The sequence below is a fragment of the Phasianus colchicus genome, chromosome 6 (genome assembly GCF_987193195.1).
Source record: "Phasianus colchicus chromosome 6, bPhaCol1.hap1.1, whole genome shotgun sequence".
Lineage (NCBI taxonomy): Eukaryota > Metazoa > Chordata > Aves > Galliformes > Phasianidae > Phasianus > Phasianus colchicus.
This window is the reverse complement of record NC_143441.1, coordinates 33,783,339-33,847,979: the sequence shown is the minus strand read 5'-3', so window position 1 is coordinate 33,847,979 and position 64,641 is coordinate 33,783,339. Positions and strand designations below refer to the sequence as shown.

Genomic DNA, 64,641 nt, shown 5'->3' with positions numbered 1-64,641 from the left:
TAGATATATACAGCTGTTTTGTGATGTGGACTATTATCCTTTAGGGCCCTCTAGGGACTGAACTGTAATTGCCAAATTTTATTACAGCCAGAAGAGAGGGTTAGAACTGAAAGGTTTTATTTGACATCACAGACCACCAAAAGGCTTCTGCTCAAAGGTGAAGGTCTAGGTGGTTGTCGCCCCCCCTCCTTCCTGTAGTGTGTCAGTCTTTCATGGATGAACAAAAACAAAGAGCTTTGCTGGAATTGCATATTTGAGTGATATGGATGCAAATATGTCCTCATAAACCAAAGTATTTCTAAAGCAGAAGTGTACTTTCTGTGGTGTAAAGAAATAAAAAATTAAAATGATCTTAACCATCTCAAATATTTAGCTGATTGGCCATTACTTGCCAAAAGAGCAGCACTGGCTGGTGATGAGGGCTGCTTGGTCCAGATACAGAATAAATGAGGACTGCCCTAGACAAGCCATTGCATCTTCCTCATCCTCTGCTCAGACAGGGAGCAGTCAGCAAAAAGCTGACGAGCAAGGGGAGAGCAGGAAGGAAGTGCTGTGCCCTGAAGTCAGATGGCCAGACAGTTTGCTTCTAAATCACAGCGAGCAGAAACCATCCAACCATATTGGATGAAGATAGCAGTCCTGCTATGGGAAACACATGATCATTGGTGTTAAAATGACTTAAGCCTGAATTTTTGTAGCAAGATTGGCCAAAACCAGGCTCGGTTTTCCTCCGCCCTCAAAATGCTGTCAGGTAAAAAGTGTCACATGAAGATGTTGCAACATAAAGACACATTCATTTGGTTAATTCAGGTTAAGAGAATGGGTAACACCCAGTCCACACGATGAAAGTCATGGCAGTGGGCTAGCATACTTAGGGTCGTGGCCGTACCACAGCCCTCAATTGCAAAAATGCACGTATGAGCTGAAGAAGACTATCAGCATCTTAAAAAGAGAGAGAAGAGAGCTTTCTCCTCAGGGACCTTTGATCTAGTGTCTGAATGTGCCTGGGATTTGAGATTCATATACAAGTTTTAGCTTGTATACTCTTGCATACTGCGTGAATCTGTACCATCCTCACTCTGTGGACAGAGTCAATTCATTGCAGGTGGGAGTGGTAGAGTCTCACAGACTGTGGGGACTGATAGATGGAACCATCTGGTAAATGGAGATGCCCTAATGAAAGCCTTATCTCTTAAGTATATAAATGCAGATGAAACTCTTTTATCATGTAAGTGAAGAAAGAGAAAGCCCAGCAAGGACTGTATTTAAGCTGTTGCCTATTTTCTGCAGCACAGAGAATGAAAGCTGAATTAGTCCAGAAGGTCACATCCTGCTGCTGTTATTGGAGGAAGAAATACTGGGCGTGCTGGGAAAAAGATATAAGTATTAGAAATGGAAAAACTTTCATCTTCTAAATTACTTTATTAGGCATTTTGGGAGACTTTAGGGGCAGAAATAATTGGACTGAATTGTAAAAGCAATGCTGCTTCTGTAACTCTAAACCTGCAAGGGCATTAGTTCTTTTGTTCAGCTTTTAATCTTCTTTGTAAGAAAGAAAATTGCTCTTTTTCTGTATATGGAGTTTTACAGAAGAAAAAACACTCAGTAATAGCCCCTCAATGTGAGCTTCACCATGAACAAATAAATATACATTACACAGAATTTGCTGTTTGCCAGGGAGGCAGCCCTGTGCTTTCTCTGCCATCTAACAGGGCTCAGTCTCCAGCCTCTGCCTGAGGACTGTCATCAACTCCTACCTGAAATGGTCAGCAGCTGGGTGCCTAAAGTTCCAGAAAGGCAGAAATTGCAAATGTGAATCAACTGCAGGAGAGGGAGTTGGGCTGGAAGTATGATGCCTTGGTAAACATCCTAAAACTGGGTTATGATATAAAAGAGGAACAAAGGAGTCTCATCCTAGCCGGATTTTAAATGAATCAATTCTAGTCTTCCAAAATCCAGAGTTGTCAGGAAAGGGTTCAGAGCTGATTGCAAAGAAGACAAAAATATTCTCTGAGGTATTGGAACAGAAATAAAAGAGACCAGATTTAATATCTTTTGGATACGTTTATGCTCAACATATCACAGAGAAACGTGATGAAGGAAGGATGAGGGATCATTATTAAGTGACATGGGTAATGACCTATAATGGGAGATTAAGGTACTTCAAAGTTAAACATGCTGTTGTTCATCAAATGCTAAAGTAGAATAACTTCCTTTCAAAGAGCCAAACATTGAAGTTCCAGATGGCAGCTGCAGGAGGCAGATCTAGCAGCTGTGACACTGTCTTTGGGCTGACTGACTGTCTTTGGGCACCTCACTTTGCTATAAAGCTGAGTGAGGAAGTAGAGGGAACAGCCTGATTTGTCTTGCCAACTACAGTCTCCACTTCAAGGTAGGATGACTTGTGTGCTAAACTCTATGGTCCATAATAACCAGATGCTATTTCATAGCCAGAGTAACCACTTGGTATGTAAATTTCTACATCACAAACTCCTACTCTTTTTAGATGAGTCCCATCGTTCCTGTCCAACAGTTCTCATCGCGATGTTGAATGGTTTTTAACAGTGCCTTAATTACAGAGCTCTGAACTCTCTTGGCCCTGCTCGCTGTTCTATAATATGGATAATAATTTCTAGGATGAAATCTCTTTTTCTGAATATATTTAACATCTTTTATAAGAGTCTAAAATAGAAACTCTGAGAACATTAACGTAGAGCACTTTTCAAGTTCATCTTACTTGCAGTGCATTAAAGTGAAGTGACAAGTGAGGTGTGACGTGAAGTAATTATACTGATTGTGTTGTATGTGCTCTGCAGGAGCTGAATGATTTGCTGAGGATATTAATTTCAAAAGCCAGACAGCAAGAGATCAGCTGGGATGAAAGATCACTGCAAAGTGACCTCACACCAGGGGAAAAGAAAAGGAGAAGAGGAGGGTGTGGTTCAGAACAGAAATTCAGTGTTGTATAGTCTAGCAGTGAACCACAGCAGATGCATTTTGACACCAAAGGTGATCTTCATATGACTATGGTCATGGTCTATGGAGAGAAGGGGAGCATAATTCACCTGGCTTACTTTAGATATCGACACTGGGATGTGGTAAATTAATACAATAGACTCACAGGTTTATAAAACTTGGGCAGAATTTCTGCAGTTAGCTTCACTCCCAGGGTCCACAGAGTTGGTGAAGGGTAGGGCTCACCTAAAATGAGCCATGACCTGCCTTATCTGTACGTAGTCATGAGCTTATCTGATCACAACACCTGTGACATCAGATTTCATGACAGTGGAAATTGTAGCTAAGTAGAAACAGCATATAATGAGAACGAGTTGATCAGGGCCGTTGTCAACAACAAACACAATAAACTAAATTTCTTTGATCTTTAAAACAATTTTCAGTCAGAGAAGTTAATAAGAATTTAAAAGCTTTTCTCCATGAAATGTTCACTGTTGAAATCAGTTTTGAATTTGTGTAGCTAAACTGTTATACATCCCTGAACAGATAAATTAAAATTAGTTTAATCCAATTGTACTTTGGCTTTAGCTTAGTTTGGCAGTCTAGCAGTGCAAGTAATACTCCTTTAACTTAGGGATTGTCACTGCTTCACTTTAATAAATTAATTAGCAAGACATAAAGTAAGTGAATCTCAGGGGCTTTGAGAGCCATGTGGGCTAGATCTTCCCCAGAGAACTAAAACCATTGGTAGGTGGGTGCCAGTTCTCAGTGTAACACAGCATTAACAAAGAGGTTGTCATGAAGCTTGTTTGGGTGTCATATTCCTTGAGTCTGCTTATTTATGCTTATCTATGCTCAGAGAAGGAGGTAGGCAGAAGCAAAAGCATGACCCTGTGTTAACAAGGACCTCCATCCTTGATCCGTTCCACACTACTTCATCTATCATCTGCGAGAAGAAAGTAAAAAAAGACTAACTACATTCGTTTGACTGAAATCATTGATTTGGCCAAGAAACAAAGCTTTGTCACATCCAAACAAAATGAAAACAAAAATCTGTAATCAGCATAGCCATCATGGTTACTGACTCAGACTCTACAGGGCTGAACACAGGTGGATGCTTGAGGATCCCTGGACACTTGTATTTTCAGCTCATAAGGCTCAGTCTGTACTGAAGAGGAAACTGGCCAATGGAGCCTATCCTCTGAGTTGCTAGAAGTTTGGTTGCATCTGATCCTCATCAGTTGTCAGTGAACTTTTTGGAAATGGTTCTTTTGTCTCATCCACCATGGTGATGATATACCTCCAATAAAGCCAATTCGGACAAGGGGTTTAGCTTTTTGACAAGTAATATAGAAGAAAGGATCATCTTGCTTACTGATTAAGGTTCAATCCTTTTATGACACCATTAACTGCATCAGTACTCCAACCTCTGCAATACAGGTACCATCTGCAGGCCTGTTGTTGAGAAGTGATGCTAAGCAATTTCTGGCCATCAGAAATCTTTTCTCTCTTTCCATCCCACACAAACCCTTGGAAATGAGGCATGATTTTGCTGTTCAGAGAGAAGGATGCCTTTGTAAGGATCTTATTCCTTGTAATGATAGTAGTAAGCAGTCTCTTGATTTCTCTATGGCCAAACACTTCATCCCATGTTATTCCCTCTTTAAAATGAGAAAAGTGATGTTTGGTCCTCTCCCAGTAATGCCACAGGGGTAAATACATTACATCTTGAGATTTGTTTTTGTTCTATGTGATGAAGTCTATGTATGGACTGCAGATATACAGCTTTCTTTCTCTTTTAAAACTTCAGTTCATTTATTGCTGCTGTTTCACAGCTTGATCTGTTTGGTTGGACCGTAATATAAAGCACAACTGAATGGCTGAATTACAAAGACAGAAAACAAATCAGAAGAACAAGGAGAGAATTAAACACTTTTGATCAGCCTTTCTCCTGCACTTACTATTTAATTTAAACCAGAGCTGTTTCTTTTTGTAGTAGTCATTCATCTCCAAGAAGTGAAAATACACTTACAAAACTAATAAATGTGAATCTATTTGCAAAGATATGTATTTATGCGCCTGGCACTTCAGGGTGTTTAGAGGGTAATCTCAAACTGTGAGCACTGCACTCTGTAAATTTTGAAGCGATTTTTCTAAATGTCAAGTATTTATTACATGAAAAAAACATTTGGAGTGTGGAGCAGGTCCCTGGTGATATATGGTGCATTTGGGGAAGGGCTTCTTGGATGAACGGAAATAATGTTTGAGTGCTGAAAAGCAAATCCTCTGCTTGAAATTTCTTTGTGTACACGGAAAGGAAATTGAACAAAGCTGGAAAGCTAGCCAAGTATTTTGCTTTGTCTCTTGCATAAACTTAATATAAAATAGTGATTTTCCAAGCCTTTTATATGTAAGCTTATTCCAGTCTTTTCTTAGTCTGCGGCATGTCTACCTCCTCAGCTCAGTTTGCTGCTGTCTCCTTCTCATCCCCTTAACAGCTCCAGAGGGCTCAGTTCAGACTGCAGGCAAATAAAGCCTGCAGGATTTATTCATGTTAGCTTTTACCCACATAATACCTCACCTTAATGGCAACATATCTCAAAGTGCAAAGTAGTGAAGTGCATCGCTCTGACTGGAGGCTGATGATGTGAATATCAGGTGGAAGTTTTAGTCACCTCCCTTGAAAGACTGACTTCATGCCTCAGCCTCAAATGTTACTCAAGAGAAAAATAGCCAATATAGTTGGTTCTTTAGGAGTTAGTCAAATGCTTTCTACCAATAGCACTAGAACAGTTTCCTCTCTGCTTTTATGCCTCTTTTTGTGTCCAGATATAGCTTTATATTCCCTATCTACACTGCAGCTAGTGCATATTCTGAAGCTACCATATTACTGTTGTGTACTGTTTGGGTTCAGTCTGCAGATGTCTGTGATGTTTCTGATGGAGCTAAGGAAAGTCTTTCAGTTCCTGGGCAAAGCAATGCAGGCTGAGGTACTGATACACTGCTTGGTGCTCTACTGAGTGCAGTGCATCTCACTATCACTGCAGCGTAGGGCAGCAGCACAGGAAGCTGTGATCACAGAATCATTAAGTTTGGAAAAGACCTCTAAGATCATCTAATTCAATCATCAACACATCACCACCATACCAATAAACCATGTCCCTCAGTGCCACATCTACCCTTTTCTTGAATACCTTCAGGAGTGGTGACTACACAGCCTCCCTGGGCAGCTTGTTCCAGTGCCTCGCCACTCTTTTGGGGAATAAATTTCTCCTTATACCCAACCTGAATCTCTTCTGTTGCATCTTAAGGCCATTACCTCTTTTCCTCTCTCTAGTTACATGGGAGAAGAGACCGAATCTTGATACAATCTCCTTTCAGGTAGTTGTAGAGAGCAACAAGGTCTCCCCTGAGCCTCCTCTTCTCCAGACTGAAAAATTCCAGTTTCCTCAGCTGTTCCACATAAGACTTGTGCTCCTCACCACCTTTGTTGCTGTTCTCTGGGCATCTTTTTTGCACACTCCAGGAAACCTCGATGTCTTTCTTGTAGTGAGAGGCCCAAAAAAGTGCCAGTCCATGCTTCAAACTTGCCATTTTTATGTGGTCCACCTCACTGGGACCTTCAAAGCAATGCAACCTCCTGTAGAGACCCACTTGTGAGAGGAAAAAAGAAATCTTCATACAGTGTGTGTAACTACACAGTCAGCAGGGATATCACTGCACAGTCCTTCAGGAGTTTGCCAGGTAGACAGGTGTGTCTATGGACTTGAGCTAGGTTACATTGACTCAATAGGTCAGTGGTGGCACCAGGTTACCCAACTGCATTGTTGTCAGTGCTGTTTTCCTTGTGCTTAAGGTACCAACCTGTGAAGGTATAAGCAAAGATCTAGGACAGCCCCCTCCCCCAAGAAAGTCAGAGCTCCCACATTCCCCCAGAGAGCTGAGTGCCAGGTAGATGGGGGGCAGGAGGGTCTCTCGTGGGTAGGCCCTGCTGTGCTGGACCCTGAAACAAGGTGTGTGAAAAGAGGCCCTGCATCTTAATAGTTCATCTTATACATCTGGGGAAGAGAATTAACAAGCTTTCATCTGAAAGTCCTTTTTCATGTCTAAAACAGGTGACACAATGTTCAAAGCAGTTGCTTCAAGTTCAATTATATACACTGGAGCTGCACTGCATGAAGGAAAAGGTGGTTAGACACTTACGGATAAAAGGCGAGAAATGCTAAGAATATACCTTGCCAAGGAAAGAGAGAGATATGTAATTTATGCTCTGTGTGAAAAGTGAAAGGTTAGCGGTGATGAGGACAGAGCAGTTGCAGGTACTGATATTAAATATCCAACCAGGAAGGAAAAATGCTCTGGAAGTCCACTTCAATCAAGCTGAACTTTGAAAGGAAGCTTTCATCAAAGATAAGCACCAATTCTTAAAAAAAAAGAAAAAAGAAAAGAAAGAAAAGAAAAAAAAAAGAAACGAAAAGACTGAAAGTTAAGAAGCCACAAGAGACATTTTGATACCATATTAAACACTGAACACTGTCTCTTATCTTGCAGAAAACCCTCTTAAAAACAAATAAACAAGCAAACAAAAACATAGCAAAACAGTTCAATTAATAAAAAAAATGAGACGAACTATTAAATTTGACAAAAATCATGTTCAAGTGAGAAAAACAGAAAATTCTGGAAAGTAAATGAAAAGTAAATCTGCAGATCAAATACCAGCTCAAGAGGCAAGTTGCTAATAAAAAATACTTTCACACACATCCAAAACATTATGCCTTCTTGAAACTTAGTGCAACTTCAAATGAAAAAGTGAAGAGGCAGAAGGATTACTAAACAAAAGTAAGGCCATAGGAAAACTATTGCATGACTACAGCTTGATAATAAGGTCAGGGAGCCCCATGTCACAGATGAAGAACAAACTCAAACTGAAGAGGTTTAGGAACAAATAGGTAAGAAAAATAGGGGATGACAACAATCAAATAAGTCTGAAGTGACTCAACATGAAAGTGCTCATTGCTAGTTCAGTGCTGCATTCAATGCTGGAGCAATAGTCAATGGCCAGTAAAACTTCAGACTCCAATAAGGCTTCGGGGCAATGCTGAAATCTATGGAGCAATAAATCTAACGTTTTTATCTCGTAAAATCAGAAGAAACTTTAAGAGCAACTATACTGCGTAAAATTCCTCATGGATTTTTTTCCTGAGGAAGTCATGCCTCATGAATCTAGTGGAAATGTCTGTAAGGATTTTACAAGTTTGTAGGAGCCATTGAGTCCCTCAAAGGCAGAGAGGCCTTACAGCGAGATCATGACAAACCAGAGGGCTGGGCAACCACCAACTACATGAAGTTTGACAAGAGCAATTGCTGCATTCTGCACTTGGGTCAGAGCAATCCTGGGTACATTCACAGTTTAGGGGATGAGAGACTGGACAGCAACCCCACAGAGAGAGATCTGTCGGTCTGGGTGACAGCAAGGTGAATGTGAGCCAGCAGTGTGCCCTGGCAGCCCGAAGGCTCAGCACTGCCACCGGGCAAGGGAGGGGCTGTTCTGCTCTGCTCTATGTGGCCTCAGCTCCTGCACTGGGTAGAGTTTGGAGTGCCACAGTTCGGAAAGGACATAAAACTATTAGAGAGTGTCCAAAGAAAGCCTATGAAAGTGGTGAAGGGTCTAAAGGTCAAGGGGCAGCTGAGGTCCCTGGGTTTGCTCAGCCCAGAGCAGAGGAGCTGAGGGGAGGCCTGATGGCGGCTGCAGCTCCTCACAGGGAGCGGAGGAGCAGCGCTGAGCTCTGCTCTGTGTGACAGCAACAGGGCCCGAGGGAACGGCATGGAGCTGCATCACAGGGGTCAGGGAAAGGGTCTGCACCACAGGTTGGGCAGGAGCATGGAACAGGCTGCCCAGGGCAGGGGGTGCAGCCCCAACTGCCAGAGTTGAAGGAGTGTCTGGACAGCGCTCTCAGTCACTGGGTTTGAATCTTGGGTGGTCCTGGGTGGAGCCAGGGGTTGGACTTGATGATCCTTGTGCATCCAACCCAGGGATATTCTATGGTTCTGTGATTCTTTATATGTAGGGGTGAGACAAATGGAAAGTTTTGCCAGAAGCTTTTGCAGAATTCTAAGGAATAGCAGGGAAAGATCCTCTCTACTTCAATTCAGAAAGTGGGAAAAAAGACATATTATTGTAGTGGAAATGCTGAGTCCTGGCTTGAAACAGTGATTGAGTACCTGGTGGGAAGGCAGGGCCAGCCCAGAGGAGCTCAGGTGTATGCAATGCAGCTGAGTGACCAGAAGGGGTGCAGCCAGGATCCACCCCTTCCCAGACCTCATTCCTCAAGGATTGGTAGTGGAAGCAAGAGTATCTTGCTGGAGATCCTTGTGTACCTGAGGTTTTCTGAGGGTGAGTAGCTTTTTTTCCTTTGTTTCTGTGTGTATGGCTGTTGTATTTGAGCAAGTCTCCACTTGCTGCAGCCTAGGATTTTGCTGCTCTGCTGTCATTGCTGTGCTTTCCATCACGTTATAGCATTACGATAACAGATGGCTTTCACTGTAGAGGGAAGTTGTCAGTGTGCTCCTGCAAGTATTTGCGATTTAGATTTTAGCATTTGGTGTATTGGTGACCTAGCAAAGAATGAATAGTAAGTTAACAAAGTTTTCTGTTCTTGCAAAGTTATTAAGCACAGTCAGTATTAATGCTAAGCTCAAAGTTGCAGAACGATATTGCAGTTGGCTTGCTGACTGGACGATCAAATAGCAGATGTAAATTTAATGTCAGTAACTGCAAAGCATGGGGAAAAAATAACTCTGGAGTTCTGAATTAGCTATTAGTCCTTAGGAAATAGGACTTCAAGTCAATGCGAATAACTTCCTGAAAATGTCAGCACAGTACTGAGCAATCATCAAATCTCTAGATGAGATATTTTTACTTACCTTGAAATAACTGAGCACGAAGTGGAAGTTCCCTTTATGTCATTCTGTATTGCTCCAGTGCACGTGTCTTAAAGACTGCTTGTTATCTTGGTCACTGTGTTTTAAATAGATTATAGCAAAACTAAAATAAGATGAGTGATGAGGATTTTAGGGCTCTTAAATGAGGGCTCCTAAATGATGAGACAGTGTGAACAGTAGAAGGACATAAAGATGTGTCAGGGATCTGCTGGAGAAGTCTGCCAAGTAAGGGTTGGCATGGAGGGACTGAATGCAAAATTAATTTTTACTATGTGTCATAACACAAGAACTACTGGAAAAGTAAACAAAATAATCACAAAGTGAAAATAAAATGATCAAAAGATTTTTTTTTAGTTCACTGTCATAAAATAAAGGCTGTTGGGGAAAAAAAGAATGGTGAATGTTTCAAAATAGATCAGACAAGTTTATAAATGATTTAGAAAGCTAGTGCTTTCAGCAAGCACTTGAGCAGGCTAGTTGGGTAGTTGGTCTGACCCATTATGCCTGTTCATAAGTTACAGCAGAGCTCCTGCTTTTACTCACCCTCCTGTCTGCCAGGTCATCCCCACCTATGGATCCTTTTCATGACCAGTCAGTGTAATTCCACAGTGAAGCTATGCTTTCTGAGGAGCACAGCCACCTCTACCCAGCCCTAGTGAGGCCCACCTGCAGTGCTTTGTCCAGCTCTGGGCTCCCCACTGCAAGAGAGGCATGGACATACTAGAGCAAGTCTGGTAGAAGGGCCTGAATCATCTGACACAGCAGAAGGGACCATGATAGCTGGGACTGTTCAGCCTAGAAAGGAGAAAGCTCAGAAGTAAAATGGGAGGTGTCACAGCTGGGACAACTGATCCAAATGGGTATCCCTAATATCCTGCATCATGCTAGAAAAGATTACAGAACAGAATCTTGAGGGAGATTACACAGCATGTGTGAATCAGCTGGGGGGTTGGATCTAGCCAACATGGGTTCATGAAAAACAGGTCTGTAGTGGCACTGTATGATTTCCTCTGCTTTGGTCCTAATTTTTTTTCCCTCTCTTCCCTTCACCAATTGAGTTGTCTTTATCTCAACCCACATTCTTCCTCGCTTTTGTTCCTCCTATTTTCTCCCACTGGAGGTGAGGGGAAAAAGCAGCTGGGGGTACATTGCTGCTGGCTGGAGTCAATCCGCCACGATTCTCCATCCTGAAAATTATTTTGTTTGGTGTCTACCAAATCTGAGACATCGTCAGAATCATATCACTTCCATTTGTTACTGTACAATCCTGTACAGCGTACTCGATGTAAGGATCTGTCAGACGGGAGAAACATTTCCACAGGCTGCAGTTCGTGTAACCCACCACAGGGGGACAGCTGATATACGTCTCTGAAAAAGAGCTGGGCAGAGAATGTCAGGCTGAGGAGTTTGTATGGAAACTATTACACGCCATTGAGCAGAGATTGGGCTCCTATGCACTTGCCCTTCTCTGAGACGGTGAGTTTGGCTGCTGTCGACCGAAGCTCAAAACAAGCTTTCACCTGTGGGCTCTTCATGGAGTAGCCAGGACCCCAGGAGTGGCTTTGGTGGTTGTTCCATGTGGTCCCTGTGCAGAACAGGGCTGTAACATCCATCCATGGGACTTGTGAACACTCACTGAAGCAGTTGCTGAAGTGAGGTCTGGTATGTGCACTGCATGAGAAAAGTCTGTGAGTTTGCAGCTGGAATCTGTGGTATTCTGCATGAGCATAAAAGGACCAAATGAAGATTCAAAATGCGATTTTTATTTTTGGCACCTCCGAGTTCTGCATGTGTGACTGCACTCAAGCAAATGTCTGTTAAAGCAGTTAATTATATGCAGGTGACTTCAGAGATTTCAATAATATCCAGGCTTCTCTTCCTTTCCCTTGTAAATTAATTTGAAATTAGGATGTCTGATGTTTACCTGTCATTAGGGCATCAGTGAGCTCCTCTATCCAGCCATTCAGCCACTCATCTCTGAATGTGGGGGTTCACACTCCTGGGCATCTCCCTTCACACCACTTGGCATAAGCAACTCCTATGCTGTGAGACCTTATGTGGAGTACTGCATCTGGATGTGGAGTCTTCAGCACAGGAGAGATGTGGGCCTGTTGGAACGCATCCAGAGGAGGGACACACAAACGATCCAAGGGATGAAGCACCTCCCATATGGGGACAGGCTGAGAGAGCTGGGACTGTGCAGCCTGGAGGAGAGAAGGCTCTGAGGAGATCTGAGAGCGACTGTTTGGTATCTAAAATGGGGCTGTAAGAAAGAAGAGGACAGACTCTAGCACGGTCTGCTGTGAGAGGACAAGGGGAAGTGGTTTCAAATTAAAGGAGGGGAGACTTTGGATATAAGGAATTGTTAATAAGAGTGGTGAGGCACTGGAACAGGTTGCCCAGAAAGGTGATGGGAGCCTTATCCTTGGAGACATTAAAGGTCAGGCTGGATGGGGCTCTGTGTACCTAATCTAGCTGTAGATGTTCCTGCTTATTGCAGAGGAGTTAGACTATGTGGCTTTTAAGGGCCCCTTCCAACTCAATCCTATGGTTTTATTCTATGACTCTTACCTAGGACTCGGAGTATGAGCCCTGTAACTCTCTAATCACAGTCAGAATTGGGTACCATCTCTGAATAGAGACTTTCACAACAGCTGAGGATGAGTGGTCTTCTATAAACAGTTTTATGAAGATCTTGGTTCCTTGGGTGCTTTTGTGGCTTTGCATGAAGAGCCTGGGGCTACAAGTGCCTCACTGCAGGAGATGCCTAGCAGTGTCACTAACCAAACACCACTCCTTTTCACTACTTCTCTGCCATGCTCTCGTGTTACATGCTCCCACAGGTTTAGAATGGGGTCTCTGCTAATGGCAAGGTAAGGGAAGGGGGAAGGCAAAGCAAGAAGCTCTTGGTCACATCAAGCAAAATAAATCAAGTACAAGGACTCAAGATTATCTGGAGGATTAATATCCTCATACCCTCACAGGATGGAGTTAGACACTGTAGGGTTTAATAACGCAACGGAAGTGACAGGCAGAATCAGTTCTGCTTTGGTTAACTGAAAAGGGCACTGTATCAGGAATTCTAGTTAGATATCAACATTTACAAAAAAGAAAAAGCCCTGTAGCCTTTCGCAGTGACTGCTGTTACTTATCACACAATGACCTGGTGACTTGCATTCATAACAGTTCAGTGGGGGAGGAAAATCTGCCTGTCCATGCTGCTGCTTGGCTGTAGGAGCAGCATCCCAAGGCTGGTCACTGGGTCTGTGCACAGCTGCAGCAGGGTGACCCACAGCCATAGTGAGGTCACCAGAATGAGAACACAGGTCTGTTAGCTGCTGGCTCAGCACTAAGATGCTTACAGCAGTTATATATGAGCATAAGCCTGGTGTGCTTCAATCCAATCAAAGTTTATTCAGCCACTGCATGCTCTGCTTTCTGCTGTGAGAACACTGCTTGCACAGACTGCAGGCTTCGGAATAGCCTCCTGCAGCCTTCCTATCCCCTTGGCAACCTAATTTTATTTCTCTATTTATTTACAGGATTGAAAGCTCTATTGCATGTTTCTCTGGGCTGTGAGTAACCCTGAACGCAAGAGAGCCAGGAATAACTCCTTTGGTTTGCTGTCAAGGCTTGACAGTCACTACTTTTATCTTGTTGGTGAGAAAACAAGGGCAACAGAAAGAACTGAGCCAGGCAACTAGTGGCAGAGAGAGAAGCAGCATCTGAAAGGCTCACACAACTCAGGTGATCTCCTGCAGCATGTTCCACAGGTCCCTGCTGTCCCTGGGTAGAGCCTGCTCCTCCTGCCCAGCAGTGCCACTCAGTGCTCCCCAGTGCTTCAGCAGAAATGACCTCTTCAGTGCCCAAAGCTGCTGTAGGCAGGATGGAAGTGCCTTACTGCATTTTTATTCTTAAAGCTTGCAGACACCTATCAGTTAGGTGCTCACAATGAGCTGTTATATGTGCCCAGAGCTACTGCTATCACAAAGGGCACCTCCCAGCTGTAGTTGTATGTAACATAAAAAGCCTCATGTTTTAACCTCTACAGCATGAGATGTTGGGTTTGCTCTCGCTTTTCAATGAGAGTATCCTGCTCACTAGGCTGTCCCTGACTAACTTCCCCTTTAGCATCTTGATTACTTGACAGCTCCTGGCTGCGTGCTGCAGCCAATGGCATAGAAATGTGGACACCTACTGCCTCCTCCCACCAGCACTGCTTCTGTTAATCATGCACTGAAACAAAGGGAAGAACTAATTAATTGCAATGAAAAAGTTGTTATTTTTTTTGCCTGGGTAATCTTTCATAAGATCAGCTCCCACACATTTACAAAAGCATCTGCACAACACTGAACTTTATACCTTCACCTTGAAAAAGGAATGAATGTGATGCATACTTATCAAACAGTTCTAATCTTCATTTACTCATACCACAAATGAAATCTTGTTGAATGCTTACAGAAAGACAGAAGTAGTAATGTGGAATCAAAGTTACTTTGGTACCTTGACTATATTAATTTGAGAAGTATCTTGCTCTGCAAAAGATAGATGGGAGTTGCCCCCATTCTGCTGCACTGAACTGATACTCAGCAGAAAATACAGATCAGTGAGGTTCTTCTCTCTATTAGAAAAAGCTAACATTACAGCACAGCTAGGGAAAGTTGTTTTCCTTGTTTTCCCTTTAAATATCTCTGTAAACTGAGTATCTCCAGCTGAAGCCTTCATTTTAGCTTCTGTAATACAGACAAGCCTTTAGGAACTAATCTTTCCTGGAAAATGAAGTCAATACATCAAGTCAGCTGTTAATTTTGCAAAGGTGCTGTCTCAGATAAGGGCGTGCATGAGCTACATGTCTCACTTATTTATCTACCGCATTTTATACAGCCTAGCTCCAATGTATTTTGAGTACTCTTAGCTCATCAACTGGATAACTGATATATGGAAGCAAGATTAGTTTTTATTAGCTTGAAGTATCATTTTATTCAACTGATAAGAAGTATCAATACATTATGCATCTGCCAGTTATAGTCCATTTTAATTGGTTCCAAAACCTAAGCAGTAAATGGGAAGACAGTTTGTCTAGTTAATCTGAAAACAGTATTCCACACAATCAGTATTGGAGTTGTCAACCGTATAGTAATTCCAGCATTAAGTTATGGCTTTGCAGAAAGTCATGAAGTTAAATTAGAACACATCAAGAGCCATTTTCCAAAGATTTATTGAAGTAGCGACAGGTTGCTCATACTGTGCTGGAAAAAGCAGTTTTATTAATTTCAGATACTTAAAAACAGTATTGCAGCACAAGATATTGCTATTTGTAAACTAGACTCCATTGTAAACTCTAATCCTTCAGGGAGAGTCAGTTTGCAAGATCTAAGACCTATTTCCTAGCATAATAATCTTGCGCTCATGGAAAAACTGGAGAAAGGCACTTGAAAGCTGTTTCTTCCTTTAAGACATGAACTTTTTAAAACCTTGCTGGTAAGAATTTCTCCTGCGTTAAGTTTGCATCTTCACTTCAGCTTTACTCCAAGTCATCATGATGCTGGGAAGTTTCATTAATAACCTGTTGAAAAACAGAGACACTTGCATTAAGCTTAAGACAGTTGTTATAAAGAGTTAGAACTGAACCAAGTAGTAGCACAGATGTGAACAAATATATCAGCATTTGCCTATGAATGAGAAGTTTAGATGGTTAAGCATGTGCAGGTACCATTTAAACTTCAATTTAGTCCAAATACGCTATCCTGCCCCTAGTAAGTGCTTCTCCTCCAACATTTTTCTTATGCGACGGGAGAGATCTTGAGGACTTGCAACTCAGCTGAACCTAAAGTCTCCTCTAAATAGAGGCTGTCAGCCACTCAAGCTATTCTGAGATCTGTTTTGTGGTCTATTCCACAGAAGTACATTTGCTACATCTGCCCGTTCAGACATGCAGCTTGGACTGCCAGATACTGTCTACTGTATACAGGCTGCACCAATCAGTGGCCAAGGCTACAGCACTGGGCAAAGTAACCAGCTGAGATAGAAATAAAAAAAATCAAAGTTACCACCAACCTGTCCATCTCTAGTTTCCACGGTCTTAATTAGAAGTGTCCTCTTCGAGTGAGTGTCAACCATTGGCTGAGACTCAATGTTGGTTTCTGCAGAAGAAAATGTATTGTTATCAAGAGTCTAGATGAAATGCCTCCTCATAGAACCAAGTAATGTCAGTATCTACTTTCAGAATCCCAGTTTAGTATATGAAGAAGTCCTCTTCTCTTTGAATGATAATGAATTATAAACCAGCTTTACTTATTTTCTTCTTATTCCTCTTAAAGCAGCTTCAACAAGTGATCTGGATTTCTGTTATGTATTGATACTTCTTTATGTGTATGCCCAGGAGCAAAGTACCACCTCTCATCCAAAATTAATAATTGCAAATACTGTAGTTGTGTGTAAGAATGACTTCCATATACAGCTGCATTTACACCAGTTCAAATACCAGAGTAAAAGGAACTATCCATGACCTTTTTGCTAAAGATTAAAAGCACAGACCCAAATGAAGCAGCTTACCTCTCAGGTTCAAAGAAGCAAAGGTTGGAATAGGCATGTTAATCCTGAAGGAGAAGAAGAAATGGATGAAGTCAGACAATGGTACAGAATCTCTAAACAGTAACTGCTAGAAGGTAAGCATCTGCATGTGATTTTTACCTGCTCTCTTCTCCCTCCAGCAGTTTTCTGTAGGTAGCAATCTCAATATCAAGAGCCATCTTTACATTCAGCAGGTCCTGGTACTCACGAAGATGGCGAGCCATTTCTTCCTTCATGTTCTGAATCTCATCCTGCAGGCGGCCAATAGTGTCTTGGTAGTTAGCAGCTTCAACAGCAAAATTCTCCTCCATTTCACGCATCTGGCGCTCCAGGGATTCGTTCTGGAAGAGAATAAAGTCAAGTATAACTACAGTTCAGCCACTCTTTCTAATGTCAAGACCCTTTATAACTTAAAATAAGGAAAAAACACAAAGGGAAGTTGAACAATGGTGTCCTTTCTGAAAATGCTCAAACACATCCCCAGTTCATCGTCTCCTTATCCTCCTCTTGCAAAGTCCAGGTGTGTTATTCTGGTGTCTGATGAGACATGTTTCACATTTATTCTATCAGACAGCAAAGCAAACCCCCACAGTAAGTCAAACACAGTACAAGTCAGCATGCAGGCAGTACTTGGTGAGGGAATCTACAGGTGTATTATACAGTTAACTCAATTTCAAGCAGCCTTTCAGGCAACTGGATTCTAGAAAGTGCTAGATCTGCACTTTTCCACTGTTCCCTCAGGCTTTGTATAGCTCATTCCGTATTGTTTATATCTTGAGAAAGACCAGTTCAGTACAGCAATCTGAGCAGTGCACTACACAGTACATGCAGACAAATGGAGCCCTAAGAGTCTTCTTCAGGAAGGATGGGTACACTGCTGTCTTGTATGGGAGATCAACTGCAGCCACACCCATCCACTGAACTACAGCATAGTGCTTAAAAAGCTGCATCAGGAAGAACATCATCTACTTACACTTCCTTTAAGGGCATCAACTTCACAGGTGAGAGACTGAATCTGTCTGCGGTATTCATTAGCTTCTTGTTTGGCCTGGCGCAGGGCATCATTGTTCCTATTAGCAGCTTCGGAGAGATCTGCAAACTGTGGATACAGTTTGTGGTTAGCACTTCACAAAAATGGTGTAACGGACTACTTCTAGACCCAGGATTTGGAGGCAACTGAAGCCATTGCAGGGAAGTTCTAGCACTTGAAATATTTAAACATGAACATTACACTGAACTTTTCCATTCCTGATTATTATGTTTCAAATCCTATCTTAAGTATATACTTAAGAACTGCCTCCAGCTACAAAAATAGCAAAGAACAGGAAATGAGTCCATTAGTTTGATGCTGCACTTAGGGCACAAATGATTTTTCCAACTGTATTCTTCCCAGACCGATAGTTTAAAGACTACTCTACTCTGGCTATGCTAGCATTCTGTACAGAAGGAACACTGAGTGCTGCAGCAAAGCTGTTACCTAAAATTCATTTGAATGCCTGCTGCATCTGTATAATCCTACAATGCATTTTACTTACTTTGGACTTGTACCACTCTTCAGCTTCCTGAAGATTCTTAGCAGCAACGCTTTCATATTGTTGACGGACATCACGCAGGGCAGCAGTAAGATCAGGCTTAGAAACATCCATATCGATTTGGATGTGCTGTTCCTGGAGTTGAGCCTGCAGTTCCCGGATTTCCTTAGAGAGAAGCAGACACTCAGAATTAATAAACAACACTATGCAGAAAATGCACAGGTTAGGACTAGGGACCAGAACCAGAGTTCACTTGTTCACTTAACTGACAGTGCCCAGACATAGACCTCATTACTCAGCTTACCTCATCATGAAGCTTCTTCAAGAAAACAATTTCTTCTTGCAGGGACTCAACTTTGCGCTCAAGATCAAGGCGTGCCAGAGAGGCATTGTCAACATCCTGATCAGAGAAAAAAGAACAATTAGCAATCTTATTTTTGCTACCTCGTACCCCAGCCTCAGAGATCATTACATGCTGCTCTATCACAATTTTGTGAACTGTGCAGCATATGAAAGTGTCATCTTTGCTACAGTATTGCTGACTGTGACCAAGAGCACACATCATGGTGGGTATAAATCCTGCTCAAAGACAAAAGCACATACTTAGTTTACAAGACAGTGCTAAGCTCTTCTAGCTTGACAATACTGAAAACATAGAGTTAACCTTTCAATTTGCAGAATTCTACCTTTTCCAGCGGGGCTTACAAGTGCAACTCATGTACCCACATGAGTGGGCTTAAACTTCTGTTCATCTATGGACTCCTCAGTGACAAACCACAGAGCCCCTTGGCTCCACAGGTCACAACTTGAAAGCACGCTGTTAAATCTAGGGATGTATGCATAAGGACCACAGACTACCACAACCAGTCTGTCAGATGTCCCTGGAGGAAAAGGCATGAACATAAACACAAACAGAGTCAGTCACTGCTGCCTACACCCTCACATTAGCTGGCAAATACTCCACCCTTTGCTGGACAGAGATAGTCTTAATCAACAGCAAAAATTCATTTAAGGCACAAGAGATGACATGCCATGAATGATACAGGGAAGCGGTGTTAATTTGTTCAAAAAATAACTGAAAATTAACTATTGATCAGTAACTTCTTACATTTTAAAGAAGCAAGTAAAGCTCTTTATAAAGGGGAAGACTGATCCTTTCACATTGGCTGTGTGGCTATGTTCTTATGGTATTAACGTAAGCAACATGTTTTCACAACTTGCATTACAGCCATTCTATATTTTGTCCAGAACATAAACGTTCCTAATCAGCAGTGCTCACTATTACAGCACATTTGAAACAGGAAAGATTCTCTTTAGACTACCAGGAAGCCATCCTTTGGATTACTCCTATTCAGGGATTAAGTTTTTTGCACCAGAAGAATTCTCCAGTGTTCTTTATCCAGCAGAATGTCCCTTTGATGTGTTATGAAAGTTTCCTATCAACTCCAGTTGCACACCACGGTTCATCTTGGCTCTGTTTTCCAGTTCAGAGAAAAAAAAAAATTCCTTAATGCATTTGTTCTCCTCCCAAAAAACTCAAAGATCATTCTGGAAGGAAATTACACAACTATGACCTAACATGTTTACATGACTACTGAGAAATCCAAAGACTTTCCAGTGGATTTTACACAAGTCTCAATACTAAAAGGGATTTTTTTTTTCCCAGAACCAATGTGCTACAGAAGTTTTAGCAACTTCTAATATACAGAAAGCATCTTAAACTGGAGGCTTGTTCAGTACATAATGTGTATTTTACTGTATTTTTTGCTAAGTGCACTTATTCTGCACTCTCTAGAGCCATGTAAATGAAAAAGCTATTAGTAGTCCAAGTAAACAAGATTTAAGTCACACATATGAGTAATTGGACTATGTATTGATTTTATCTGAAGAGATTTCTTAATGGCTGAACATCCTCGTTTATTTCAGGAAGCCCCTTGTTAGCCAGGAGCTGACCTGTTTGCTTTGTCATGGGCTCAGATCTGTTCCCTGCTGTCAGAGCATCTGACAAAGCTGTACTACGTAACTTTCTCAGTAATTATGATGCCTCTTTTGTTGCACAAACTAGCCACCAAATCCCTAGGCTTATTTGATGTAGGACACCCCACGGCATACGAGGAAAGTCATCTGGCATCTCTTGTTTAGAGGAAAAAATTCAGTAACTCTGAAAACAAGCATACTTTCTCTTCAAAATCTGCATGTTAAAACTACTCTTTTGTGGCAGGGAAAAATTGGGTATACTCTTGTTCAAACCAGCATGTACTATTTGTGCCACAAGTCAATTTAGACAACGATCTGCAGTTTTTACATGTAAAGCTGAGAGGTTATGTGGGCACAGCGCATAGACAGAGCAGCTGGAGGCTGAGCGACAGGGCAGGAAAGCGGACAATGAATGTGAGGCACGCACAGCACAGCTCACATAATAGCCCACAGCCTTCACAAAGCTTCATGGGTTGGAGGGAGAGGAAGACATGCCTTGAAGTGCACCAGAACAGCATGCACGATTAAACTAGCTTTAAGTCAAAGGAGCTTGTGCTTGAACTCTAGTAATTTAAAACAAAAAAGGGAAATGCCTCTGCACTGACTTGGCAACTACTTGGATTGGCTCAGCCCTAGTAACACAGCAGCCTAGGTTAAAGGCAGTACCTGGAGCTGCTGTTGCAAGCTTCAGCCCCCAGAATCAGTGGACACCTCATTCCCAGACCCTGACAGATGTCTGCTCTCACATTGTCTCCCTGAGACCTTTAGGGAAATTTTAAAAATCAAACGATGATGACGACTGTGTGGTGACACCTTCTATTGCCTATGGAGAGCTCTGGGATGGTCAGCCTGCACCCAGCTGTCTGGAGATAGAGGGCAGCTGCTTCCAGCCTAGAGGAGTTGTTTCACACCAGCAGGTTTCAGGAAGTTATCTTGTTTTGAAAAGGCACATTCCTAAACATCTGCTACTCCAAACAGCCCTCAGTGCAAGCTGAGAGCTGTTTTTGCACAAACCAAAACTTGAGCTCAGAACTTTCCGCAGGCTTCACAGTTGGTTCTGGCTGTCACATTGGCTTTGATTCATCTGTGTGACACCACAACTTCCTACAGACTGAACTCTGGTGCATTGTTTCTTATGTTAACATCTTTGCTTGTATGAGATTAAACTGTACATTCTGAATGCACATCAAGGGGATACAGACAGTTGCTGTGAGCTCATCCCAAGGAACACATAGTCCGCTTCTGATCAGTAAACACTGCTGATAGGAAATACTTCAAATCTGGGACAGTTTGAGAGTGCAGACCGAAGTGGTTCATCCAGAAGGAGTTCAGTATTTCACACAGAGTCTCCCCTAGGAATATGCCCCCACCATTACACATCTGGTAGGAATGCAGCCCACGGCACCCTCCCCTCCAACACAAAGGGATCCATTATTTCAATCTGCTGCCACCACACCGGCCATAATGCCTGGATCTGCATTCCTCGGTGAATCCCATAGAAACCATTAATACCCTTCAGCCCGGCGCGCAGATGGCTGCGCCTTTTCACAACTATTGGATCAGAAAGCGATTCCACGTCGGAGCGCTTTTGTGGAGCCGGCCAGACCGGGATAAAGCGGGACAATAGCCTCACCCTCCCCCCGGACTGCGGCACCCCCCTAAAGAAAACAACGGGGAGAACAAGGGGCTGAGCCGGGCAGCCTTTGTGCGAGCAGAGCCAGCCCCCAGCCCCAGCCCCGACCCTCCGCCCCCACCGCCCCGCGGCGGCCGCGCCCACCTGTCGGAAGGACTGCAGGGTGCTCTCGGCCTCCTCCCGCTGCAGCATCTCCTCCTGCAACCTGCAAGCAGCGACACACGGGTGAGGTGAGGGAGGGGTGGGTGCCCGCCCCGCGCCCGGCCCCAGCCCCGCGCCCGGCCCCGCACTCACTTCTCCCGCAGGCGCATGATGTCGTCGGCCAGGTTGTCGCGCTCCACCTCGACGCGGGCCTTGTCGTTGGTCAGCTGGTCCACCTGCCGCCGCAGCTCCCGCATCTCCTCCTCGTACAGGTCGCCCAGGCGGGACGTGCCCTTGCCCTTGAGCTGCTCCAGCTCGGCCAGCAGGATCTTGTTCTGCTGCTCCAGGAAGCGCACCTTGTCGATGTAGTTGGCGAAGCGGTCGTTGAGCTCCTGCAGCTCTACCTTCTCGTTGGTGCGGTTCGCCTTGAACTCCGTGTTGATGGCGTCCGCCAGGGTGAAGTCCACGGCGTCGTGCATCCGCATGGGCGGCATGCTGCTCCGCAGCCGCACCGACGTCGCCTTGGTGGCGTACACGCCGCCGGGCGAGGCGGACACGTAGCGGGCGCTGCTGGGCCGCAGGGCGCTGCCCAGCGAATAGCGGGTGCTGGACGTGATGTAGCGGGTGCCGGTGCTGGGCCGGCTGCCCCCGCCGAACATGCGGCGGTACGAGGAGTTCTTGCTGCTGGTGAAGCTCATGGCGGCGAGGAACGGAGCGGCTTTGTAATCCGGGAGCGGAGCGGGGCTCGGAGCGCGGCGGGCGAAGAAGAGCGGCGTCCCCACCCTGGGGGCCCTATTATGGGGCGCCGCCGCCCCGCGCCGCCCCGCCCCGGCCCCGTCCGTCGCCAATGGCCGCGTCGGGCCCGGAGAGGGGGGAGAGAGGTGGGAGGGGGGCCCGCGGCGGAGGCGCGGGGACAAAGGCGGCGGGACCCGGGGCGGTTGCCGAGGCTCCTTGGGGCCCTACGCCCCTCCGACAGCGCAGCGATTCCGAGGGCGGGACGGGCTGCGGTGCTCCGCCAGCGCTCCTAGCACGGGTCGAGTGCTTAAAAATGCGTCTGTGCAACTTTGTGCGAGCCCCGTCCCTTCTTTCGTAGCTCGCTGAAAGGCATCGAGATCGGGGGAGTGATGCTCGCTATTCACAAAGGGCTACCGAACGTCCAAAGCGGGCAGACAGAAACATGAACTATCGCTGGGTCTGGGGTTAGCTGCTTCATACGGCACCCCTCAGCCTTCCGTCCAGTGCTGAGGGGTCAGCGCTCTCCCTGCAGCGCCCGGGGACCCGCCCAGCCTCGTCGGTGCCGAAGGAGCTGCGCTCATTGCGGACGGGCGCTGCGGTACTGCCACGGCTGCAGCAGGGGCACCGCTCTGCCTTTGGGCACAGTGCTCCTGGTCGCTGGGGGAGCGGCAGCGGCCCTTAACCAAGGGTCTGTTTGTTTTTAGTTTCTGTAGGCACACGTCGCTGTCTCAGGAAAGAGCTCTTACAAATAGGTCGTTAGAAGTGATCTCCAAAGAACCTCAAAGGCAGGACAGAAATCCTCATTCTTCTACTGCAACTGCGCTATCGAAGTGGGGCTGCCCACTGTGAGACAGAAGGACCAACCGCAATGGCATAACACTAGACAGGGAAAAACTTGAGCAACAGTTAAAAAAGCTCCCCAAGACCATCTTCAGCATGAATGCAGAAGTGGTGGAAGGGAGGTGGTGAGATTCCCATCCCTTAGGGAATGTAAAGCCCAGCTGCCCAAAGACGTATACTCCCAGGGAGCAATCCCACTCTGACACATCGGGTTGGTGACACCATTTTCCACCTTGCTCTAAAAGTGACTGACACGATGCAGAGATATCTGCAATGTATCTTTTAGCACTTATGGCATGTAACATTACGACTGGCTTTTAGTTTTTCTAACTTGCAGTCCTGCAGAAGCAATGTCTGCACTGGGAATTCTCATAAACCTGAACACGAGCAGCAGGCGGGGAGTGAGGTGACGTCCGTACCCAGCTCACACAGGGTTGGCTATTGTCCTTCAGGTGTTGTACCTTATGGGAAGAATTGGAGCCCATATATTTTATTAAGGTTGTAGCAGGAGATTTTTGGTTGGTTGCTCAGTGACTGTGTTCCTTTCTGTGCTGTAGTTTGGTTCTGATGGCAATGAGAAGTAAAGGAACACAGGCAAAAGGCACAGCAGTAGGCAGCAAGTGGCTCTCCAAGGGAAGATGCCACACTCAGCTCAGAGCTGTCACAGATTGCTGGGCTGCTAAAGGTGCACTTGGCTCCATTTGCTTCTCTTAATGGCCCACAGCTTGTTTATGCTCTACAAAACCTTTATGGCACGCACATGCAACTGCCATCCTTCACTCTGACAATGCTTTGCCCCTGAAATTCAGGGATGTGTTTGCTTTGGTAAAAAAAAAAAAACAGGACCTCTTGTTTTGGATATAATTTTCATATGTTTATGTCAGTGCTGCCATATGTGCTCTTGGCCACCTGCCCCATTGCTGTTTCTCTCTGTGAAATTTCCCTAAAAATGCAAAGATATTCATTATAAGGACTACAATAAACCCCACAGTACCTTTTGCTGGTGGGCACTTACTCAGGTGCAGAAATGGAGGAAGTTTATTGTACAGCTGCAATAAATGTAGTCCATATTTGCATCCCAAGCCCAAAGGGAAACAAGAACTGGCCTCTTTGAAGGATCTCCACAGTACTTGTCAGGAAAGACTGCATCTCACCATAGCTGCAGGAATCACAGAGAGCTGAGGAGGGAGGGCGGAGGGGAGTCAATGGCTGCAGCCAAGAGGATGCAGATGTACTGAAAATACTGAAAATCTGTTACAATAAGAATGAAAAAATCCTTGTAATAGTCAGATTTTCTCTGGAAAATCTGTATTTCTGAAAACATGGATGAAAATATTAGCATTTGTAATTTTTTTAAGTTTTCAATTTGATTTAGGCAGCAAGAAATTAAAGGAGTTTAGTCTATCTAGCATGTTTTGGAATGTGCTTTCCAGTTATCCCAGACCTTGACTAAACTGATTTGAATCATTTCATCAATCAAACTTCTGTACTTTTTCCCCCAGAAAGTATATAATGACCTGTAAGCCTAAGACACCCAGCCAAAACATCCTGCAATGCAAATGCAGTTCCCTTTGTTGTCAGTTCCATAAAGCAGCCCGGAATCCTTTTGGGAGCGAGGACTGGAAGGCATTTGCCCACAGAGGCTTTCCTTCACATTTCCCTCAGGTCCATGAATATTGAACATGCTCTATGCAAGAGGGACTGCTTCAACAGGAGAATATGAAAGAGGGTTAATGTCCTGCAGCAGTTGAATAGTGAATCTCCATAATATTCAGACACACAAGTGCTGGGACTGCTGCTTGACTGTACACCGCAACTTCTAGTGAAAAGAGCACTTCCTCCACTTCCTCCTTCAGCTGTGGCTTGAGAAGACTCGGGCTTCTCTGGTTTTGAAAGCAGAAAGGCCCTAGGTTCCTATTTCCAAATAAATAGTTGTAAATTTTGGTGTAACAGTTCTGCGGGGCAGTCCTTCCCTCTGGCTGGGAGCTGGGTGTAGCTGGGCTAGGGGAAGGACGATGCTTCCTGCAGCCTGTTCCAGCACTTTGTATATTGTGCTGAAAACACCTCCTCTGAGCCCAAAGAAAAACTGCTTTTTCTGAATCCCAAAAGCCTTGAGAGAAGCTGATGTGGGTTTGTGAACCCAAAAATTTACTAACAACTAAATGTTCGGGCCCTTAAGCCTCCTTTTCTGAGTAACTTCGACAATTTATGATCTCAGGAAGTAAATTAAAAGTTCTTTTATGAAAGTTATTTTAAAAATTGTATTGCCTGTGGTAGTTGTCATTGTTACAAAACACAGCAAATGTCTGTGAGTATCCACTGATTTTTTCAAGGGAATGACTATGTTACATACTCAAAACTAAACACATCTTTCTGCAGTACAATATTTTAATGTCAGATGAATGATATGAAACTGGCGGGTCTTTCATCACTGGGGAAGTGTTCTGATTATGACTTGTGCATGCTATTATTACTGTTGCACATAAAGTTCCCCTCCGTTATGGTTTCTGGTAGGCAGAGCAGGTTTTTTTCTGTCTCCTTTTGTCTCTCTTTTACCGAATCAGGCAATCATTTCCAAAGCCAGTACACCTCTGTCCAGGTCCTGGGGTTGTCTCAAACAGCATGCACAATTCTAGCAGCGCAGAGCAGAGAATTATATGTTTTTCAGTTCTTTCATAGGTATAACAATTAACGTAATTCATCCCTAAAAGAGAAGAAACCAACTGGAATGCTCTGACTCACTGCATGTAATGGTAATAGCACTAACTGATGACTCTCAGAAGTATCTTTAGCAATGACTGGGTCATAAAGGCCAAGATTTTCCATGCTGACAAAAGGTATGGCATACGCTGAGGCTCAATGCTCACCTTAAACTCTAAGCAAAATTAACTTGCAGAACATGCCAAGTGTTTCAGTCTTAATTTGGATCTCCAAAAAAATGTAATTTGAAATTTCAGCTATTTTTTTTCCTTGTTTATGAAGCTTTCATTTTGCCAAAGTCAAATTAGGCAAAATTCTCACAGAACAAAAGAAGAGAGGTGCATGAGGATTTTAAGTGTAAATGAGAGCAGTTATGCTCATATTTTGATCCAATTATTTTTTATAGACTTGGAAGTCCATTTTACTCAGAAAAACTGGATTTTTAGAAGAGATTAATTGCAGTAGGAATAAGAAAATAGGTGTTTGGATAGCCATGTAGATGCATGTACAGAAGAAAACAAAGCACACGGTGAGAAATTATGGCAACAGAAATCATAGACTGAGGAAGACATCAGAATAAATGAACAGTATAATCAGGGCCGTATCTTCCTATTTCTGTGAGGGAGGAAAAGACACCAAATTCAGTAGCAGAAGGATGTCAATTTCCAAATCACATTGCTGAGTGGAAAAATAAGGAATATGGTAATGAAATCTGCACTGTGGTTAAATTACAGTACAGCAAGATGCAGAAAGTGGGGGGACAAGAGAAGATGTAGGACGTGGTTGAATACTCGTATAATGATTACAAGAGCACAGAAAAGAAGGGCTTGAGAAGAAAACAAATTTCACTTAACATTTCTAGAGCTTGAAGAAACATTAAGACATTTGGGAGAAAATACAGGAAAGACAGACAATAATTATTGTTACTCTTTCTTACTGACTCATTCTTGAGACTGACATAAAACTAGAGGAGCTACAGATTGCTGACAGGAACAGCTGAAAGACCACTCTGTCAGTCCCTGCCACCCAGTGCTTATTAACAGGTCCTGTGGCCTCAAATTCTTTGATTTGACAGAGCTAGCATCTAATTGTTCTTCTACGGTGCACAGCTTGCCTAGCTCATCACAAATTAGTTGAGGAAGGAACAGGGAGAAATTCTTTCTGCACTGTTCACATCACACCCCTATACCTGTATAGGAACTTGTTCATTGCAGCAGAAATGCTAAGTCACAGCTTGAAACAGTAACTGAGCATCTGGGAAGGCAGGGCCACCCAGGGGAGTTCAGGTGCATGCATCTGGATCCTGGCTCCACCCCTTCCCAGACATCATTTAAGGGTTAGCAGGGAAGCAGTATCTTGCTGGTGGTCCCTGCTTACCTGAGGCCTTACGAGGGTAAGTGGATTTTTTTTTGTTTGTTTCTGCGGTTGTTGTATTTGAGCAAATCCTCACTTGATACAGTCTGGGGCTTTGCTACTCTGCTATTGTTGCTGTGCTTTTCATCACACTGTAACATTATATTCATGTTCCTTTAATTATGATTGGGTGCCACAAATGGAATAAAGGGCTGTGGTGAATCTTTATGTAAAGACAATTTTTCTAGAATACCTTATTTTCCATCCATATCCATGTAAACAATCTCAAAGTACATCTTAATGAGTATATAGGTATTTAATTTTACAAGAAATTACTCAAGGGTCACCATAGGCACTTCATAAAGCCTTTTACATTTTGTTTAACTTCAATAGAATATTTGTGTAACACTATGTAATGTGTGGAATTTCTTTCTGTCCCTTGCTATATTGCTGACTTTCTTGTCTTCACGTTGCTATCAATACTGGTGCCCAATTGTTATCCTTGTGGTCAGCTGTTGGCACAGGTAGACTTCAACAGCATGAATGAGCATTCATTTGTCACATTGGGATAGAAAGTGATATCTACAGACTTGTGTGTCTTAAACTTTGAGATTGCAAACATCTTCAAAGATAAATCATCCATCCATTCATCTATCCATTTTCTCGTTTGGAAAAGGCTGAAAAAAGTGATTCTAGTGTGTCATTAATGAACCCTGCCACTTACAGATTTGCTACTTTCTGGCCAAGCTTTTTCAAAAGAAACTGCTTAAAGGACTCCTATCCAAAAAAATAAAATTCCCCATTACATTTGGCAGGGATTTCATTCTTCTCTTTCTCCCAGGTCCATCACTTACAAAAGGCATCAATAGCATAATGTCTTCTTGCCATGATATACCAGGAAATGATGATGTTTTTTTCTGAGGAAGGGGCAGGGCACAGCAATGAAATTATTAATTACATGAAGCAATTGTTCAGATCTTCCTTTGAGATGCCCAGAACAGGCAGAACATTTGTAGCTCAGGGCCAAGTTTTTACTGGATTCCTCAGTCTGAGTTCTTGTGCCAAATCTTTGGTTCCAATGTGTCTCATAAACTGACTGTGCATTGTGTTAGCCACTCTGGGATTAGTTAGCTTTTACAAAAGGGAAGAGGACGTGGCTCACACACCCCAAAACAGAGGAGACCAAGTTTTTAAGAGTTGCTTTTGCATGCCAGTTCTACGTCTAATATTCAAACAGTGTACTCTGGCTGGCTGGGGTTGAGGATGGGATTTTAAGTTGATGGTATGAAAAAAAAAAAAGAAAAAACAAACAAAAAAAACTACAGTATTGTGGACTATAGGAGTAGAAAATTTATTAAACATATAAAGAAGATGCATATAGCTGGAGAAGGAAAAGATAAAGTATCTCAAAGAGTGGTGAAGTCCATTTTGGGGGGGTTGTAAAGGTGTCTTGTTTCCCATTACAAATGTAGACTCCATGTCTATGGGATTTTTTTTGATAATTTGTCTCATATGTATGGTTATTATTATAGAGTTATTATGCCTGTGTAGGATGGTGTATGGGAACTGCTGAGTCACGGCCTGAACCTCTGATTAATCACCTGAGGCAAGCAATGAGTCAGCCCTGGGAGCACAGGTGAAAGCAATTCACCTGTGCTGCAGGAAGGGGTGGAGCCTGGCTGCACCTCTCCTAGGCCCATTTAAGAGCTGACTACCAGTGGGGAAGGATCTCTCTCTCTTCGGAGGATCCACTCCACTGGTCTTTCCTGAGCAAGCCCACAACATGGGTAGCATCCTATTTATTCTCTTTGTCTCACTGTGCCTAACTCTCTTGCTTATTTCATTATTATAACATCTTAATATTATTAAATTATATAATATTCCTTTAGATATAGTTTTCATTGATTATACAGATGGTCTAACAATTATTTTGCTTTGTAGATGTTTTGTGTTGACTCTTAAATTTTACAAATGTTTGTGGCTGCTCATTTGACATGGAATGGACATTTCTCATAAGCCCCATGGAGGTTACTAAGCCTACACCCGAGTCCAAATCACATCATGAGATAAAGATAACTCTGCATAGTGAAGAAGCCTTCTAGATGATGAAACAACATATAGGTAAGATGACAGGCTCTTCCAAAGACTGAGGAATGGATTACTCAGAATATGGTAATGCAGCCAATGGCTGTATTCCAACAGTAATCAACTTCTGTAGTGTCAAGAGATTTATCCTTTAAATGAATTCTCTCAGTAATGCTCTTGTACTGTAATATACATGATGCTTGGACTGGTACTGATAATGGGGTTTATGCGCAGTATAGATTACTGTCTTGAGGGTTTAAATTCATTGCTTTTCTAACTTTTGAACAACTTTGTACTAACCATAGGAGACGAGTGCTATATGTGACTTGGCACTATTAGTGCAATGAAGTCATCCTCAAGAACTTCAGCTGCTGTGCAGGGTCCCTGACAGACAATTCCAACAATATCCCATTGTATTTCTCGTATGAATTATGTAAAACATGTTTGCTGGAGTCTTAAATCAGCCCAGCTCCCTGTAGCTGAAAATTAATTTCTAGTCCATACTGGAGATGTTTTTGTTCAACAAAGATTTCTCTTTGTCAAAAAGAACTAATTCAGACTTGACCCATGTAGGTTAGGCTTACTTGTCTCCAGACTGTCTCAGCAAAATTAACATTTAATCTCACAACACTTTATCTAAAAAAGGTTGTTGATTTTTTTTTTTTTTTCCCTGAACTTTAGGAAAACCCAAAGCTTTTTCTTCTTAGTTGAGGCACTGGAAAAAGAGATACAAAAACCCCACAGCCATAAATGACTCTTCTATAATTCAATTGGAATAACTTTTCAAGTTATCCTTCAATTCGGTTAACCTTTATAGAATCACACAATTTCTTCAAACGTGTTCTTTTTCTGTAGGCTGTTTTCAAAGAGGCTTTCTGTTAGAACAGAACTGTGTCCCAGCTGTTGGTATGCTTGACAGACATTTGTAGACACAGATGTAGTGAGAGAATATTTACAGTGCAATCAGTTCTGTAATTACTTTTAAATAGCTTTGGAGTAACTCACTTGCAAAGTGCCAGTAATGTAACAAGGGTGGAAGACACCTCAGCACTGCAGAGGCACCAATTGCTCAGCTTCTCGAGCAGGTTTTGGAGTCAGTCCTCAGTGAGCACATTGTGGTTTCAAGGTAGCTTTGTAAGTTACAGCTTTGTAAGTTACAGCTCTGCTGCGGCTGCATGAAAGATTTTCTTCCTCTCTAGAGGAAACACCCTCCTATTGAAATCCTACTGCCATGGTGACCAGCATAAGACGCATCATTTCCTGTGCTTCTGCTGGCTACAGGATTAGTCACAGAACTCCTCACATGGGGATGAATGCAAAAATGAAATTGAGGCAGGGGAGAACTCTTTTTTTTCTTTTTTTCTTTTTTTTTTAAAAAAGGCAAGACTGTGGTATACAAAAGTTCTAGTGATATCAGATAGGTTTGAGACCAAAGGCATAACCATCATAGAGCTACAAGTCTTTCTCAGCTTGTCACTCTGTACGCTATATACTATGCACTATATACTATACTATCCATGTGGGGATGCTGGAGATTAAAACTCCTGTTGTAAGCAAAAAGGTAAGAGGCACATCTTCACCCATCTATTTCTCTTTCTCACCAGTTTTTCTCTGAGAGAGCAGTGGGCCATGAGCATGCAGCTGCCATCTCCTCCTGCCCCACAGGCATCCTGAGGGGGTAGCTGAACTGATTTCCCCCTCACCTTTGCCTGGTGTCATGGCTGCCGTGGGCCTGGTAGAGCTCAAAGTCTGTTTTGTTCAGTCCAGCAAAGATTTTTCAATATATATGTCTATATTGCTTACTAGCCTTTTTTATCCTTCTCTTTTGGTAGAGTGCTGGAATGTGCAAGTACAACAAGAAAGTCAACAATGCTATGTTGACATAATGCATCTCATCCAGCCAAGGTTACCACTGCAGGCCAACCATAACAAACAGGCTGGATTTATTTATATTTTTTTTTCACCAGGAAAACAAAGAATTCATTGGAGAAGCAATGACTTTCTTATAGAGTAGGTGTGCATCTCCAAAGCCTGAAAATAAAATCTTGAAGTGTAGACAATAACATATTTGAAAATAGGTTAATATTTGTTTGACTCTTCTAAATAATTTCAGTTGCATAAATTTGCCCTGTATATGGAGTTTTCAGAAGTGGGTTGAGAGAGTCTAACAAATGTAGTTCAATGTGGGTTTCATTTCTAGTCTTGCAGATGTGTGGGATTACAAATGCAAACCGTGGGCTTCACTGTCATATTGGCACAGGGTTCCACCACCGTGGTTGCTGAAACTAACTTTACTGAGTGTCACTTCATTGCAAACCAAGTCTGATAAAGTCCCTCCAGACAGCTCAATTTCAATTAGTTGCAAAAGGTTTCCAGTATGAGTAACATATTGGGCCAATGGTTATGGAAACAGTAATTTATGCTAGACATTCTCCATGAATTTTTTTTTTTCAATTCAGTGATTGCATTGCAAGGGTATGTCATGCCTTGCATTCCTTCCTAGCCACAGTGATTTCTGACCCAGAACATGAGCCTCTCCTATAGACAGCTGAGATGCCTGTATACTTTTCCTGACCCTCATTTAAGTATTTAGTAGGTTATATGAGACACTGGGACATGAGAAGCACTGTTTGTTCAGCCACCAACAATATTTGCTTCAACTACAGCTTTGGATGATGAGTGTAAGTGCAGTTTTAAACATCAGTTGTATCAGCAGAGTGATTTTTCTTGTTCTCTTCATTTTTGCCTGTAGAGGAAATGCTCACAAACACTTTGTAGTATGTATCCACTAGTTTCCACCATGCCTCACATCCATAGGAAACTAAGTAACTTATACAGCTTCAGCATTTTGTCATCAGTAGAACCCTGTGACAAGCACTGTGGAGTGGCAGGCTTCATCCCACAGACCAGTGTGGCCAGACACCTTGCTGGCCTGTTAATCCCTGCTCCATGCAGGTGGGAGGGCAGGGAAGGGTTGCAGGAGCAGAGCTGACTCTAACTGCAGAAGGTCTGAGATGCCATAGTTCCTAACTTCATGTTTCAGTTGCCAGTGCAGTGAAATACAGAATCTCAAGGTAATGGTTTTGGTGGGTTTTCTTTGAATGTTTTCATGATGCTGTTTGGCACCATTGGTAACTGTAACACTTTTAACAATTCTAAAGCATGCAAGAAGAGAAAATAGTGCAGTGGTTTTGCTTGCATGCTCCTCTTACCACATGCATCTGTTTCACTGGATGTGTTTACTAGTTACCAGGACAACAGTTTCAGATCTGACATGATTACCTGTATCATAACAACCATCAGAGATGTGGGCAAACTTCAGGAACTTCTAATCTGAGCAAATGCTGCCAGGAGGCAGGAGCTTTCTAAAGCTGTCTCAATGAAAATCTGGTATCATATGCTGATGTCATTGGCTTTAAAGGAATTTATTTAAATGATCAGTTTACTTAATGTTTTTAACAGTAAAATACACATTCAAGTTAAGAAAATAAATGCTTCATCATTGTACTATCATAGTTCTACAGATGTGCTCATTCAAAATAAATTTTTTTCCAAAAGCCTATTGGCTTTTATTCAAAGCTAGCTATGTTGTTAAGGTGTAACTGATATATGAAATAGACCCTATGCATGTGCTAAAGAAGGCTAAGACACAGCTGCAGAATCTGAAATCCCTTATCAGGAAGCCAAAATCAGTAGGGTCACAGGACAAACTTTGGAACTTTTCTTACTTTGAAATCTTAAAGAATTTAAAAAACCTTTACTGAGAGTAGAATAGGCCCAGTGGTGGATGTTAGACTTGACTGTTATTAATCTCTTCTTCTAGTCAAATTAAATTTTGACTGGGATTTATGGGAGTCCTATCCATGCTATGTGTACAGAAGTAGCTGTCACAACACCCAAATTTCATTAGTCAGACAGATGCAATTGGGAAATTCTGCAGTGATGTGGCTGTTGCCAGGCCACAGGACTGAGTGAGCAACAACTTAGCCTGCTCTGTAGAGATGGCAACGTGTTACTAAGTTTTCCTAAGTTGACAACTTCCACTTCCACAGGGCACGCTTGCTCTGTGGACTCATTTTTCTTTTTTGAGAGAAGGGAGGTGTGGGTGACTGCTGATCTTGGTACTTCTCTGGAATTGGCAGCATACCTTAATTTCTATTATGCAATGTCTGGTCAAAAGATTATTATTATGCTGGCTTTATATTTATAAAGAGAACACTAAAAGTAATTGTTTCCAGATTGTTTCGATTATTGTCTTTTTCATAGCTCTCAATTAATAAGGAGAACCAAGCCAGGGCACAGAATTCTAGAACTGGTTACTGGAAGTTGTTTAAAAAATGAGCACAAGGGAGATGTTGGTGTTTTCCATTCTTAGCAAGATTAAGCCAATAAAATCTTAGCCTAGTCTGTGAATCTCATTGTTGCCAGAGTGGAGGAGGTGTGCTGAGCACAGGATGCCTGGTAGAGGAGGTAGGCAGAGAATTTCCCCTGAGGAAAGAATTTTCCACTGACATGAATACAGCAGTGGTCTCCACTTTCTTCACCAGTCTCCACCTTTACTGTATGTGAATGGCAAGAATACTGTGGAGTTAGGGAAAGGAAAGTAAAAAGCAGGTCTCGACACTCTCTCTCTCCTTCTGATACAAGGAAATGCTTTTCCTCTGTAGTTTTAATTGCTATGGGAATTGGGCAGCTCCAAATAGATGAGCTGCTCCTGACTGCGTATAGCTCATTATGATATTTAGTTTTGCTGTGGAGTATATAGATTGTATATAAATTGTTGCACTAGTGATACAAGGAGATAAAAACCATTCATCAGCTTCGCTAATTTCAGTAGTCTAAAAGCTGTGTTTTTTCTTTACCTTCACCTTATATCTCTATTTTAAAGGGCTCCTATGGAAGTTTATCTTTTTAGCAGACACCAACCTTGTTCATCACAGCCACTTACCCTGAATCCTCACCTTCAGAATTTTCCTCACTATCTTTGTCCAATGACTACTTTCTCTAGCAAATGCATTCCCCACTTTGTTATGCTGTGTGATTCAGCTACCTTCCTCAGTTCTCCATCTGCTGTTTGTGCAAACTACCTGTCTTGCCACTTCCTGCAATGTGTACTGCTCTCCTCTTTGGTATCTCAGCTGCTGCACTTCCCTCCAGACATAGTCAAAGTAGGCCTTGGGTTTCTTTTCTTAGTCATTACTTCCATGGCTGACAGGTAAAGAAACAGCCCCTAACTCTGACGGTGAAGATCCACGGGGAATGACAGAACTTTTTCAAAAGAAGCTGGCAAAAACTAATATTCTTTGAATCGTGTTTCTGATTAGTAGTCCAGAAATGCACCTTATTTTTGATAGGTTTCTAGGAGGTGCCAAAAAAGTGATCAACTTAAGAAGTAACTCAAGAAGCATGTCCAGAGTTTTAAGTTATTTCAGGTTTCATCCTCGCTTTAGACTCTAAATCCATGAACTGGGGCATAGGCAAGTATCTTAGCTTGTAGGAAGAAGGTAATCCACATTTTACCCTGCAGGTTATTTACTCTTTGGGTTTTATGTATACATGTAAATGCATCTGTCTGGCACATTGTTACAAGCTGGCTGCTTTTCAGGGGCAACAATGCTTTTGAGTTTTTTTAATCTAGAGAAAGCGATTTCACAACCTTAAGAAAATTAGAACAGTTTCATGTTATTTCCTTCCTATTCCACCAGCTTTGAAACAGCTTTTCAAACCATCCCTGCATGCTAACTTCGCTCCTGCAGACAAAAAGAATTGCTGAGGCCTGCATAACTGCCACATGCCATCAGCATCAGCTGCCCAGCAGCACAGCAGGCTGGCACCGTCCCAGGCCGGTGAGCACAGCCCTTTCACGGACCCCTCATCCCCTCTCTTCCCGTGCCCACCCTGTGCGGTTTGGGACGAGCTGATGAGGCCCCCCTGGCACCGAAGCCCCACACGGGTGAGGGGACAGGCTGTTCCAGAGGGTGGCTTCGTCCGCAGGGCCTAACCCCTGTACAGGGTTAACGAGCAAGTAGCAGTGCCACAGCGAACCGCGGGCTGGCACGGGGCCGCCGGGCGATCAGGAAGGAAGAGGGCGGGCAGGGGGGAACGAAAGAGCGGCGGAACGGACGGGCGGCACTCGGGGAGGCGGTCGGGAGGGCCATGCAGTGCGCCGAGGCATGGCGGCTCTGCGGGTGCTGGAGCTGTACAGCGGCATCGGGGGGATGCACCAGGCCCTGAAAGGTACCGGGCAGCCCGGCCGTGCGGCCCCTCGCCGCTTCACCCCTCTCTTTGGACGCCATTTTCTCGCTGCGCCCTCGACCCTTGGGGGCTGTGAGGAGCGCCATCTTCTCGAGGGGTCTAAGATGGCCCCTCGCTTCGGCCCCTTCCCCAGCCTGCCTGTCCCCCGCGCCGTCGTGCACGGGCGCGCGGAAGGAAGCTGTGGGGTGGGAGGCGGCCGCGCTCCCCGCGTCCCATAGCTTGGAGGCACGTCCATCTCAGGGGCCGGAATGGAGCGGTGGGGCTCGTGTTGAAGGGGAGGGGGCTGTGCCCATGGAGCAGACACGAGAGATTGGTCAGGGTTCTGGTGAAGTGCTTGTGTTAATGGCCCACAGCTGTAAGCTGGACCCCAAAGCGTCGTGGCTTGCTGGCTATCACCATGCAGCCAGGAGTGCACCAGGATGGAGGGCGGGGATCCATGGTCCTGCCTCTGACCTCGAGAGTGGTGATACTGTGCATTAATACGTGCTGTGTCTTCTGGTGGCTCACCCACGCTGTGTATGGGATGGGCAAGGTGATGCTCAGTCACATTAGCCTGGGTGTCCCGTAGGTGTGCGGGTAGAGCACATGTTCTCATGACACATTGTGTGGTGAATAGCTGATACGTGCTTTGTTGTAAGCCTACCATGTGGGGTTGGTATGACGTTCTCTAAATATGAAAATAAAATACAGAATTTGAGCTGGTATGGTAAGTTTGGGCTAGATCATGTGCCCAGGTGTTTTTGATCTGGTACAAGGAAATCTGGAGCTGGTTTTGGTGGATTATTGAAACTGTGGCTTGGGTACATTTTACTAAGTCCTGTAGGCTGCCCGTGAATTGGCTTCCCCAAATAAAAATGTTGAGTTAGGACTATTGATATGAGCTTTATTACTGTTCTGAGTATGGGTTTACTTGCAAATCTACAGCATTTACAGAAATAACTAATAATTTTAATTGCTACTACAGTCCTTCAAATACTCATGCCCTTCTGCTGCATTATACAGCAGAGATCATTTTCATGAAAACATCAAGTGAAAACTCACCTTATGTTATTTTCCTAGTTAGCTGTGAAATATTAATGTTTATGGTAGAATCTGCTTCTCATCATGCAGTCACGTACTCACAATTATTGGTGTGACACTGAATAATTTCTGCTTGAATGCTTTTGCCTGTCTGTGTATATAGGTGTATACACACACACACACACAATCACATGCAAAGGTTGCTCTGGAAGTAGCGCTTTTACTTATGTCTATGGCTACTACAACAGATACAAAAGCTCAATAACACTGTTTGTAGTTGAGAATTTGCTCTATCAAAACACTATTTTTCAGCATAGACACCACCATTTGTTAATGCATTTTCACCAGTGGTGAACAAAAGCCTGCACACCACACTTGCCTAAATCTTTACCAGGGAAGGTGATCCACTGTTACTCTTGCCGCTGATGAAATGCACCACCCACTACCAAGCACTGATAAATGTCGATGGATGCAACTTTTTCCTGCATTCAGTGACACACTTTTATTTCTTACGCACTTTCATGTCAGGGACCAATTTGTCAGACTGCCTGTCTGTTGCCATTTGCAACCAAGTATAATGGAGTATTGACTGGAGGGTTCAGCTTCTACTGCTGTACCACCAGCATCTGCCTCTGATGTCTTCAGCCCATAATAAAACAGGAGGCATTATTTTTGGAGCACTTGTATAATATGTAAAAATACACAGAATACCAAAATAAGTACCTCTGTTGTTACTGTTAATAATCCTAGTCACTTGGTATAGTAATGCATTTTCATTATTTCCAGACTTATCTTTTGAATATTAAAAGCAAAGTATTTCTTTTTATGGAATTGTAGGTTTTGAAGTCTTTGTGGAGTAAAGAATGTTTTAGCTAATGGTGACACTTTTCCAGTAGTGTTGTTTCTTAAAGTGGTGCGGAACTACCTGTGTGTTATAGACAGTTTCCATGGAAAGTGGATTCCTGAAACTTGGGGTACACTTTGGTCCTTTGGTTTGTCATGCGTTGTGTTTGTCATGTTGGTGTTTGTGTGTATAACAGGTATTTATTGAGTGTTATCTGTTTCTGATCTTAGCATATTAATAGACATTTCATGAATGTTTGGTAATGTTCTGCAGTGATTCATGAATTGTAATGCCGGACATGATACTCTGTGGCCATCTCCATCCCCAGCTAAGAAAAGATCATTTGCAACACAACAAAATACTTAACAAAATGGGGATGTTGGGAATGCAAGCAACCTTTCATGATTACCAGAATACTGGAAGTTTGCATCCAAAAGATACCTTGCTTGAACCATGCACAGAGGACATTTACTCTGTGGGTGAAGGCTTGGGAACATACATAACTTACATCTTATGTAGTTTGGAGAATGAAGGAATTAACTGAAACATTCTTTCCAGTAAGATGAGAATCTTGTAGTTAAAGTCTAATTAAAACTGATGGGCAACTGAATAAAAAGAGTTCTATATAATTTGCACTGAATTTTATATTTAATGACAGGCCATTGTATAAAACTGGTTTTGATGAATTGAATTGCATTCAGGAATACTGATACAGTCGGAAGGTTTGATCTCTTCTGCTGTCTTTTCTTTTTGAGCCTTTTAGACATCTGGATTCAGTTTTCTTAGTATATGGAGGAAGAAAGGAAAGTCAAGGGGGATTTAAGTGTTTGCTTTTATGTGGAAATCAAGCAGAGAAAAGTGAATGTTCCTTTGAAAGTGCTTTCTGTTTGATAATAATAGGATTTCTTACATGTTTTAGGTCTATACATGTACATGAAACCATGCTGTTCTGAAGAGATCTCTGGTGCATTTTTTTGGATGTTCTTTTGCAGTTTTTTTTTTTTTTTTTTTTTTTTTTTTTTGTCTAAATATGAAGCTTGAAAGAAAGCCCTTCATTTTGCCATGCTTTTTTAAGCCCGATACATGAGAGATGAATGTGATGTGTAATGCTTTATTTTCTTGGTGTGGTCTCCAGTGAATCTATAGAGCCAGGAAAAATAACGGAGTCATTTAGAAAAGAGTGAGAACATAGAAGACTTGAGTGCAGCCACTCCAGGAAAGCTACTTGTTCTACAGCAGGGATTGTGCAGTTCTGGCAAGCTTAGCTCAGTGTTGGTTACTGGCTGTGTTACATGGGCAGCTTTTGGGCCAGTTATGTTCAGCAGCACTGGTCCTGCTTGATTTTTTTTTTTCTGCCTATTTGTCAGCATTTTTAATTGGCAAATAGTTATTTTCCAGGAAATCTGATGCTGTCTTTTTTTACTTGGATGTCATTTTTGGCTGTGTTCTTTTATAAACTTTACTTTAGGGTAGCATATAATTGAGTTTGCAGGATGAGGATGTTCGTTGTTTTGGCAGTTGTCACTAAAGTAGAATGTATTTGAAACAAGTAGAACACAATTGGTTTCAAGATTATTCTCACCTACACTAAAAAGTAGCTGACTTTTAATAAATGAGTGAAAGTTTGTATCCCACTTTCCTTCTGTTGCTACATACTGTTGATGTACAAATTATTAATATGTAGTTGGATCAGGTTCTTTTTGCCAATGGAAGGGCTATTCATGAATTTAGATTTTGGTCCAAAAGCGGAGAAGAAAAATCTTGAAGGTTGCCTAGCTCTGTGCTCATACTTTACCTGTAGATAATCCAACATATGCAGAATTCCTAGTTTCAGATTTATAGCAATATCTGAATTTTAACAGTGAAGGCATGCAGAGAGACCAAACTTGGAAAGTTGAGCTTGATTAAGGTCAGAAGTTATTGAGTCAGTTCATATTCTCTCCCTTGGAGATTCAAGGCAGCAAAGAGATGGGAATGTTTTTCTTTTTTTCCATCCTATGCTCCAAGCATTGCAAGGATTGCGAAGGTTGATGTTTAGATTGTGTATGTCTAAACCTATTATATTTTATATGCGTATATATGAGTGCTTTGGCTGTATACAAAGTGCAGGGTTTCTGCAATGAAAAATACAATGTTTTATTTTTAGGAAATCTCTTGCTTCAGCTTATTTCCTTAGCAACTTTCCATCAAACAAACAGTCTGCACTAACTCATTCCCAACCAAAACAAACTTAAAATGGCATATTAATGTAGGCAGTTTTCCCATGAAAAAATGTATTGCAGGTCTCTGCCTCAAGCATTTATAATCTGCCAGGTCATGAAGAAGCTCTTTGAGCATAAAATATGAAGGAGCAATTTTTAAAAAATACTGTCATTTTGCAGCCGTGAAGGTAGCAATAGTTTTTGAGCATAGGAATATTCTTTTGTAGCCTCTCGTCTCTGCTTGATGTTATTCACTGTATTTAATAACTCTTGTGAATTGCACAGCATAGTGAAGTACGTAGCACAGCTATCTCAGGAGGAGGGAAAAAGGAGAACACGCCGACCAGCAGCCACAACATTCAGCACAGTGCAAAAACTTTGCTGTTTTGAGTGCCCTTTAGCACTGATGTTAGTTGCTCCCTAAAATATAGCGCTTTGTAGCACGTGATGGTGCCAGTTGTGCTGCAGTACGAATTTATGTATTTTTTACGGCTGAGCTGAGCAACGCCAGTACAAATGGAGCAGTGGGAAAAAGTTGCTCAGTATCCTGCAGGAAGCGAGTATCGGGTTTGCTGATAATTGTGTTAACTGCAGTCACAGACGGTTCCACCTAATCGTTTAGGCCACGAGCCGACAGCTCAGAAATGAAATCTTTGCTGTCTGTTTGAAAGGGAAACAGAACTGACACAATATGTGACTAATCTTCTTTTTTCCATCTGTTCCCATATACCTGTTAGGGTAGATAATTGTTTTGACTCTGATTTTGCGGCGCAGTGGGATCTGCCAGGCTGTGCCCTTGGTGTAACACCGCACTGTCTGACATTGATGGGTTCAGTACATAAGTAGAAGGATGAATATAAACAGATCCATGCTAATTTTAAGGTCTGCATGACAAAAGGGATCAATACTTCTGCAGTGGAAAAGGACAAATATAGTAATGTCAGAATTTTTATTTTCAGAGTTTGAAGATGACGCCTCTGGGACTGATTTTTTTTTTTCCAAATCAGAAGCTAAAGCAGGCATCCTGCCTGTCTTTGTTTCAGATGCCACACCTTTCAGTCACTGCAGCAGCATCCTTTTCACATTGATGTGGCCTGAAGTTTGGTCATTGCCTCTGTAACTTAATTAAATATCAAGTGACAGAGCTTCTCGTATGCTTATTCAAGAGGTTTTAAAACTCAAGTGTGAAATCAATGTGATAGAACTTTGAGTTCACCTGATTTCAGTCGAGAAGACTAAAAATAGGCTGTGAGACCTCCCTCACTACCTTCCCTGTGGCCTGTGGCTTCCTTTTGAGCTCCGGCATCTCTCTCAGAAACACACCGTTTTGTTTTGAGGGCTTTGTTGAGGAGGAGTGTTGCAAATCAAATATTCCAGCAACTAATCTGTGTCATGTGGAAAATGTGTGTTTTCTTTAGTCTGCCTGAAACTGAATTCTTTTCTGCAGGGGTGCAATTCTCTTAATGGCTATATTTGGAATTTTTCACTTGTTTTGGTGTTTTGTTTTTCTTTTTTAAACATCTAGATCCATTTATGTTTCAATATGAAAGTTCTGCTATACGTTCTGTGGGGCTCATCCAATATCTTGCTAATTGAGCAGTTCGGGGGCTTTTTCATATTTCTGAGTTGATTTTGTACCTTTTGTCAGTGGAGACAGCTCAACACAATCTCGATTATGTTTTTGCAGATTGCTCTCAGTCTTGTTATGGTGTCGTCTTACACTTACTTTCAAATAATATGTAGAATTGTCATAGCAAAATTGAGTATCACAGTTTAACATCAAAATTATTTAAATTTCAGGAGAAGAGTTCTTTAAAATTGTTTCATTTTCACATTGTGTGAAATCTGCACAAGCTTTTCTTTGTTAGGTTTGATGTGTGAGATCTGCTTGTTTGCTTGAAGGTCCTTCATGCGTTTCTAGGGTATTTCCACACACACAAAAAAATACACTTAATCAGCTTTAGAGGGAGTCTGTTTTGTAACAGGAGCTCCAAAGTGAGCCACAATTATTGAGTGGAAAAGAGAAGCTTTGAAAAAGTAATCAGGTATTTCTTTTTTGCGTATATGAAAGAAGAGATTGAGTTGAGGTTAGTAAAAAGGACGAACATCTGAATCATGAGTTGCAAGGGAAAGTACACTGCCTGCTTTCCAACTGTTTTTAAACTGTGTGTGAATTTACATAATAACTTGAAATTCTTGATATTCTTTTTTTCTTCTGGAGTGCCTGGAACACTCAGTAGGGATCTGTTTGTCAGGAGAATGTGTTTTTGAAAACTGAGAGAATAAAAAAGAAAAGCAGTCTCTTAAACAGTGCTTGAAATTTGTTTCCATTGCTTAGGAGTTGTAACTTTGTTTTGGGGAGGGAAAAGTATGAGCTCTTGACTTTGTTTCTTAGTTTTGACCGATGACCTGCAAAGGTGATGCTCTTTTCACACTAGATGTCAGTGTTAACGTACCTGTTATGTAATCTCAGGTGTAGGTGTCCATATGAGTACGCCTGTACTTAAGTTTGGTTACAATTTATGATCACAATATCAACACAGTAACTGCAAATAATAATTTATGTGTTGTCCTTAGTGGGCTGTCCCTAATTCTTTTTCTTGTAGAAACTCTTGCTCATCTTGCCACATACTGCATTCCATAAACTCAGGACAACTACAGTGATCTTTATTAAGGCATCTACTGCAACCTTTGCAATACTCAGATTTCTCTTTCATCTTAGATTTGAATAGCATTGCCTTGAAAACATGCATGGCAAAAGATAGTAGATGGGTGGTAACTGCATCGCTCAAAATTATATAATTGTTCTTTCAAACTGTAAATAATTAGCTGGGTCACAGTAATTTGTTAGATGTCTCATAAGGTCATTTGTTAATGTGTCACTTGAGTATGCTCTGAGACTACCTGAAGGCAAATGGCTTTTTGCCTTGTTTCTTTTGGCTTGCTCAAGCCTTGTTAAAATGGCTCATGTTTCAATGGGGGCTTTGTGATGGTGATCATGATGTAGGTTTCCTGGTGGTTGAAGTTGGTGTTGTGTATCATAATAAGCAGGCTGGCTGTTCTCTGCCTGCAGGTCTAACAGTCACCGCAGCCTATCTTTCCAACAAAAAGCCTCACTGAGGGTATAGTGTTCAAAATAATGAATAGTGTGAAGAGCAGCAGATTAAATACTGTTCTTTTGAGTGTTTATAGTTTCTGTAGGGTTCTTTTATACTAACCATGCTCAGTAGTATACTTCTTAGCTCTCAGTAGGCTTGTTATTGTGTTTTCCTCCAATAATGACTATAAGTGTCCCAGAATGCTTTATCTGATATCAAGAGATCAGGATCTGCCAGATGTCCTTCAAAACGTTTGGTATTTCTGGGGCGTTGGAACCAAAGGAGACAGCAGTTGGGTTTGAGGTCCAAGTTGTTATGGGGAATATGCACACAGAAGTTCTTCAGGTACCTTCTTAAAGTTTTACTGCAGCAGTATGTATATCTCAGACATATTTTAGAGGTACACTAGTTCTCTAGAGCAGAGAAGCACTAAATTACGTATCTTGTAAGCTGTCGTGGCTGGAGAGCTGCAGGCAGCTGCTGTGGGACTCGGCAGGTTGACTTGGACTGCCTTCCTATAGTGAGGAAACCACAGAGGATGCCTGTGGGTGGGAACGTTGTAGGATACAATCTGTTCAGAATTTATGTGCAACTGTATCAACAAATTAAGAAGTGCACAGTTAGCTTCCCTTTTTGGATATATAAGAGAGGGAAGTTTTGGCCATCCGATTAGTAACAGTCTATATTTCATATAATGTTTTAAAGGCAACAAAGCAGAGTTTGATTTTGTCATTTCTCTTTTATTTTTGAGCATAGCTGTAATACAACTGAACAAAATTAATTTTCAAGAGTAAAAAATTGAATCTATGATTTTCAATTTTATTTTAATTTTAGAAAGCTGTGTGTGTGCAGAAGTTGTTGCTGCTGTGGATGTGAACACTCTCGCCAATGAAGTTTATAAACACAACTTTCCCAGCACACCATTATGGGCAAAGACAATTGAGGTGAGTAATGACTTTTTTCATTCTAGCCTGACATTTCTAGAAGTTGATTGACTTCCTATCTGTATTAGTACCAAAGAGAAACAGACAGACTTAATTATTGATGTTAGGGGAACAGCAGTTTTACAATAACTGTCATTTAGTGTGCTGTATTTGCTTGTTGAAGCAGATGGATACTTACTGTGAGATCTTTTCCTGGAAGTCTTGATTGCTGCATTAAGGAAGGTTATGTGTGTGTCATGTGGAATGCTTACCAGCTCTAAAGGAATGACAAAAATCACATTTTTAGATTAAAAAAAATATTTTCAAGTGTTTTAAGAGAATTTCATTAAATCTGTTGGAGTCATGCCATCACTTTGTAATTATAGTTGATCTGAGTAAAACACAGGAAAATATACTAGATGTCTTGCATTTTCTTTGTGGCCGCAGTAGGTCAGATGCTTTAGGAATTCTGTCTCTTTACCAAATTATTAGGAAAGAAATAGGTACAGTTGTCTCTTATTAAAATAGCAGAGGGGCAAACTAGATATGGGATTTTACCTGCAGAAGTTACTGTGTACTTTTTAATCTTCTTTTGCAGTTTTACAACATGACAGTAACATAATGAATTTGTTTTAACATATCAGCTTAAGTAAGGTGGCTAAAGGTTAGCTGCTTATTCAGCACTCAGTAATAGCAGACTAATAACAGTTTACAGTTTTATATGGGAAAAGAAGAGGAAAGATTGCCTGTATCTTCCTGTTGTAGGGGAGAGCAGATCACAGTCAGTAAGACCTTCCTTAAATTTACTGAAAAACAGAGGAAAATTTGTCTAGTTTCTGTGTTATGTTACACTTTATAGATATGCTGCAAAATATTGAAAGCAGTGATTTCATTGTCTCATTTATAGTTATTTCATGGATCCTTCTCTCCTCTTGGCCCCTTAATATACTGACCTGCTGTTAGAATTTAATATAGGAGAACTTACACCCAAGCAATTAGTTTGTGCCACAGTCTTTCCTCTTTGAACAGAAATGCTTTTGCAGACTATTGCTTTCAGCCCTGAAACAGCTCTCAGTGATTTTTACTCAGCAAAAACTAGAATGGAGTAAATTTCATAGGATGTGTTGGAAATGACTTCCTGAGAGTTAGAACACATCTGTCTAAGGTTAACTGAAAGCTATGCCACATACAGCTTTTTATGTTGTATGCATGATGAATTAGAAATTGTGGATTATAATCTAAGCATTTATCGTATCTCAGAAACTGTCATTAAGCAAATATATATATATTTTAACATCTTTTAATCAAGATTACTGAAAGAAAGCGATTAAATAAAAAACTCAGTTTTATGTATAGATGCTGGTATCATTGGTGCCTTGGGTTAATTTTCAAGGCTGTTAATGCATATTTGCTCTGTATGGTTTGCTGAGGTAGAAAAGAATGGAATTATTAGGTTAAGTGGGAAGTTAGGGAGCTTTTTACTTGATGGAACAAATGGTGGATGTAACCGGGTAGTTCTGTCTGAAGGCTGGTTTAATAGTTTTTTACAGTTCTCAGCACTAAACATTATTATATTTCTTTTTCCCTTATTCAGGGCATTACACTGAAAGAATTTGACAGATTATCTTTTGATATGATTTTGATGAGTCCTCCCTGCCAGCCATTTACAAGGTAGATACAGTGCCCTTTGAGTAAAGTGCAGTTTTTACTGTTTATACTGTTAAAGAATAAATGTTTTCAAGCATGTTATGGTGTCTGGCCCATCTGTATAGCTTTATCTTCCTAAGCAACCATTATGTGGCTGTGTTCACCACGAGATTCTACTGAACTGGAAGAAATGCAGGAATTTGAATTTTAATTATTGATGATACTTTGTATATATATTTTAATTCAGTTAAAATTGATTGGACTGCTTAAAGCACCTGTTCTGCACACAATACCATCTGTCTGACAGTGGAATTACTAAGTCTGCATTTAGAACTGCTTCATTTCCCTTAAATTAGCAGTCTGATTTTTCAGTGGGGTGGCTTCAGAGGGAGAACTGAAATTTCTCTCTTCTGCGTGTGATTAAGATTGGAATCTGTTCTTTAATAAGAATTTTGTAAGTACTTTGAAAATTGCACGTGCACACGGTTTATTCTGACAAATGTTCCTATGTTAGCCAAGAGAAGTATATCAGTATTTGCATATAGATACAAATTATGTTTTCAAAATGTTGTGTTGGCTTTGAAATGATTTTGTGGATGACATAGAGAAATATCTTCTAGTAATTTCAGTTTTTAAACAATGGAGTTTATTTGTAAGACTTATTACAAATGCAACTAGTTTGACAGCAGTGGTTGTTGGAGAAGAGGTTCTCTCAACTGTAATATAGTTACATAATTATAGTTAGGAAATGTAGTTCTCTTTGCTATAAATACAACATTTTTTTTTTTGTAATGTAATGAAAAGAATGGACTGTGTTTGACTGATTAATCCTGAGACATGCTAAAATTCTAACAAGGCTTATGTCTTTTAAACAACTAGTACAAGTTATGGAAACCAAGGCCTGCATTCATTATCCAATTATTCTCCTTATTGTAAGGTAAATGAGCCATCCAGTTCAATAGCACTAAATTGGTTACAAAATTATCCACGTTTTGCAGGATCAATCCTGCAAAATGGTGAGCACTGTAATCTTAACTTGTCTGGATAATGTAATATATTCAGTATAAAGTAATTGGCTATTCCCAAATGCTGCTTTTTTTGTTGTTGTTGTTGCTTTTGTTGTTCCTTCAGGAGTTTCTTACTGTCTAGGACCATAATGCTAATGCTGTGCACACTGGGGTATGAGTTTCATTATTGAATGTGTTAACCTTGTGATGGATTTCAGGTCACACTCATTCCTGATAGCATTTCATAGGATACTGCCTCATGTCTGGACATGATGATTTTGCAGAATCTCTTTTCAAAACTTGAAGTAAAAAGTGCCAGCATTCTGTAGAAAAATGTAAGTCGAATAACAGTGTGCTCCAAGTAAAATGCAGTGTTTCCTTATTATTTTGTAGAATTGGCCTACAAGGTGATGTATCTGATCTGCGGACAAAGAGCTTTCTTTATATTCTTGATATTCTCCCAAGGTACAAGTTAACTTCCACCTCAACTCTTAAGCCCTTGGTGTTACTAAGTAGTTATTTTGTGTTGTAAGTAATCTGTGATGTTCTGCAGGGATACTGCTAATATTTTATTGTATTATTTATTTGTTTTCATATGATCAAAAATAATTTATACTTACATTTTACTAATGTCATTAAGTAACATTTTGAAAACTTCGTTAAAGCGTGATATCGGCTGCACAATACAATATGTCCTCTTTCCCATTCCTCTCTTTCTTAAAGTGTCTGTTCTGTCTTTCTGTCTTTCTTCTGTCTTTCTGGTGCTACTTCTAGCTATCTTATAGCAGACTGTATTTTTTGGTTTGTAATACAATCTTTTGTTTTGAGTAGTAACACAGAAAGTTTCAAATAACATTGATCTGTCTGAGCAGTGCTCTTTTTTTGTCTTCACCTATTCTTTTTGTCTGGCATGACTCTGGTTCCTAATAAAAAGCCCTTAATTGTTTGTGGTATTCATATATTAAATTTGAACAGTAAATTCAAACAAAGTATTTATTGCTGACATAAATTGTTCATATTAAGAGTTTTAAATATCAGCTCCAAGTAATGTTTGTAGTCTCTTTTGGGAAGAAGATGCATAGCATTTTAAGCACCTTTTGTAGGTGAATGGAGCAAGCAAGGAGTTGTTCAGAGGGATTTATTTTGCAGAACTCTCTGCCTTTGGATTGAGATGTCTGTTAGGCATCAGCTTGAAAATTTGCATGAGTTACGATCCACCAGACACTTATTCATCATAAACAAGGACAGCTGTTCACTCCGTATTCTCCTGTTGGCTAATCTTACTTCCAGAAGAGGAGAAGGAGGAAAAGAGGACTGTCTGTATTTCTCTTCCCACCACCATACTCCTGTATTCTTTTCTTTCAATTTACTATTAGCACTGGAGTAAGTTTCTTCATTCTTCTTCCAGAACCAGCTTTACAGCTGTCAGCATTAGGGAAAACGCTGTTTTGCCCTTGTCATCAGCAGGTAGAGGACATAGGCACAGAAAGGCTGAGTGGCTTGACTGGGATCACCTGTTGAATCTGTGACACAGAACAACCATTTCACTAGCTTCTGTAGCCCAGTAAGTTAGCTAAATAATAGGTAAAAAGGAAGAATATTATTTCTCCTCCACATCTAGTAGAGGCAAAAAAAAAAAAACAACAGAGAAATATCGTGAGTCTCAGAAAATTATGGAAGACGTGTTTTTTGAAGAAGAAAAAAAAGTAAGTTCTCCTCATGACTGATCTTTCAAAATGACAAATGAAAAACATCAGGTAGTATACATTTGTCAAAATTATAGTGTCTTTATCCTTAAGGAAATCCTGACCTATCTGTTCCTTGTCATTAAACTGAGATGCAGTTAAGAATAGGGTTGCCATTGTGACACTGTTGTGCATTGGCATGGAAGTGTCTCTTCCTGGTTGCTGTGAGTTTAACTGGATAAAGGGCAGAGACTTTTCCTTCCCAAAACCAATGCTTTAGACACTACAGGACATGTTTTTTGTCATGGTGATGCAGAGCTGGGCTTGGCTGTGGCACTTTATCTCAGCAGCCCATGAGACTTCCCTTATCACCCTTACGCAGGTTGTTGCTAGGGCAGTAGTTACTGTAAGCTGTCTGTACTGTGTTCAAGATGCTAACTTCTGCTTAATTTCTTGGTTCCATTAGATTTATGTTTTACTGAGATAGTGTTTGTGTATATTTTGAAGAAGACATGTTTGCCAGACGTTATGTGGGGAGTATTTCAGCCCTAAAAAGGGAAATTCTTAATATAGGAACTATCACTTCGCATTCAAAATTGATACAGCATGCATTCAATTTGTGGAAACTATAGAAAAATTTTTCATTCCTTGGCTGTTCCTACCTTATGTTCTGCCTTTTACAACAAAATGTGGCTGAAACAGGGCTCAAAGATAGCCTAAGGAGGCAAATATTAAAGGCACAGAGAAGGCAATTTCAAGATCTGGAAACACCTGGGAAATCTTTCCAGCCCCCAGCCAGTGAACACAAAGGCTGGTCCAAATGGGCCAGATACTGTCTGTTTATTGTATCCAAACCATAACCCAGGGAAATCTAATACTAAGACTTCAATGTTTGTTAATTTTACAGAGAAGTTAGTGATATTAAAACCTGCCAAGTATTTAACACATGCTCTTTGTGTAGTGATTATTTGCCTTGTGACATGTTGATCCTGTATGAGCTTTTGCGCTTCAGGCTCTGCTGTGGATTCATTACTCCAAAAATAAGTTTCACAGTAGGTGATGGTGATGTTGAGTATGGGTAAACATACCAACAGATACGTTCTCCATTCCTGCCCAGAGGGGTTGGCTGATGCTTTTTTTTTTTTCCACCTCAATGTTATTTTCAGTATTTTCGTATTTGCTGTAGTATTTGTACATTTTCAAATTTCTTGTCAAACATTGGAATTATTCATGTGAATTTCTGTAACTGATGATACTTTGGAATTTGCCAAAACAAATTCTGCTGTGATTTACATCAGTCCAGTCTGAAATCACTTCCCGACTTAAATAAACCTGGAATTACTGTCTGTTGGCATTAATGTTCCATTCCTGTACACTGTTCTGAGGTCTTGTATGTGATAGACGTTGTGTATCTATGTTAGTCTTACTGGAGTATTAGTTCCAATGCATGTTCCTAGTCACTTGTATCTGAATCATTCATGGTTTTAAATTGTTAAAATGGTCCCTGGTACAGTTCTGGTATGTTTCTTTCTCCAGAGATTTAATAAGCTGGTTTTGGAATTTCCAGACCTTTGCACTGATGTTGCTTAATCTCAGCTACTTCTCCTTCCCTTCTCATGAAAATGAAATAAGTACAGCAAATTGAAAGTATATGGAGTTTGAACTCTAAATGTAGTATTTGTTAAAGCAATTAAATGAATACTGACTTTGATGTTTTGCCACTAATGTAGATATGGTATTTTAACATTGATTTAAGATTGAAGTACTTAAAATAAATAAAGTGTTCTATTCCATGGGTAAATTGTAGTATTTTTCATCCCCTTTAATTTTCTTTTCTATTACAGACTTAATCTTTGAGTAGTAATAATGTGCTTTAGGAAATGAACAGTGCTGTTTTTCAAAAAAACATGTGTGGGATGCAGATGGGTACAGCAGTCCATCTGAATGAAAATGGTTTTTGTTGTTGTTTGGAATTACCAACAATTCGTATGGGAATTACTCGATCTATGTGACCTTGAGGTACATCTTTTTATGGACTAGCGTGGTATAGAAATATTTTGATCTTGTAGCTAAACAAGTATGTAGATAAATCTAATGCAGTTTACTTCTTGTAACTGTGATCTATTGATATTTTCTTCTTTCTTTTAGGCTCCAGAAGCTTCCAAAATACCTACTTTTAGAAAATGTTAAAGGGTTTGAATCGTCTTCTGCAAGGTAAAGTCTAACTTATACATGGTTTATTTTTTAATAAAGGAGATTTTCCTCAGGAGAAGGCAGGATTTTTATTTCCTAGAATTTAAGAGAAGAAAATAGTGAGATGGCACAGTTAGCAGCTGTAGGTAAAAGTTACTGTTTTAATTTGGGAATTAAGGTCTTGTAAAAGGAACTTGATAAATAACTATTTCTCTAAGCAGATAAAGCAGACTAGAACTTGACTCTGCTGTTTTTCTTTGATGACTTGGTGTCCTTTACAAAGGAACAATGTTTTTTTTCAAGGAGTGGTTTTGGATTTTACCCATGACAGGAGCTTTTGGTATCTTGTGCTGAGATCACAATAGAATGCAGTAGCTTTCTTCAGTGCTTTTGTTGATAGTATGTTATCACTGATTCACTGTTGCTATAAAATGGTTCACAAAGAGAATATGAAATCTGCATATAATTTTTATCTGAAATATGGAAGAGGAAAGTTGCTGATAAGACTACTTAATGACAGCAGGACCATTTTCCTCACTTGTGGAGAGACAGGGATTTAGTCATCTTTTCTCATTTCTTGCTGGAAATAATGCAAGGAAAAGATCCTACTTTTCTTAAATCAACAGGAGAGCAGCCAGCTTCTTCATGCTTCTTAATGCATGTGGCAGGCAGCTGGGAGACATTTAGCATTAAATGCAGCAGTGCCATTGGAGATTTGGATTGCTCCTGGAGAGCCTGAGATTCCTAAGGCTGCTCCTTGCTGGCCAGTGTTTGAAACAGTTTGTAACTCAGAAAACACTCTGGTCAGAATGCTTGCTTTCTCTTGGGATGCAGTGCCATGTACAGTGCCAGATAGTGGGTCACAGTTTGTGATTTATATATAGCCTGCATATATATAGCCTTCATGGAATAGGAAAGGCAAGTCTTTTCAGGAAAACTCCGATATCAGTGATTTTTTTTATGCTTGCAGAGCACAGTCCAAGCTTGCTTTTATTGTCAAATCCACAAATTTTTGGCTTAACCATTTTATTAAGCTTAGCTGATATCATATGCATGAACAGAGGGAAACAGTGAGCCATTTGTGTTGATTTTAGTGTCAAGTTTTATAATTCACAACGAAGAGGAAGTTTTGCTCTCTTATTATTTTCCTTGCTGGCACACACACCTGGAGATATAAACTTCTAGAGATGGAATATTTTTGAAGGGGTGTTTGCACCAAAGTAGGTGTTAGGTACTTGTGAATTTGTAGTGATCATTTTTAGCTGCAGTAACACTGCATTTTGTATGCTGTCAATATAAGTTCAGAAATGGGTTACATTACATTGTAATTCTCTGTCTGATTCTTTCACTGAATGTGAAATCTCAGTACCTAAGGTGTTACATTTGATGTGTTTTTACTTAGGATAAAAAGAACATAAAATCTTATGAAGGGCGTAATTGCTTCTTGATTCTTCTCACTGCCAGAAATGAACTTCTGCGAACGCTAGAAACATGTGGATTTAAATATCAAGAATTTCTCTTGTCTCCAACCTGTGTGAGTATTAATTTTATTCTAAGATTATTTAACTGTTCAAACAACACTGAGTCCAAGTACATCTGAAAATGATGTGTTAGAAAAGAGGGTGGTGCCCAGAGCTTCTGAATGAGAGCCATCTGATATGACCGATTTCTCATTGGTACATTGGCATAGTCTTACTGATGTTATTATTGTGATCCTAGTCATGCATTTTTTGCTACTGTTTTTTTAAAGTAGGTGTGAACATAAACCATGACCAAGATGATGTTTCCCTGCAGGAGCCTCATTGTTTCAGAACTGCTGATGCCTGTGATTTTCCAGCACAGAAAACATGATTGTCATTTGTGGGGGCAGGGACACTGTTTGCATGTTTCCTTGGCAACCGGAAAAGAATTAAGAGAGGTGCCAGACTGTGCAAGACTAAATGGGATCAGTGAAGTACTATATATATTTGACAGAACATGGTAGAGGGTAACTTGAAAGCCAGTGGTACATTTGTTTCATTGTTGGATGTCCTATAGTTCCTTGTAACAAAAGGAGAAACCTTTTTCCTGGTTTATAAAAAAAAAAAAAAACAAGCAGTACTTGTCCCAGGAAACAGTGGCGTGCCGCATTTTTCTTCTTTCTTCACGTAGCAATTTGCTTATGTTCCTGTTCATTTACAGAGAAAATCAGAATCATGAGAAAAAAATACCTACTTGTTTCTTTGATGTTTCCTAGGCATGGGAATTACGTTTGTGGTTCATTAGAAGTATTTAGGTACTATCAATTAATTTTGATATCTCTTAAGTGGCAAAATGCATTAGTGTGAAATAATTTTATTACTGTAAATAATAGTAGGTAACTTTTACAGTGCTATAGATCATTTCTTCTCCGTTTGTCACATGGACTAAAAACTTGTGGATTTTTGCTTGCAGCTTGGCATTCCCAATTCTAGGTTGCGGTATTTTCTAATTGCAAAGCTTCACCACGAGCCATTTTTCTTTCATGTTCCTGGTCAGGTGAGTCTAATTTCTGTTATTCAATTTTCTTGATTTAATGAAGATTGTAGTTTAAATTTTCAGTTTAGTAGTATGGACAGGAGTGGATTAGATAAGAGATATCAACAGAAAAGTTGAAATCTGTCTCTTTTCCTTTGGCCTGGATGCTGTGTCCTCTAAACACTGAAATGCATATCAATGGCTTAGTTGGCTTTAAGCAGTTGAAGAGGAAATGTCTTTTGGTAAAGGCAACTATTTGCGATTGTTTCCATCATCATTGCTGTTAGGTCAACTGATCTCAATGCTAACTTATTTATTTTTTAATCTTTGTAAAAATAACACCAAATGGTTATTTGCATCTCTGAAGTAATTCTTAATCTCTACAGTTTCTGCTGTCATGTTGTTTATCAAATACACTTACTTAATCTTTCTCACAATTTTATTTCTTAGATATTGACAAGATTCCCAGATCAGAATCTAGAAGAGTTGTCCAAGGATGAAGTTGTTGACAAAGCAAGTTCTTCCTTGCCTTCTGGAGAAAAGAGTCTAGTTTCAAATATTGGTTCTGATTGCAGCAGCAAGAATGGACGCTTGACAAAAGAGGCCTTTCTTTTTAAGCTTGAAACAGCAGAAGAAATGGTAAGGAAGCATAGTCAAGACAATGATCCCTCTATTCAGAGGTTACAAGATTTCCTGGAAGATGAGAATGAAGAGATGAATCAGTATTTTTTAGCACCCAAGTCCTTGGTACGCTACGCTTTCTTGTTAGACATTGTTAAACCCGCTTGCCGAAGATCCACATGCTTTACAAAAGGGTAAGTTGCAAATAAAGTGTATTGCTGAATCATGTCCTGAAACTTTGACTGTGTACTGTGCTTTCCCTTGTGTACTAAAAAACTGAAGAAAAAAAAGCTATTTCATCACCAAAAAAAGATAGGCATCTGAGGGAAAAAAAAAAAAAAACCTCCTTATATAGCATGCTTCCTAATTGAATGGAATGCCAGCATGAGACTGTCTGGCAGAACATCATGTGCCCACTTGAAAAACACATTCACAAAAGACACTGCCATTTGTTATTGACCTTCACAGAAGCTTAATTACCCCTGCGGAAATATGGTTCCAGTAGACTGGTATAGTACTGATTCATTAATGAATTTCTTTATATTGCTCACTGCTGTTACAGAGTGTCATGCATGACAGATCCATTCCTCATTAAAACTGTCTCCACTGTACATTTTATTGATTTCCTGGATGTTTCAGCTGTGTAGGTCAAAATAGCTGTGAATTGGCCATATATCATAAAACCAGTTAGGTTGCAGCATTACAAATCACATTTGATGGAGCAGAACATTAGTGCTTTTCTGTCTAGTAGTTTTCTGATTCATGCTTTGGAATTTTGAGTTTGACTGGCAGATGTTTTTGAGCATTTTGAAATACTACAGGCAACCTGTCAGGAGCCTCCACTGAATGCATTGGTATTGGAAAGTGCCAGTTAGAGCCTGGAGGTTTGTGTTTGAGTTCTCAAGATGTTTCAACAGAATAATGCTCAGTTAATGAATTAAAGCTAATTATAGCAAGGTTTTTTTTATTGTTAGTAGTAGAAATTAGAATGTCAGATGAACTGAATTCCTGCAGATTTTGTGATTTCAGCTTTTTGATAATAAAAATACTGAGAAGAATTTCAAAATTCATGCAACACGAAAGCCTTTCCTCCACCTCTCATTGATATGTCTTTTCTGCCCTCACTGTTTTGATCATGGCAAAGTCAGCATTGTGGGAACTGTTTCATAACTAAAGTTGTCAAAAAATGTAGGCTCTCTTCTATTTGTATTTGTTGCCTTTTTAATGATGTGGGAGGAGTCAGGCCGGATAGTTGTAGTTCTTGGCTCATGATTTACTGGCTTTGGAACGAAGAATTGAAAGATATGACCACATGGAGAACCATATCGGGTATCATTTACAGCTCAGCACTAAGACAATTGTTATAATTACATTTCAGTCTTCATCCAGAGCTCTTTCTGAGGCTTAGAGTACAACACTGCTGTAAGAAGTCTAGGAGTTTTCTGAAGCATCAGATTTGAGGAAGAGAACCCTGAATGAAGCAGAGCAGTACTCAGAGCAGTAGAGAGAATCTCTTTGCTGTGGTACTGGTATGGTGTCTTCCTTACTAGTCACACTGATCATTGCTAATTCAGAGACCTTGAACACATTACATCAGTGCTTTTGTTTGCCTTTCTGCCTTTATCATACCCTGTGTCTTCTGGGCGTGAAAAAGCTCTGATGGGGCTTAGGGCAAAACATAGATGTGATGTTTGAGTGATGGAGCAGAACCTTCCAGCTTAGGCTCCTGGACAATTTGAAGATGACTGCTGAGTTTCTTGAGTGTGCGAATGCCATTGGTTTCTCTAAGGAACGTGTTTGTGAGTGAGGTCTGAAGTTGTGAAAGAGGAAAATTACCATTTTGAAGGACAGAGTAAATGAAAACTATTTGATTCAAATTATTCTGGACTCATAAATTCTTGCTATGCTGACAAGAGCAGCCTTCAGAAATAGTGCAATATTAGTTACAGGAATTCTCTCTAATGACAGAATATACCAGGAAATAACATACGAATGTTTGAAACTGAGCGTTTTATAAAGCGTAGAAAATAAAGATGGGGTGTAAGAAAACAATCGTCAGTCAAGTGAAAATTTAGGACTGCAGTTTCTTAAGCCATCTGCTTCTTTCATTGTAACTGCTAATGAAATATCCAAAAATCAATGCATCATTTTTCACTGTGGCAAAATTTCCCATTTTTAATTATGTTCTGAGTTTAAGGTAGGCATGTTAATTTTTTTGTAGTCAGCAACTGCAGTAATAATCAATGACATTCAAGCTAACATTGCCCATATGTCCACATTTTAAAAAAGGAAAGGTAGGACAATCTTCATTTTAAAATCTAGTTGGCTATACCAACTGGATTTTTTTCTGTGAGTTCTTTAGTCACAGTTATTTAGACTAGGGTGTATTAGATAACATGTATCACATTTAAAAAATCCTCTTTCCCCAATAAAACTCTGAACTACCACTTTGAAATTTATCCTCGTTTATTTATTTTGTCTCAGATACACTCATCCAAAGTAAGATCTAATAGTATTAGATACCATGTAAGATGAGGATTCTTCAGTGCTATGTGTTTTACCTCATTAGATGTGGCATTAGGGAATTTTCAGAGTGCTGCTAACCAATTAAATGTTATGTTTACAGTTCAATTTCATGTGGTGTTAGTGTTTGGGTCACTTTGTCCTGATCTGAGATAAGATTTGCATGTACTTTATTTATTTTATGCTGGTTTCACTGATACTGGTAGAACTACTCATAAGCATTTCCAGATGAAGAAATTCTCAAGATTTGAGTCATATTGAGTCATTATGTCTTTGATGAAGGCAGATCACTCCTTTATTCATTGTGGAGTTAGTAGGCTTAAAACACAGTGGTCTTTACAGTTACACAGAGAAAACTTGAGGATAATATATATTAATGGTTGATGCAGACCACTCGTGTCTGATGCGGGGATCTTCCAAGTTCTTCTACTTTGAATCAAGTCCATCACTGGCTTTCGCAGTCTCTTTCTGTTCAGTAAATTCATTTGCTATCATTGTTAGACCATCAGAGCTTGTTTCTGAAAACCCATGATTATATTTAAATGATAGCCTGGAAAAGAGTACAGAGTAAACATATTGTTATGCAGTCAACCACAAAGTATCCAAAAAAGCTGTCGTATGTTTTTATAGCGTAAGTGTGCTTACTGTTTAGTTGGATGCTGTTTTTCATTTCTTTCTTTCTTTCTTCTGCTTTTCTGCATAGAAGCCCATCCCCCATCCCTTCCCTTTGTGGAAAATCTGCAAGCAAGCAAAAGTTAAATCTGACTGAACTACTTTGTTCCTAATGGATTGATTGAAAGCTGCAGGATCACGCTTAATGGTCCTGCTTTTAATATGGTTGGCCAATTAGAACCCTAGGACCGTTTGGCCTTTGACATATTTTGCCTTAGTGTAAAATCAATGTTTGCAATGTAGATGGGCCTTTCTGATGATGCTGTGCTTGAGTTACTTTCCTTATATAAGGCATTAGCGTGGTTAAACCCTTGTGCATTGATTGCAGACTCATCCCCAGAGGTTATCTTCAGAGGCTACTGCATTTCAGGAGTTAGCATTGTTGATAACAAGGCCTTTTCCTTAGTCAGTCCAGAAGGCTATTTGTTAATTGCAGCAAATGAAGTTCATCCTGTATCCTTGTGATTGTTAGTGCCAAGTTCCAATGAAAATACTCATTTGTTTTTGTTAAGGTATGGGCACTATGTAGAAGGGACAGGCTCAGTTCTGCAGACAGCAGTAGATGTGCAGGTAAGTATGATTAGACTAACATATGAGAAATACTTGTTTTAAAGTTTGTTTTGTCTGTCTTCTGCTTTGTTATTCTGAATATCACAACAAAAATGCTTTTAAGGAAACTAAGTTTCTATCTGAAATACTTAGAGTTTCCAAACAGCAGTTTATTTGAATCAAGATATACCTGTGTCTCTCTCTGTGGAGAACGAATTGGTATTTTATTATTTGTAGTGTCACATAGAGATTCCGCAGTGAAAACATTTCAGTGTGAAAACATTAAAATTGACTAATTCTGTTGACAAATTACAGTGCCAAGTTGTGATTCTAGGGACTTTTTTTGTGTACGTGAGCTGGTAAGCGTTGTCAAATGTTTAATATTAAAATCTTTGAATGTCAAAATTATTATCTGGAAGGATATAACATTTTGGAAAGTTCTGCTGTAGATACTAAATTCACCACAAAGTGATACTTTGACATGGGGAAAAGCAGCAGACAAACATTTCCTCCTGAACTTCTGTGCCATTCACTAATATTGTAAGGTATTTCTAAGCATAAGAGGAATTCAGTTTGGAATTCAGAATAATCCCAAAACAAATGGATTAAAGCAGTTGAGCTGCATCTGTACTACTTAACTTGCATACATGCATGATATTTCTGAGCTATACTAAGTCAATCTTTTGTCATTAACAAATGTTTATAGTCCTTTGATTGCCTCATTAAGTATTGGTATGGCTTGTAAACTTGGGGAAGACGTGATGAATTCCTTCATGGCAACGTTGACTTTGTTCTTGTCAGTGCTCATATTAAGATATTGGCTGCAAAAATAGAACAGTTAATATGCTTTCAAATTGACTTTGGCACTGTGATAATCAAAGAAATGCTCTGTTGTGATGTGTTACAGCGTAATTTCATGTTCTGACTCTGTCATTGATACGTGTTGTTTTGGATATTCTTTGTAGCTTGAATCAGTGTTTAAGCACATTGAGAACTTAACAGAAGAAGAGAAGCTTATGAAACTGTCAACGCTAAAACTGAGGTATTTTACTCCAAGAGAAATAGCAAATCTGCATGGATTCCCTCCAGAATTTGGTATGTGCTCACAAAGGACCCACTTCATGTAGTTTTTTATTGAGAGTAATGTGTGCATTTTATTTTGTAAGTTTTTTCTGACCATTCAGCTTTTCTGATCGGTTTTTACTAATTGGCTGACTTTTCTCTAAATTCCCTTTTGTCATGAAAAGTGCTGTATTACTGAATGACAGTGAAGGAATATCTTTGTTTCACAGTTGAAACTATTTACTCAGCAGCCAACATTACCCATAACTGATAAGTCAACATATCCTGCCAGCTTAGGATGTCTTAGTTCTCACTATTTGAGCTGCTTGCTCCTTTCCATACGTTTGCAGCTGGTAACAGAAAGGGAATAACTTCACAATATACAAATGCTTCTTTGCTCAGGAGTAACAAATCTCTTCAACTAATTTTTTAAGTCCTCTCTAATTTCTAGAATAGGCAGTCTAGCCCTTGGTCAGTTACTTTGTTTTCTGATTTTGTGGAGACGAGGGAGTCAAGGAGCAAGACTGGGCAATACTAGTATGTTGCACACAGGTCAATTGAAATTAAGTCAGCAATAAATGCATCAGAGTTTTCTTTGCTCTTCAGCAAAGAAAGACAAGGAAATGGACCTGTTACTGTCTGCTAAGGAACTTGGTCTGCTGCCACTACATCAGATCAATTTATTGTCTCTTAGCAATACAGACTTCCAGGACACCAGTGACCTTGAGTAACTTGTAATATAGTTCAACTTTCTGAGCAGCTTTGAGGAGTGCTGATAGTTTGCGTATATTTTTTTCTTTCACATGTTTAGTGGGTTTTTTGTATTATTCCCTGCAATTACATAAAAAAAATTACATTAAAACAACATTATCGTGTTTGCATAGTCATTAGAGTTGACACCACTAAGCCTGCTTGTTCCGTACTTTTTTCATGAGTGTGCCATGCTGAGTTAGATGTGAATATGCAGGAGTATTTCATAGCCTCCCTTATTTAATAGATTTGTCTTTTTTCTTAGCATCTCTCAGTTCCATACTGACTTTCATTGTTGTAAAGAAACTTGAGCTAAACATGCCTATGTTGTCATGTATAGGATTATAATAATGTTTAAGCTTCATTTTGAAAACAGAATTATCCATTTTCTCTCTTTTTAAATATAGTGCTTCTTATAACAGCTTGTGTTTTCCAAACATTGGATCAGTCCTTGCAATATCACTAAGAGGTGTATTAGAGTTAATGTTGCTTGTATTTAATGGAGGCAAGAGATTTGTTTGGATGACTCCATGTGTTTGAGTGACCTTTATTGTTTCAGAGCACTTGGAATGATGTTAAGCTTTCTCTGTTCAGAGCTCATCTTCAGGAGCAGCTGATACTTTCCATGTTTCTGCAAACCACAGCTGAACTCTCAAGACAAATCAGGCTTCTGAATTTGAGGAGCATCCAGATAGTCACTATCTATGAAGTGCTCATTTGGCAACTTTGTCTTGTCACCAAAGAAATGCACAGCAGCCAGGGACAGATCACAGCTCTTATACTGCTAGACTCTTCTGTCTTAATGAACCTCCTTTACAGCTCTTGCAGTTCCCTTCTTCACTATAGTACTTTTCCAACTTCCATACCACATGGAACAAGCCTCGTATCCAATGGCTTCCTCTGTCATGTAATCCTGATTCATACGCACAGTAAGGTTTTCCCAGTGCACTGAGTCATAAGTCTGACATTTCTCTCCTTTGTTTTAATCTAGATGTTTCCCACTTTGTACATGTAGAGGGAAAAAAAAAAGTGTTACTCAGCTCTGTGCTGATTGGAATCTGGTGAATTTAGCTACTCTAAGTTTCTTTTGAGGATTTACGTGTTGTATTTTCTTGAAAAGACTTGCAAGTTGCTATATTTAAGGCTACAGTAAGGGGTATGTCACTGATTGCATTTCTTCTATACTAAATTTGCAATCATTCTTGTGAAGTGTGGAATTTTCAGAGGAAAATACACTGTAATTTGACTGCATCTGTGTTCTTTAGCAACAGTTTGGCTGAAATTTTCAATGCCGGAAAGCCTGGAGTTGTACCCACTGCAACTATTTGTTCAAGAAATGAATGAATTAACAAATGAGAAAACTATAAAAGCTGAAATGGAAATGAATGGAATGTCAGGAAGCTTTGTCACAGATATCAGCATATTGCTAGCTGCAGCAGTGTTATAAGAAGCATTATCGTGTCTAAATGCAGCGTAATTGCATCTATATTCTAACTGATTTATGGTCTTTTCAAGTACATGAGAGAGAGAGCTAAAGTCATTGTCTTGTCTTAACGTTAACAGATTTATTTGTGCTTTTAACATCTCAGTGTATATGTTGTAATTGCACTATAGGTCAATGAAAAAATGTGCAATCATTTATCTTAATCATGGGTCCCACAGCAGAGTCATTAAAAGCGATCAGAGCATTCTTGCACCTGTGACCTGCTTTCATGAGGGTGATGTCAGGAGGCCTTTTCCATTTTTCCTCTTAGCGATGTGTGTAAGCTATTAAGAAACAAATGGTGGCAGCACTCTGTGGTAGTGCCTGTTGTCAAGACTTCAGCATTGCAAAGTAACATGCAAGACCTAAATGATATGGTGAGATCTGTGCAACAAGTACGAGCGTTCTGGTATGAGTTGTTAAATGTGTCCTGATGTAGATACTCTTGAGCCAAGAAGACAGAAGATGCAAGATAATGTAAACAGGCAGATGGAGGGAGGTTTGGGATAAAGAAAACAGTCCTGAAAATGAATTATGGCTTTCAGTTGCCAGAAGGCAGGAGAAACTCTGAAATTATCAGCGTTCAGATAAGCTTCTTGAGCTCTAAGTACATGTGCATGTGTGTGCACAAATACACATTTATTTTCATATATTCTTCTGAAATGTGTAGTTTCTGTACCTTATTCAGTGATACAATGGGAAAACTATTTTAGTAAGTCTGTGTGGGGAAATGCAAACGGTTGTTCCAAAGGGGAAAGAATAGGTGCCCAAATTTGAGTGCTTAGAAGCTGTTCAGAATGGCTAGAGCTGGCAGAAAACATGTTTACCAAAGCAGTCCATATTCAAGGCATTAATAACTGGCAGAGAAGGATGGAACAATTCCTTCCAGACACCTCCTCCTCAGCTTCCCACCCTTGGCTCAGCAGCTATCCAGCCATGTTCTCTCCTGAGCTCTCCTTGGACAAGGATTTTTCTGAGGTGCTCTGAAAACTTCAGAATATATATATCACTCCTTCCTCACACCAATTGTTTGTGCATCAAAGCCAAGCTGGGTGCTGATGACCTCAGGGTCAAAGTTACACCTTTCTTCTTGTGGAATGAGCAAATAATTGAACGTGATCGAGTTTCAACAGCTTAGCAAATGACCATAACAGTCAATTCACCACTGCTTTCCATCTTTCAGTCAGTTTGCAGATATGCTTTAGCTTGTAGCTGGAGTAAGCTGAGAGTGCAAACAAGGACGGGTAGAGCAGACCAGCCAGTTGGCAACTTCTTAATTTTCAGAAGCTTGGTCACCTGTGATTGCGCATTCAATACAGAACACAGCCCTTTCACAATAGCTGGAACAGTCTAACATTTTCTGGTTGTCCTTTCTTCTTGCCAGTCAATGCATTTACAGTGTGAAGGACTTTTTGATGGTGTCTGTATTTCTGAGTGCATTCCACAAGGACAGCATTGAATTACATGGAAAATTGTTCAGCTGCTTGATCTCTCCCTGAATAAACCTTCCTCATAGCCTGATCTGTACTGGTAGTATCTTGCAATGTGAGACTAATTTAGTTTTCCATAACTGGTTAGAGGGCCTCAGATTGGAGATAAAATATATAGCCTGTAATGAAATGCATTTTATTGTATCTGTAGAGTCATCTTATTTTCTTTCTCCTGTGGCTACATTACTCTTTTCATTTTCTCTTGAGTAGCAGTTGTGTAGTGTACAATTGTATTTATAAATTTGTGAACTGTAGGGGTGTGTGGTTTTGTATATATGAAATCTATATTTCTGAACTGCTCATTGAAAAAAGGAATAGCCAAAAAGCCAGGGAGAACCCCGGACTAATGACTCTGTGCCATTTTATTTTAGGCTTTCCTGACAAAGTATCAATAAAGCAACGCTACCGTCTTCTGGGAAATAGCCTCAACGTACATGTGGTGGCAAAATTGATCTCCATTCTACTTGGATAATTTAGAACCTGAATTGGATGACTATGGATTGGTGACAGAAAATACTTCAGTCTTTCACGAGCAAGCTGATGGCAGCCTAACAAAAATCAGAACTAAAATATACGTCTAGATATTTTGCTAAACAGTTCTGATATGTTTAAATACCTTTCATTCATGGTGGATTTGCACTCCAGACATCCTCTATTGAAATGGAAGTTTCCAGGAATTAATTGCTCTTTTTAGATATTAGCTTTACTTTGCAAATGAAAAACAGCAGATATAATTACATATGTATCTCAATAAAAATGGAGAAAACAATTTTATCTGAAAGCTATTCTCAGTACCATATAAAAAGGCTGTAAATGTCAAAGCTGCTTTCATTAAGTGCAAAGACAAGTTTCCGCAGGTAAAATGCTTTCATTTGTAAACAACAGCAATCCATTCCGAACAGATTTATTGTATATATGATCTAATTATTTTTTTAAAATCTAATGAAAGTGTTAAACTCAGTATGTTATATAAACTTTTTAAGAAGACTCGTTGTAGTTTAGTTTTGTCTGATCCTGTCTAAATACTTTCATGTTTCTGGAAGTCAAATGTGTCTGTTTTGTATGATTTGTTCAGCTGAATAAAAATATTTCAAGATTATCATAACCCTGACAACAACTTGGCTGTTTCTGTTCTCACTCACATTATTTAGGATGAGATCATTGCTCCTTACCAATGACCTACACATAAAAGACTCAAAAAGTAAAAACTTTGTGTTTTCATGGATTGCTTCTGGTTCCTGCACACCAGTAAGTTGTCAAAGCTGCCGATCCTGAAAAAGACATTATTTGTTTTTATTTCCCTTGTGGGAAAACGTGGCAGTCGTGGTGTACTGCATCTAGGCTTGATAGCGCAGAAGAAACTGGAGACTGTAGAGAACAAAGTCAGTTTAAAGAAGTCTCAGCTTTTCAAATCTACTGTAGTAATCCTGAAAAAATAGAGCATGCAGTTATTGCTTACTGCCAAAGTTTATCTTAAACTGACTTCTTTTTCACTTATTCTCTTGGTGGTTGTGCTGCTTCTGGTGAAAACCTTGGGTGAAGCTACTACAGCCTGCTTTATGTCTGAGAACACTTAGACACCTTGTGGTCTCCAGCTATGAAAGAGAAATGAAAATGGATTATCCTAAAAGAGCTCTGAAGCAGGCTGTAAAGAATAAGAGACCACCTCTGGTTAGGTAATCTCTCATAATAGTACAGCAGTGGCAGAAACTGCTGGGCTGGTATGAGGCTGTGCCTACTACTAAACTATGCAAAAAGCAAGCTGATGATGATACAAACCATAGTTGCCTGTTAAGATGGTTTTTATTGGGTAGATGTATCTAATAGATCAGTAACTAGTTACTACATATTCTGGTTCTTGAGAGATATAATAATAGATCTTCTAACCCTGTAATAGAAGTGAAGCTAAATTAAGTGAGTGCTTCTTTTCCCATCTGTTTGGCATTAATAGACTCCTTTGCTGAGTGCTGTTGGGTTGCAGCTGCTTGGCCTCTCTCAATGATCATGTTGCTTCCTTCTCTGAGCAGCTTTCTACTAAATGCTTTGCAGCCTACATCAGTGCAGTGCTTTGCAGCTTCAGCCTTACTGTTTTCACAGCAGTTAAGTATGATTACCAAAGCTGAAAGGAAAATGGGTGAAACTGGGAAGACAGCTCTGGAAACTTCCAGAATCTGGTTTTTGGTTGCATGACTTGCTTATTCTGCGCGTATGGACTACTTCTCATTATCTCCATGTCATAATGAGCTGAATGTCTTCAGCCTTGCGAAGCTCCACCAAGGAAAAGATCTCATGGTGCTTGGTGCAGTGTTTATGCAGTCGGCTGTAAGGCTTGCACATTGCCTTACAGAGCACCTTACCTGCATTAGCTGGCTGTAGTCTGAGTCAACTTAAATGTCCCCATACAAAGAAACCTGTGTAATGGTGAAATTACTGAAATACCATTCCTATAAATCAGGGGTTTTAATGGTTTTTATACATGGACTCAACGTTTTCCAGATAAGGTGCATCTTCCCATGTGTGTGGCTGTATAATTCTGTGCTAACAGCTGTTGTAAATTTCTAATACAAATAGAACATTTAGCAACTATTCTTAACCTCTCTTGGGTTAACTGTTTGTACACAGCCCATCCTTTGGTTCTTCTGTTCTATTAGCTTGC

The 64,641-nt window shown here is 40.6% G+C and overlaps 2 protein-coding genes and 1 long non-coding RNA gene across 10 annotated transcripts; 2 read left to right on the top strand and 1 right to left on the bottom strand.

The window, feature by feature from the left end:
• The first annotated feature begins 12,473 nt into the window (after nucleotides 1-12,473).
• Nucleotides 12,474-16,505, top strand: LOC116243217 (uncharacterized). Of its 2 annotated transcripts, none has more exons than XR_004169915.2 (3): nucleotides 12,474-13,340; nucleotides 13,440-13,644; nucleotides 16,420-16,505. It is a non-coding gene; the product is annotated as an uncharacterized LOC116243217 (long non-coding RNA). The 2 variants fall into 2 exon arrangements; XR_004169914.2 differs by lacking the exon at nucleotides 16,420-16,505 and adding an exon at nucleotides 15,799-15,948.
• Nucleotides 15,098-22,534, bottom strand: VIM (vimentin). Its single transcript, XM_031614351.2, has 9 exons — nucleotides 21,907-22,534; nucleotides 21,757-21,817; nucleotides 18,307-18,402; nucleotides 18,006-18,167; nucleotides 17,444-17,569; nucleotides 16,591-16,811; nucleotides 16,453-16,496; nucleotides 15,955-16,040; nucleotides 15,098-15,463 (listed from the first exon to the last, which is right to left on the bottom strand). Exons 1-9 carry the CDS (start codon nucleotides 22,449-22,451, stop codon nucleotides 15,422-15,424), a joined length of 1,383 nt encoding a protein of 460 aa, XP_031470211.1. The 5' UTR covers nucleotides 22,452-22,534; the 3' UTR covers nucleotides 15,098-15,421.
• On the top strand, nucleotides 21,743-63,116 carry TRDMT1 (tRNA aspartic acid methyltransferase 1). 7 transcript variants are annotated; one of them, XM_031614333.2, is made up of 12 exons: nucleotides 26,469-27,421; nucleotides 29,323-29,502; nucleotides 43,719-43,828; nucleotides 45,402-45,478; nucleotides 46,855-46,926; nucleotides 50,295-50,360; nucleotides 51,804-51,873; nucleotides 52,773-52,856; nucleotides 53,286-53,650; nucleotides 57,164-57,221; nucleotides 58,166-58,295; nucleotides 62,357-63,116. In XM_031614333.2, exons 2-12 carry the CDS (start codon nucleotides 29,484-29,486, stop codon nucleotides 62,455-62,457), a joined length of 1,152 nt encoding a protein of 383 aa, XP_031470193.2. In that variant the 5' UTR covers nucleotides 26,469-27,421; nucleotides 29,323-29,483; the 3' UTR covers nucleotides 62,458-63,116. The 7 variants fall into 7 exon arrangements, with proteins under 7 accessions (XP_089999005.1, XP_031470193.2, XP_089999003.1 ...); XM_090142877.1 differs by lacking the exon at nucleotides 26,469-27,421 and adding an exon at nucleotides 29,153-29,168; XM_090142879.1 differs by lacking the exons at nucleotides 26,469-27,421; nucleotides 29,323-29,502 and adding an exon at nucleotides 21,743-21,842.
• Nucleotides 63,117-64,641: the final 1,525 nt, after the last annotated feature.

Excerpts from the sequence above, each read along its gene's own strand:
- VIM (XM_031614351.2), bottom strand. The coding sequence starts at position 22,451 with ATGAGCTTCACCAGCAGCAAGAACTCCTCGTACCGCCGCATGTTCGGC. Across the intron at positions 21,818-21,906 it reads ATCATGCGCCTGCGGGAGAA|GTTGCAGGAGGAGATGCTGC; the intron begins GTGAGTGCGGGG and ends CGCTGCTTGCAG. Across the intron at positions 16,041-16,452 it reads TGCTTCTTTGAACCTGAGAG|AAACCAACATTGAGTCTCAG; the intron begins GTAAGCTGCTTC and ends TTTCTTCTGCAG.
- TRDMT1 (XM_031614332.2), top strand. The coding sequence starts at position 35,640 with ATGGCGGCTCTGCGGGTGCTGGAGCTGTACAGCGGCATCGGGGGGATG. Across the intron at positions 43,829-45,401 it reads TATGGGCAAAGACAATTGAG|GGCATTACACTGAAAGAATT; the intron begins GTGAGTAATGAC and ends TCCCTTATTCAG. Across the intron at positions 45,479-46,854 it reads CCCTGCCAGCCATTTACAAG|AATTGGCCTACAAGGTGATG; the intron begins GTAGATACAGTG and ends ATTATTTTGTAG.